The following is a 71369-nucleotide window of genomic DNA, read 5'->3' on the forward strand; positions in this document are numbered from 1 at the left end:
CCAAATCTTTCTCCTGACCTGGCCTGGCTACTCCTTCTCGAACCTACTATTTCTTCACCTCCCCCATTACCCTCCTCGTCTGTAAACCCTATAGTCTGGGATACTCCCACCACACTCCCATTTATATTTGTCTAAAAGATCCAACAAAGTTTCCAATCAACCTCAATATCCTATTTCCCAAATACATCAACAGGGATTAAAACCCAACATCTCTAAGCTGCTGCGTCAGGGTCTCTTGTGCCCTACTCACTCTCCTTATAAAACGCCTATCCTACTTGTTAAAAAGCCAAATGGCTCCTACTGTCAGGGTCAGGACCTGACCCAGGGATTAAACCCAGGTCTCCTGCATTGCAGGCAGGTTCAGAGCTACCATATGATACAGCAATCCCACTCCTGGGCATATATCCAGAGGTGATAGGTGATGGAGAGAGAGAAACTGGGAGTTTAGGATTGACATATGCACACTACCATACTTAAAATAGATCACCAACAAGTACTTACTGTGTGGCATAGGGAACTCTGCTCAATATTCTATAATAACATAAATGGGAAGAGAATTTGTAAAAAAATAGATACATGTATATGTTTAATTGAATCACTTTGCTATACACCTGAAACTAACACACATTTTTAATCAACTATATACTCCAATCAATATAAAATAAAAAATTTAATTAATTAATTAAAAATAATAAATATTGATATTGAGCATCTTTTCACATGCCTATTGGCCATGTGTATGCCTTCTTTGGAGAAATGTCTATTTAGATCTTCTGTCCATTCTTTAATTGGGTTCCCCGTTTTTATTACTGAGTTGTAACAGTTTTTCGTATATTTTGGAAATTAAGCCCTTGTCAGCTGCATCATTTGCAAGTCTTTTCTCCCAGTCTGTAGTTAGCCTTTTTTGTTTTATGGTTTCCTTTGCTGTGCAAAAGTATGTAAGTTTGACGAGGACCCATTTCTTTGTTGCTTTTCCTCATCTTTTTGTTTTCTGTTTCTACCAGAGTAGAAGCCATCTTGAACGGGCCTTCTGTCAGGAACTTTAATTCCCCTTAGATGGTTGCTGGGAGAAAGAGAAAGTTAGTTTTTTTTTTTTGAATGACAAATAATACTGGATCATTATAACTTATGTAATTTCCAAAGTTGTACAATTATACAAAAAAAAAAAAGGAGGGCACACAACCTGTAGAATTACACAGAATCCTCTTCAAAATGCATTGGCATTGAAATTTTGAAGGAAAAAATAAACAAATGGGACAGAAGCAAACTTGCAGAGTGATGAACTGGCCTAATTTCAATACTGTTGTGTCTATGGGACTCAGGAAGCTGGAGGAGAGGGAGAGGGTGAGAGAAGGGCAGGTCAGTGGAACGGTCAGGACACAGACGACGTTTATCAATTAAGTTTGCCACCTGAACTGGCACCGGAAACAATAACTGAGTTGGCTGAAAAGTTTCTTCAAGTTTTCATAAGATGGTATGGAAAACCCTAAGGAAACTCAATACAGTGAAGAGGTCAGTGATCATCCAAGGCAAGCTCAAGATAGGGAAGCAGGAAGCCCTGAGCTCGCCCCTCCATGACCTTCTTGCCAGAAATTCTTCCCTGACGACCTCTGATCAATTTCTATTAATTAGGAAGACCAAAATGACAAAATGATCTAACTAGGAATGTTCTGGCTATCAGACCACGAAACGCTAAAATAAGTGGTTAGAGGAGGAAGAGGCAACATCCTGGTCGCGAGCTAGCAGTCTGGGGAAACCGCAGGTTAATGACTTCACCGGCCTGGCCCTGGGGCGGGGCGCCCGGGCTGAGGAACGCCCGCAGCGCCCCAGAAAGGATCCGCTCCTCTGACCTGCCATCCTCCACTCCTGCAAAATCGAGATCCAGATGGCAAAGGGAGAGAGAGGTGGCCCTGAGACGCGTCTTGGCTTCCTGGACTTGCTTCTCATTGTCTGGTTCAGCGGGACGCCCGGCGGTGAGTTCCGGGATGAACCTGCGCGGGGCGGGGGCGCGGCGCGGGGAAGTTGGGTGCGCGCGGGTTCGCGAAACTTCTTGAGGGGTGGTGCCGCCGCCCTCTCCTCTTTTCCCTCCCCTGGGTCCTTTACACCTCGGTGGCTCCCCCGGGCTACTTGCGGGCTCTCCGGGCGAGAACAGGGGTGCCTTGGTGAAGCAGTAATGCGGGGACTTTGGGAGAAAACGGGGCCAGAACGTACAGGAAATGCTGTTGAGGCCCGCCAGGGCTCAGCCCGGCCCTGGGAAGTGGGAGTCCTGGAGCCCGGGGAAGGGACCCAGAGCCGCCCTGAAAACCACAAGCCCATAATCTGCCCTTCTGCGCCGTCGCAGCCGCCGCGCAGCCGCCGCTGTCCTGCGCCAGGCTCCAGCAATACTGAACCTTGAATTTCCACATGTTCAAGCTGGTTTTAGAAAAGGCAGAGGAACCAGAGATCAAATTGCCAACATCCGCTGCATCATCCTAAAAGCAAGAGAGTTTCAGAAAAACATCTATTTCTGTTTTATTGACTATGCCAAAGCCTTTGACTGTGTGGATCACAATCAACTGTGGAAAATTCTGAAAGAGATGGGAATACCAGACCACTTGACCTGCCTCTTGAGAAACCTGTATGCAGGTCAGGAAGCAACAGTTAGAACTGGACATGGAACAACAGACTGGTTCCAAATAGGAAAAGGAGTCTGTCAAGGCTATAAATTGTCACCCTGCTTATTTAACTTATATGCAGGGTATGTATGTATGTATATACATGTGCATGTATATATATCATATAATGTATATCCATGGGATTTTCCAGGCAAGAGTACTGGAGTGGGGTGCCATTGCCTTCTCTGACCTCAAAGGCAACTATGTGTAAAAAATTTACATAAACATTTTCAGTTCAAGCTAATAAAACTGCTATTGAGAAAGTATTCCACATCATTAAATCTGTCTTCGAAAGTTCAGATGCTAAAGCATTCCTAAGGCATGTGTTCTGGAAGACAAACGTGCTTCTGTGATGCTGGGTGATGCATGTGACTACCTGGCTCCAAGTGGGCCTCGACAGGCACCTTCCTCCTGATGCTGGGGGACTGTGAGAGGAGAGTCAGACACAGGCCCCCAGGGCTGCATGCAGCTCTGTGAGACACTGGGCCAGCTGCTGGAACTCCACCTCTCCTCTGGATCGAAGGCCCAGCACAAGCCAATACAGCAAATAGTTCATCAGGACAGTTGATAATCTGGGCTATTTGGTAACCCTCTTTCAGGTACTGGGCCACATCAAATGGGTATCCACTTAGGGCGTTTGGCCAGAGTCATAAACACATGGGCTCTTTTAGTAGCAGCATGCTGACTTCTTAGTTGTGGCATGGAGGATCCAGTTCCCCGACCAGGGATCAAACCCACGCCCCTGCATTGGGAGTGTGGAGTCTTAGCCACTGGATCACCAGGGAAGGATGGAGAACTCATTTTTAACCAGACTTTCAAAGGCCATCCATCGATCCAGTGTTTTTGTTGTTCCCCAGACAGTGAGAGTCCATGAGGAACAAGACTTGGAGAGGGATTGGCTTTGCTCTTAACTTGAAGTTGTCATCAATGACAGTGATCCTAGCTGCCAGGTCTTTGTGGAAGACTTCTCTTCTGACCAGGTAGCTCATTCCACAGGCAATCTGGGCAGCCATGTGAACTAGGTTTTGTTGAGAAGTTGCCTGCAGACTATTGGTCTCTACATATTTGCACTGTCGTAAAAACAATTTAAGATACCCCCAGTTAATGTAAGGCAGTCCACCATGGGCTTTTCCGCTTCTTCTGTTCACACGTGGCTAATAGGAAGATTTCTGTGATGAAGATCTCATAGCTCTCAGCTTTCAGGGAGCATCGCTATCAGCTGAATTTCACAAGCTCGAACTCTAACTGTTTTTACAAATGCTTGTTGCTCTTTATCTGGATCTTTTTCATCTACATAAACCCCATGGATACTACACCAAAAGGTACCTTCTGTGTATATCTTTTGAGTTCCTCTCCCTGGATAGATATTTTGATATCATTCACCTAAGCTCTGGCCTCCAAAAGAGCGACACTTCTCAAGTCGTACTCCTCTAGCCACAAGGTCAGATAACTGGAGATGGGAGCTGTATTGTTGGATGTGTTGCCTCTCACATACCGAGACATCTGGGAACGACTGGGACTGAGACAGCCCTTGGGAACTACTGCTGGTGCTGATGCTATCTCCCAGTTCAATCCTTTTCACACTATGAAGATGCAAAACAGCTAATACTAGTACTACAAGAAATATACCTGGACAGCAAAACCCTAGGCTGATATAAAACACACGTGTAGACATGGCTGGAGCTGCATGTACAGGATCATAAATGGGTTCCTCCGCTGGTTGTTTTGTCCAAGGCTGAAGTTTTCCTTCCTTGATTTCTGGATGGCAACTTTTCCTTTGTTTCAACTCTAAGATGTGAAGCTTTTTGAAGTTACTGTCAAGTTGAGGTGCATTTAGTGTCGTAACTTCAGAATCTACTTTGCCAGGACAGGACAGCTCAAGCCCAAACACTGATACAGTGGGTGGGAGTTCTGGGGCCAAGGGGCGCTGGGGCGGCAGGCAGCCTAGCGGACCCAAGCGGTACTGGCGGCAGCCTGCCGGATCCCCATCCCAGGGAGACCACCCTGCACATCCATCCTGCTGTGAGTGCCTGCCTCTACCACCCAGGAGAAGCCAGGCCACCTGATGCTGCCCACCTGGCCTGAGCCCTTGAAAGGTGAATAGCTCCTACCCCGGCCACCCTGCTGGTGTTAACTGATCCATGATAAAGAGCGCTGGTCCTTCAAGGGCCTAGAGCAGTAGAGAAGGGACCTATTCCTTCAGCAGTAGTAAGAAGGGATCAGAGAGCAGTAGGGAAGGGACCTACTTCCCTTTAGCAGTAGTAAGAATGTTCCAGAGAGCAGTAGGGAAGGGACCTACTTCCCTTCAGCAGTAGTAAGAATGTTCCAGAGAGCTGTAGGGAAGGGACCTACTTCCCTAAGTAGTAAGACAGGACCAGAGGGCAGTGGGAAGGGACCTGCTGGTCTTTCAAGGGCCGAGAGGAGTATGGAAGAGGCCTACTTCCCTTTTGAAGTAGTAAAAAGGGACCAGAGAGCAATAGGGAAGGGACCTGCTGGTCCTTCAAGGGCCGAGAGCAGCAGGAAAGGGGCCTACTTCCCTCAGCAGTAGTAAGAAGGAACCAGAGAGCTATAAGGAAGGGAACCTGCTGGTACTTCAAGGGCCGAGAGGTGTAGGGAAGGGACCTACTTCCCTCAGCAGGAGTAAGGAGGGACCAGAGAGCAGTGGGAAGGGACCTGCTGGTCCTTCAAGGGCCAAGAGCAGCAGGGAAGGGGCCTACTTCCCTTCAGCAGTAGTAAGAAAGGACCAGAGAACAGTAGGGAAATTACCTACTTCCCTTTAGCCCCAGTAAGAAGGGACCAAAGAGTCATAAGGGAGGACCTGCCACTCCTTCTTTTGCCAAGAACAGTATGTAAGGGGGCTACTCCCCTCAGCAGTAGTAAGGAGGGACCAGAGAGCAGTTCAGAAGGGACCTGCTGATCCTTCATGGCTGAGAACAGTAGAGAAGTGGCCTACTTCCCTCAGCAGTAGTAAGAAGGGACCAGAGAGCAATAGGGAAGGGAACCTGCTGGTCCTTCAAGGGCTGAGTGAAGTAGGGAAGGGGCCTACTTCCCTCAGCAGTAGTAAGAAGGGACCAGAGAGCAATAGGGAAGGGAACCTGCTGGTCCTTCAAGGGCTAAGTGAAGTAGGGAAGGGGCCTACTTCCCTCAGCAGTAGTAAGAAGGAACCAGAGAGCAATAGGGAAGGGAACCTGCTGGTCCTTCAAGGGCCGAGTGCAGGAGGGAAGGGGCCTACTTCCCTTCAGCAGTAGTAAGAAGGGACCAGAGAGTCTCAGGGAAGGGACCTACTTCCCTCAGCAGGAGTAAGGAGGGACCAGAGAGCAGTGGGAAGGGACCTGCTGGTCCTTCAAGAGCTGAGAGGAGTAGGGAAGAGGCCTACTTTCCTTTTGCAGTAGTAAAAAGGGACCAGAGAGCAATAGGGAAGGGACCTGCTGGTCCTTCAAGGGCTGAGTGAAGTAGGGAAGTGGCCTACTTCCCTCAGCAGTAGTAAGAAGGAACCAGAGAGCAATAGGGAAGGGAACGTGCTGGTCCTTCAAGGGCCGAGTCCAGTAGGGAAGGGGCCTACTTCCCTTCAGCAGTAGTAAGAAGGGACCAGAGAGTCTCAGGGAAGGGACCTACTTCCCTCAGCAGGAGTAAGGAGGGACCAGAGAGCAGTGGGAAGGGACCTGCTGGTCCTTCAAGGGCCAAGAGCAGCAGGGAAGGGGCCTTCTTCCCTTCAGCAGTAGTAAGAAAGGACCAGAGAACAGTAGGGAAATTACCTACTTCCCTTTAGCCCCAGTAAGAAGGGACCAAAGAGTCATAAGGAAGGACCTGCCACTCCTTCTTTTGCCAAGAACAGTATGTAAGGGGGCTACTCCCCTCAGCAGTAGTAAGGAGGGACCAGAGAGCAGTTCAGAAGGGACCTGCTGATCCTTCATGGCTGAGAACAGTAGAGAAGTGGCCTACTTCCCTCAGCAGTAGTAAGAAGGGACAAGAGAGCAATAGGGAAGGGAACCTGCTGGTCCTTCAAGGGCTCAGTGAAGTAGGGAAGTGGCCTACTTCCCTCAGCAGTAGTAAGAAGGAACCAGAGAGCAATAGGGAAGGGAACCTGCTGGTCCTTCAAGGGCCGAGTGCAGTAGGGAAGGGGCCTACTTCCCTTCAGCAGTAGTAAGAAGGGACCAGAGAGTCTCAGGGAAGGGATCTCCTTCCCTTCAGCAGGAGTAAACAGGGACCAGAGAGCAGCAGGGAAGGGACCTACTTCCCTTCAGCAGTAGTAAGAAAGGACCAGAGAACAGTAGGGAAATTACCTACTTCCCTTTAGCCCCAGTAAGAAGAGACCAGAGAGTCATAAGGAAGGACCTGCCACTCCTTCTTTTGCCAAGAACAGTATGTAAGGGGGCTACTCCCCTCAGTAGTAGTAAGGAGGGACCAGAGAGCAGTAGGGAGGGACCTGCTGGTCCTTCAAGAGCCGAGAGGAGTATGGAAGGGACCTACTTGCCTTTTGCAGTAGTAAGAAGGGACCAGAGAGCAGTGAGAAGGGACCTGCTGGTCCTTCATGGCTGAGAACAGTAGAGAAGTGGCCTACTTCCCTTCAGCAGTAGTAAGAAAGGACCAGAGAACAGTAGGGAAATTACCTACTTCCCTTCAGCAGCCTGGAAAATCCCATGGATGGAGGAGCCTGGTAGGCTGCAGTCCATGGGGTCACTAAGAGTCGGACACGACTGAGCGAGTTCACTTTCACTTTTCACGTTCATGCATTGAAGAAGGAAATGGCAATCCACTCCAGTGTTCTTACCTGGAGAATCCCAGGGATGGTGGAGCCTGATGGGCTGCCGTCTATGGGGTCGCACAGAGTCGGACACGACTGAAGCAACTTAGCAGCAGCTTTTGAGGTATAGGTATATTTTTACAAAATAGTTTTAAAAATTGTTTAAACACACATATTTGAACTAACAATCTTACTACCAACTGCTTTTTATTTTCTTAACTTCTTCAAGGTAATGTAGTTGATTCACCTTTAAAGTTTTGCTTTCTTTCACTAGTGTTGAGAATGATTTGTCTTCAACATGCAGTACTTTTTATTAGGTAAATAAAAACCATCCAGCAGTTATGGGCTAATGCTCCCCGCTTCTTTATTACAGAGTAGCTACCTTGGTCCAAAGTGCCATACAGGAATCCACAGGTGTGAGCAGAGGATAGTGGCCATATAACAACTCTGGGCTCACATCTAGGCCAGAGATGTGGGTCTTGTTTGTTCCTTGTGGCCCTGCTTATGCCAAAACACATAACCACTTCTGTCCTATGACGGCTGGCCTAGCTGAACTAATGACTAGGGGTTGATGAGCACACATCACGATGGGCAACCCCAGTCCCTGACCAGAGGCCTCATCTCTGCCAGGCCCCAGGACCACACCAGGAGCCACGTTTAAATGGTGTGACTTTCCCCTCTGCAAGTGGCATGGCCTAGCTTCAGAACACTTGGGGTCTGTGTTGTGAGCCTTCACATGGAAAATGGCACGTAGCACCTTTCTGGCCACAGATACCTCTGATGTCACCGGTTCTGCTGGGTCATCTGCCCAAGAAGCAGCTCCAGCCATGCCCATCATTCACCTATTGTGACTGCTTTTGTGCTGGGACAGCAGGTTGCAGCAGAGACCTAGGGTCCGCAAAGCCTCAAGTATTTCTTCTGTACCATTACAGGAAACCTAAGGCCACAGTGGTATTAAATGGAGATAGGATAGGGACCACACCCCTGCAGCCCTCGAGAGGTTGTAGATTGGTACCTGTCTCTGTATTTCCTCCAGGATGTTGTACACACATACTATTGGGGATGGGGAGGTAGGGTCTGAAGTTTGAATCTGGAATTGACTACTACAGTAGTCATCACCCCATGATAATCTACTAGCTACTCAGGTCTCCATGCCTATCACAAGGCCAGGGCATGTGAAATGACCGCTGTGTGGTCTGTGGACCCAGTGATAACCACTGTAAGCAGAACCTGGGACTGCTGTCCACTGATGGCCTGGTACTCCAAGCATGGCTTCAACAATTAGGGGACCATGATGATGCTACGATTCCTGTGCCTGATATTAGAAACACACTAGGTGCAATGTGAATGTGAGAGTAGTTTCTGCTTCTGCAGGTTCACTTACCCCAGTAAATAACCATGTGGCTCTTTGGGAAAGAATGGAAGGACTTTTGCACTAGATGTGGTGATGAAAGGGCCCTCCTCTTTAGAACATGGCTTCTTTCTCTGATGATACCTTCTGAGAAGTGGCTCAGATCCGGAAAATGGGCCTGGATCAGGTGTTTGGTAGGAATGGCTGCCTTTGGCTTCCTGATCGTCCAGCTTTGTGTTCTGTCTTTCTTTAATTCTTTCTATGGTACAGTTTGTATCTAGGTTCCTGCCCATCTGTTTGCCTTTAGGATCGCCCTGCTCTATGAGCCAGCATCATATTCTCTGCAGTCAGGCCCTGGCTGGCATTGAGACTCCCTAATCAGTTTGACCACTGCACCTACTTTTCTGCGGCCCTAGAGCACCCCTACTTGGAATCTGATTTTTCTACAACTTCCATCCCTGTTCCTGGTAGAAGCCCACAGGAGCACGGTCTCCTACCACCATCCCTGACCTTCTGCAAAAGTCAACCTTGAGCTGTTGGAGATGCTTCTCATCTGCGCTTTCCTCTCGAGCTCCATAGAGTCCATCAGGCTTTCCCATGGAGCTGGTGGATTGCACACTCTCCTGCCCTTTCATACCGTGTCCACCCTGGCAGATTCACTTCTCTGAGCCTTGGATCGCCTCCTCTACCACCTGCCTCGGAAGTTCTGGATTTTCTCTTTCATGCCCGATGGGCCAGGCCTTTCTCCAGGATTCCAAGACCTGTCCTAGTGGGAGATTACCATGTCTCCCCAGCCTTGCTAAGCCCAGTGACCCGTGATTATAAACTCTCCCTTCCCCAGCTCTGGGTTCTGAGCTCATCCTTCCCAACCCCAGCCTCACTGACTGTGATCCGCTTCCTCAGGAACAGCCCCCTCACCCTCTGCATCTCTCACAGGACACTCAGAGAGAAGCTGACAGTCCTCTGGGTTTAGGCCTTTCCTTCTGAACCAGCCTGGCCCATCCCTGGGAAAAGCATTTGTCGGTTAGTGCCACGTGCGGAGCTTGTGAGCAGAGTGGAAATGGGGCATATCCAGGGTTGTGGTGTTTCTTGCCTGACTGAGGCTTTTCGTCTTCCTCAGTCGTACCGGATGAGGGGCTGGGGAGGGCAGGCCGGGCCATCCTGCTCTGTCAGCCTAGACCTGCAGTCCTACTGTGCTCTCACAGAACTGGGGTGGAGGGCTATGGGTCTTCTTCCAACCTCACCCTCACTGCGGTTTGCTTTCACAGACGCTCACTCTCTTTCCTTTGACTTCACCGTTGATCCTCAGCCCAGACCTGGACATCCGTGGTGTGAGATTCAAAGCCAGGTGGACGGAAAGGTTTTTCTCTCCTATGACTGTGGTCATGCAAAGATCATAATCCCAAGTGTATTGGGAGAAGAAGTGAAAACCATAAAGGCCTGGGAAACACAGATCGAAACACTGAGAGACATCAGGGACTGGATCAAGGACCACATGCATGACTTTACACTGGAGAAACACATGCCCAGAGGTGAGTTAGAAAGTCCAAGTACAGGAGGGCCAGATTAGGGGCTTAGCTACATTCACTGTTTATAAGTAAAAAATATAATTGAATACTGGTTCTTCCCTAGTAGTCCAGTGGAAGGAGTGGCCTCTGGGGAGAGCACAGGGCCACATTAGCTGGGCCAAGGGAGGTGGACCCAGGTGGGGCAAAGAATCTATCAAGCCCAGAGGCTGAGCTCTTTCTTTCCCATGGTGGGGGCAGACCCTCGCACCCTGCAGGCCAGGATGACATGTCACTGTGAGGATGACAGACACGTCAGTGGATCTTGGCAGTTTGGCTTGAATGGACAAATGAGCCTCCACTTTGATTTGGAGAATGGACACTGGAGAGTGGGTCAACCTGGAGGCAGATGGATGAAAGAGAAGTGGGAGAATGACAGAGCTGTGATGGAGTTCTTGAAGAAGGTCTCCATGGGAGACTGTCGGGGTTGGCTTCAGGATTTCATGGTGCGATGGAAGGAAATATTGAAGACCACGGGTAAGTGAGAAGAGGAAGAGAAAGTGATACTCCTCTCATGGTGACATGGACCCACCCCTCTGTGTGTGTGTGTGTGTGTGTGTGTGTGTGTGTGTGTGTGTGTGTTTGAAGAACTGATCCGTCAGAGGTGAGTTGTTCCTGGGAGAGCAATGATCCGGGATGCTCTGTCATCCTCCTTCTTCTTCTACCTCCTGACAGCTCTCCTCACAGCACAGGCCTTTGGACAACTGAACATGGATTTTTGCTGATCCCAAACCTGTAGACATCTTTTTGATTTCTGGGATTTATTTTTCACTGTACCCTCTTTCCAGAATTTTCTTTCAAATGTCACCAATCCTTCTTCTGGAAATCTGTCAATACCACCTCTGCTGTCAGCTCCTGAGGATTCCATCCTCAGGTCACCATCTCTGATGTCACAGTAGGACTGAGTGGCTGTGTTGGAAACCTTGCTCCCCCATTAGCTGTCAGAGCCCCATGAGGAGTGGACTCCTCTCTTCCCTCCGTCTCGCCTGGGGATCTATCTCAAGGGCCTCCATGTGATGGGTGTAAACTTCTGCATAATAGGAGTACCTGAGTCAGGGGAGCGAGGAGGCATTTGCCAAGTTTGGGGTCTGGACAAGGGCTTCACTCTTACTCTCCTTGCAGCATCACCGACCACAGTCCCACCTACAGTGCAGCCCACGGCTCCACCCATCAGTCACGTCACCTGGATCGCCCCTGGGGTTCTCGTCAGTTTTGTCATAAAGGGCATCGTAGCCTGGATCCTTTACAAGAAGAGGTACTGAGGGCAGAATTCAGAGGGAAGGCAGGGGCACAGGGCCTAGTGTGAGGACAGGGAAGGGAATCCCACAGGCTGAGTCACAACTGTTGCTGCTCCAGGAGTACAGGCCTGGCCTATCCCCTTCCCACAGTCTCTACTGTGGGGCTCCTGCTTGCCTGCTTGACCCACTTCTAATATGCCACTGCATATTAGAAGAAGCCTTTGGAGTAGGGTCTGCAAACGCCTTCCCACCCTTTCCTCCTGGATTTGGGAATCCCATGCAACCCCTGCCCTTCACTGCACCTCCTCATCCTGGAAATGAGCCAGGTGAGTGAGACCTCATATAACCTGACAGCAAGAACTCAGACAAGCTCAGGCCTCAGTTCTGATAGTTCCTCACTGTCAGATGACAATGGGAAGTGAGGGGTGGCTGGGGCACAGGAAGGCTGAGGGCCTATTGATGCTTAAAAGGTTTAGCCAAGTCCCCTGACTGAGCACAGACTGCTGGCTGGCAGGGCCCCGGTAGGTGGTGTGAGAACAGCAGGCACTCAGGGCGAGGGCAGGACTCACGGGGGCTGAGAGCAGCATGGGGGCTCCACATGATGTGTCAGCGGGGAGGGGACCCACCCAGGGGCCAAGATGAGAGGGGCCGGGCCCTCATCCCACAAGGAAGGGGTGGGAAGGCCTTTGCAGACCCAACTCCAAAGGCCCGTTCTCACAGGAAGTGGCTTGGGTCAAGCAGGCAAGGCAGGAGCCCCACAGCAGAGACTGTGAAAAGAGGTAAGGCCAGGGCTGTGCTCCTAGAGCAGCAGCAGGTGTGACTCAGCCTGTGGTTTGCACATCACCAGCCTCCTGGGTACCCAGAGCCTCCATCACTGAGAGGCCCTGCCTTGAGCAGAGGTGCCTGGGGATGGTGGGCTTGAGCTGGGGTGGAGGCGCCCAGCTGGGGGGACCAGGAAGAGATAGGGGGTAGGGACCCTGGTCCTGAGAGCTGTGTGTGCTGCTGGCTCAGAGGCTGGAGGGGAGCGAAGGAAGGAGGTTTGCCTGCAGCCCCCCAAGGCTGTCAGGAAGCAACACCCCTCCTCCGAGGACATGCTCCCTAGTCCTTTAGGCCCACCTCGGGGAGGATCCGGATCTGAGTAAAGGGAACAGGTTGATTCCTCACTGGCTCCAGTCCTGAGCCTAAGCAGGGGGTGTCAGGGCCTGTGGTGACTCTGTGATGCAGGAAGGAAGGAGGAGGTGTCTAGAAGCTGCTGGGCCTGGGGTGGGGGTGGGGGTGGAGGACATAGGAACCCCTCAGTGAGGGAGGGGCTGGAGGGGAGGTTGAGGAGGGACAGCTCCAGGAAAGTGACAGGAGTTCCTCAGCTTCCTGGACCAAGGCCTCTTTCTTTTCTGCAGGAGACTGTGTTCCCAGGAAGCCCCTGACAGGTGCTCTGTTGGCCTCAGGACTCAATCTTTGCTTGGCTGCTTTTGTTCTCCTGCGTTCACTTTAGAGCCAAGAGATCAGACCTTAGGAGTCTCAAGTCTGTCTACCAGTTATGATGACACAGTGGCTGCACCATCTCGAGTCTCTTGTCAAATCTGATGAGCATCCTCCTCAACATCTTTATTTTTTTCAAACCTAATTTCTCTTGGTGCTGAGTGACGGAATCCCTGAACTGAAACTTTCAACTATTTGAACAAGAGATCTCCACAAACAGAACTCTTTCAGTCTTCTTCTAATTTTTGGAAAATTAGACTTTTCCCTGCATTGTGACCTTATTGTTACAAATGATGATATTGCTGGAAAAATACATCTGTTACTACAGGACTCAGGGATTTTTTTCTATGTCCAGAGAAACAACTTCAGTGTATTTTCAATGGAACAAAATTTTACGTTGACTGATTCCCTTCATAATTTATTACTCTATTGGCACTGAGTCATGTTTGATTCTTTGTGACCCCATGGACTGTAGCCCACCAGGCTCCTCTGTCCATCAGATTTCACAGCAAGAATACTGGAGTGGGTCCTTATTTCCATCTCTAGGGGATCTTCCTGACCCAGGGATCGAATCCTTGTCTCCTGTGTTTCATGCGTTGGCAGGCCAATTCTTTACCACTAGTGCCACCTGGGAACCCTTTTTGCTGCTGCTGCTGTTGCTTCTAAGTCGCCTCAGTCGTGTCTGACTCTCTGCGACCCCATAGACAGCAGCCCACCAGGCTCCCCTGTCCCTGGGATTCTCCAGGCAAGAACACTGGAGTGGGTTGCCCTTCCTTCTCCAATGCATGAAAGTGAAAAGTGAAAGTGAAGTCACGCAGTTGTGTCCGACTCCTAGCGACCCCATGGACTGCAGCCTACCAGGTCCTCCCTTTATACTGATCCTTAAATTAATATTGCAAAAGAGTTAAGTACTTCGTGCCTGTTTTCTAATCCAGGAGAAAAGTCATGGTATTTCACCATTCCACCACATTATGAGACTAAATAAAACCAATGATAACGCTTTATTTCTTGTGGAAACAGAGAATTTAAAGATCACTCCTAAACAAACATGCAGTCCAGTTGTGGAGTGATCTTTAAATTCTCTGGATTTTTAAATGTATATTTCACCATATCCCAACACTAGGTCATATGTTCACCCTACTATGCAGCCATCCCAGTGTTAGTTCTAGGCTGGAAAACGTGGACTAAAAGCCATGTAAATACAGGCAGACCTCAGAGACATTGCAGGCTGGGTTCCAGACCAGGGCGATAAAGTGAATTTCACAATAAAGGGAATCACACAAACTTTTTCATTTCCACTGCAATATAGTGTTATGTTGACATGGAATTCTGTTAAGGGTGCAATAGCTTTATGTGCAAATAAATAATGTACAGACCTTAATACACAACACTTTGTTTCTAAATTAAAATATGTTGAGCATCATCTGAGCCTCCAGGGAGTCATCATCTTTTTGCTGGTGAAGGGTCTTGTCTCAAGGTCTGTGGCTGCTGACTGATTAGGGTGGTGGTTGCTGAGGGTTGCGGTGGGTAGCCCAATTTCTGAAAATAAGACAATGAAGTTTGCCACATTGTTTGACTCTTCCTTTCACAGAAGATTTCTCTTCGCATGAATGCTCTTTGACGGCGTTTTACCCACAGTAGAACTTTCAAAATTGGAGTTAATCCTCTCAAACCCTCCTGCTGCCTTTGCAACTAAATTTATTCTAAACTTAATATTCTAAGTCCTTTGTTCTCATTTCAACAGTCTTCACAGAATCGTCACCAGGAGTAGACTGTATATCAAGAAACCACTTTTTTTCTCATCCATTAGAGTCAACTCTCATTTATTCCAGTTTTATCATTCAGTTCAGTTCAGTCACTCAGTCGTGTCTGACTCTTTGTGACCCCATGAATCGCAGCACACCAGGCCTCCCTGTCCATCACCAACTTCCAGAGTTCACCCAAACTCATGTCCATCAAGTCGGTGATGCCATCCAGCCATCTCATCCTCTGTCATCCCCTTCTCCTCCTGCCCCCAATCCCTCCCAGCATCAGAGTCTTTTCCAATGAGTCAACTCTTCACAAAAGTACTGGAGTTTCAGCTTTAGCATCAGTCCTTCCAAAGAACACCCAGGGCTGATGTCCTTCAGAATGGACTGGTTGGATCTCCTTGCAGTCCAAGGGACTCTCAAGAGTCTTCTCCATTAGAGTGCAACAATCAGTCCCATGTTCACATTAGGCTCCACTTCTAATTCTAGCTCTCTTGCTATTTCCACCACATTGTAGCTACTTCTTCCAGTGAAATCTTGAACCCCTCAAAGTCATCTAAGAAGGTTAAAATCAACGTTTAAATTCCTATTAATGTTGTTATTTCAACCTCTTCTCATGAATCACAAATGTTTCATGAATTTGCTCTAGAAAGTTTTCAGTTGACTTTGCCCAGATCCATCAGAGGAATCACCATTTGTGGCAGCTATAGCCTTACTGAAACTGTTTCCTAAATATGTGACTTGAACATCATGACTACTCCTTGATCCATGGGCTACAGAATGGATGCTGTGTTTGCAGGTGTGAAAACAACATGAATCTCATTACTTGTCCGTCAGGGCCCTTGGGTGCTTTCTCAATGAGCAGTGATATTTTGAAAGGAATCCTTTTTTGGGAGCAGTAGTTCTCAACAGTGGATTTAATATTTTTGGTAATCAGTGTTGTAAGCAGATATGCTGTCATCTCGACTTTGTTGTTCCATTTGCAGAGCACAGGCAGAGCAGATTTAGCATAATTCTGAAAGTCACTAGGATTTTCAGAAGGTAAATGAGGCTTAGCTTCAGCTTCAAGTCACCAGCTGCATTAGCCCCTAACAAGAGAGTCAGCCTATCCTTTGAGTCTTTGAAGCCAGGAACTGACTTCTTGCTAGCTATGCAAGTCCTCGGGGCATCTTCTTCCAATAGAACACTCTTTTCTCTACACTGGAAAGCTCTAATTTAGGATAGCTATCAACATAGATTATTTTATTAGATCTTCTGGATAAATTACTGCAGCTTCTGCATCAACCCTCGCTCTTCCACTCTGCACTCTATGTTAGGAAGATGGCTTCTTTCCTTAAACCTCATGAACCACCTCTGCTGCTACTGCTGCTGCTGCTAAGTCGCTTCAGTCGTGTCCAACTTTGTGCGACCCCAGGGACCGCAGCCCACCAGGCTCCTCCGTGCATGGGATTTTCCAGGCAAGAGTACTGGAGTGGGTGCCATTGCCTTCTCCGAACCACCTCTACCAGCTTTCAACTTTTTTCTGCAGCTTCCTCACCTCTTTCAGCCTTCATAGAATTGAAGCCTAGGGCCTTGCTCTGGATTAGGCTTTGGCCTAAGGCAGTGTTGTGGCTCTTGTGGTCTCTCACCCAGACCACTGAAACATTCTCCATATCAGCAGTAAGGTTGTTTTGCTTTCTTCTCATTCGTGAGTTCACTGGAGGAGCACTTTTGATTTCCTTTGCTTTGCGTTCACAACTTGACTAACTATTTGGGGCAAGAGGCCTAGTTACTGGCCCATCGTGGCTTTGACGTGCCTTCTTGAAAAGCTTAACCATTTCTATCTTTGGATTTAAAGTGAGAGATGTGTGATTCTTCCTGTCAATGGCATAATTTTGATATTGCTGTGTCTCAGGGACTCAGGAGTCTCAGGAGAGAGATGGACGGGTCAACAGAGCAGTCAGGACACACACACATATCGGATGGCAATGTGCCCATGGTTCTTGGCACCCCAAAACAATTACAATACTAACATGAGAGATCATTGATCACACAAAGGCAAAATCAAGATGGCCAAGTAGGACGCCCTGAGCTCCACTCTCCCATGAACACACCAAAACTACAACCACATACAAAACAGCTCTCTTTCCGAGAAAATGACCTGAAACCAGCAGAACATCCCCTCTACAACCAGCATAGAGAAAGAACCACGGTGAGAAGGGCAGGAACAGAAAAGAAGGGATCTAGTTGGGACCCTTTGGCCAGGTACTCTGAAATGGAAGGGTCATCAAAAACTGGAGCATTCTGCCTAAGAAGCAGGAGGTTTTGGCCCTACATAAGGCACCCCAGCCCTGGTGCATTGCTGGGAGAAGCAGCCTCACACCCCCACTCCTGTTTTAGAAACCAAGAGGGTTTATGATCTGGAGCACTGGAGGACTGTGGGAAATGGAGACACCACTCCTAGAGACCATGAGCACAGAATTGCTTGCTCCCTGTCCCAGCACAGAGTCAGCAGATTGCAAAGTGTCTGGTGTGCTGGCCAACATTTGGAGACCATGCCTAGCATTGGTTGGGGCTGACAGCCAACAGAGCTCCAGACGGGAGACTCCCTGCAATCCATCCCCCCAACACACACACACACACACACACACACACATATACACACACAGGCACACAGGGAGAAGCCAATCTCTCAGCTCTGCCCCATCTCCATGTGACACCAGCCCAGGCTAAGACAATCACTGCAGGTCCCTGGGATCTTGATGAGTTGTGTGACCGCAATGCCACAGGCAGGCTTATCTGGTAGAAGCCCTGACTCACACGCAGTCTGGCGCCATGCTCTAGCTTGGGGTGACACAAGCTGCCACTCAAGGAGAGCAGCAAACTCTGTGAATCAACAGGTGCAAAAGAGATAAGAAGGTTCTCAACAGACTCACTAGAGTCTCTTTGTGGGACAGACCTGTGCTGGGAGGCTGGTTGGAGGACAAGAGACCCACAAGGGTGGGCAGGACTCAGGGTTGGGTGGGGCAAGAGCTTGGTGGGGCTAGGTGAGCTGAGTAGGGAGACTCTCCCTTCATAAAAGGGCCGGGGGCGGGAGCCTGGGTTGAATCCCCCAGAGGAGGCAACCCGGAAGCCCCTGGTAGACTCAGACCACAGGGAGGAAGGACTGGGAGAACAGGAGGAAGTCAGAGGCTGCCGTGAGAGATGGGCCGGGTCAGCCCCGTGTGAGGAGTGTAGGCCCCAGGGACCTGGGCACCCAGACTCACCCCAGGCATGTCCCTGACGCCCGGCCTCACCCCAGATCCCCAGGCGTGAGGTCAGAGGTGGAGGGCTACAGAGACTGGAATTAGTACCTGAAGCAGTTTCACAGATGTGGACTATAGATACCTCCAGAAACAGGAATCTAGACAAAATTCTGACTCTGCTAGTTTCTTCATCTTGCCATGCCTCAATTTACACATTTGTAAATGGGAAACGCTACCTACGGGAATGAAGAGAGGCTAAACATTCATTTAGGACCTGAGGAGATCATGCAGGTAACCCTGAATTTGTACATGCTGAGGACTCGCCAACCCCCGTCTCAGGAGTTGTTGTTTAGTCACTAAGTCGTATCTCTGTGATCCTGTGGACTGTAGCCCGCCAGCCTCCTCTGTCCATGGGATTTCCTCAGGCAAGAATATTGGAGTGTGTTGCCATTTCCTCCTGCATGGGATCTTCCCCATCCAGGGATGGAACAGACATCTCCCACATTGACAGGCGGATTCTTTACCGCTGAGCCACCTGGGAAGCCCCTTATCAGGTGTTAGTGCCGCTAAAAACACACAAGGACCACGGGGATCCAGAGAAGGGGATGGATAGAAGAAAGGTGAGGGACAGATCACTGAACTTTTGAGGAACATCAGTCCCACAGAGGGTGTGGGGAGCCTGGGGGAGCCCCCAGGAGAGACTCCAGTGGGAGGACTCTGGGGACTGATTCCCTTCTCCACTGGCCAACCAGGCTCCTCCCCAAGAGTGGGTCACCCTGGGGCTTCAGGTCGCATGGGCTGCTGGCATCAATTTCAGTCTTGCCATCCTGGTCCTGCTTCTGCTGCCCAACTGTGTCCACGAAGCGCAGCGTGGTGAGTTCCCAGTGAACCTGCTGGGAGAGGGTGGAGTTGATGCATTATAAGCAGAGAGCGGGACCTGAGCTGGCCTTGGTTAGAAAGTCCACGGGCGTGGTGTTGCCTCCGCCTCCTCCTCCTCAATCCTTAGGTGAGCTCCTTTCCTTGTTGGCACCTGCTGGGCTGGTTGGCCACTTTCAGACCAGCAAATGGGCAAACTTGTTGAAATAGCAATGCTCACACAATGGGAGGTGGGGAGGCAAGAGGACAAGGAGAGCATGGCAGGAAACACTGCCATCCCTAAGCTCCCAGCCCCTCAGCCATGCCTCCAGGAGTGGGAGCCCCCGTGGCAGGCCTGGGACAGGCGACCTTCCTGTGTGGAGGAACCTAGACACCCCCTGAAAAGCACACACCACTGATCTCATCTGTTCACACAAACCCTTCTCCTCGACATGACTCCCTGCCCTTGACTCCCAGGCATCTTTACCAGCTATAAACCACCCGTGCCACCTGGAAAGGCTCTCCCTTCCCCAGACACATCCCCTTAGTGGCCACACTCCTGCCCCACAGCTCACTAAGTTCATTCCACATCTTTGCATCCCGAGAAGCCCAGGGCGTCCAATACCTTCCCACCTGTGAAGGGACCTGAATCACATTCTCCACCACTGGCATCTTATCCCCTTGCCTGAGGACTTACCCCAGCAAAAGCTTCCCAGCCTGGTCCCCAGGAGGGATGAGAGCCCAGTCGCCCAAAGTGTGACATGGGGCCTGAGGGTGAGGAGGGGGAACCCCCACTTCTACCCTTTGGTCCCACATTCATATCGTCCACAAACCATGGAGATGGCAGCCTATAATGTTTATTGATTAAGACAGGAGTTGGGGAAATCTACAGAAGACAAATCTGTTCATCTCTTCAGGCCTTTTGGCGTCTGTCTCTGTGCACTTCCAGGTTTGTGGTGCGACAACAGGCAAAGACAATGTGAAAAACCAAAGGAATCCCTCTGACCACTGCCCTGGTTTGCGAACCCCAGCACTGGGTGACTCATCACCTGGGGAATTATCCAGGGGCTCCCTCAGCTGCCTGTTTATGAATCCCAACCCTGCGCGGTCCTGCCTTGTAGCCTCTGGTGGTGGGAATGTGATAGGAGGGTGGGTCCTGCAGTTACAGGCTAAGGCCCCCCTCTTCTGCTGTAGAGTGGCTTCCTCGGTCCAAGGGGCCACGGGGACCCTGTGTAACCACAGAGGTGAGCAGAGGACAGGAAGGTACCACAGTTCTGCTGTCGAGTCTTGGTCCCCTGCTGGTCATCTTATCTGTTCCCTGTGGCCCTGCTTATGCCAAACCACACGATCACTTCTATCCTATGACAGCTGACCTCTCAGCTGAGCCCAGTTCATCAAGACCGGAGGTCCCTTCTCTACCAGACTCAGGACCATATCAGTAGCCATGTTTAAATGATAGGGTTTCCTCACTCAAGTAGTGTGGTCATGCCTCTGACCTTGTGGGGCTGGGTTGTGATGCTCTGATTAGGATGTCACAAGCTGTCCCTGGGGGAGGGTATGGCAACCCACACTGGTATTCTTGCCCGGAAAATCCCATGGACAGAGGGACCTGGTGGGCTACAGTCCATAGGGTCGCAAAGAGTCAGACATGACTGAAGTGACTTAGCAGGCAGGCAGGTTATCCCTGGCATGATTTCCCCCACTGGTGGACTTCTGTGTCATGGGTGCTGCAGGGTCCTAGGGTCCCAGGGGCAGTTCCCGCCACACTCATTCCTTCATGTCCTTTCCATGAACACCTTCCACAGCTGAGTTGAGCAGTTGCAGAAGCCTCTGGTCTGCAAATCCTGAAATATTTAGTGTCCGGCCATTGATAGAAATGCTTTACACCAGGCAGATATAAAAAGCAGATGTGAAGGGATCACAGCCCTGCATGCTTTCAGGCCATGATTGTCACTAATCTGTCATTTTACCCAGAAAAGGGTGGTCTTGCACATTCTGTTTGTAGCAAAGGAAAGGCAATATGAGAATGTACTCATACTTCTCAACTATGGCAGCCTTCACCCCATTCCTAACTACGGAGATTTTTCCATCACTGGTTCGAATCTGGAGAATGTGAAATAACCACCGTGTGGGTCTTCACACACTGTGATACCCCTATAAGCAGGATGCAGGATGGTCATGTATTCAATACCCTGCATCTCATGCATCACATTGATAACAGCAGGGTCGCGATGATGGTTCAGATCCCTGGACATGATGTGAGTCACACACTGGGTCCATAGGAATGTGGGATGGCTTCTGCTTCCCAGTGTGCACTTACCTGAGTCAATGGCCGTGTGGCTTCCAAGGATGGGGAAGGCCAGAGGACTGCTGCACTGCGCTTGCCATGGTGATAAGAGGGCCCTCCTGCTGGAAACTGGCCTTTCTCTGTAGTAATGGATTCTCTGTTCTGATAACTGTCTCAGTTCTAGAAAATGGGCAAAGTATCCAGACAAGCTGTTGGGATGGCTGTTTTCAGCGTCCTGATCATCCAGCTTGTGTTCTACTTTCTTTTCGTTTCTGGGGTTTTTTGTTTTTTGGTCGGCTGCCTGGCTTTGGGGATCTTAGTTCCCTGACCAGTGATCAACCCGGGCACCTGGCAGCGAAAGCCCAGAGTCCTAACCAGTGGAGCCCCAGGGCCTTCCTTGGTCTCATTCCTTTCAGTCGTGCAGTTTGTGTCTAGGTTGGCCGCCCATCCAGGGTGTTTGCCTCTAGGATCGCCCTGTGCTGGGAACCAGCATCATACTCTGCAGTCAGGACCTGGCAGCCGTCCCGTCTCTCTACTCATATCAACCATTTCATGTGATTTGTTCCTGACATGGTGCTTCCCCACCTGGGATCTGCATATGTTCAATCCCTGTTTCTGCTGGAAGCCCACTGGAGACACCATCTCCGAGCAGCATCCTGACCTTCAGCAAAAGCCCTCCTGTGTTACCGACCAGTGCTCTTGGACTCGATCAATAGAAGTTGGTAAAAGGCCAGACACAAATTCAGGGGGAAAGAAGCTTTATTGGGACTCATGAGGGAGCAAAAACAAGTAACATGTTCCCTTGCTGACTCCAGAGGGTGGGGGAGCCGGTCCCGCATATGAGTTGAGGGTGGGGGCGGGTCCTGGGTTCAGGCCAGAGGGGTGACCTGGGTGGTTTGTTCCCCCTTGGTGGTGCTGTGTGCAGGGATCATGACCAGTACCCTGCTTTTGCTCCCGGCTGCTCTGAAATCCCCTTGGGTTTTTGGTCTTTTTGTATCTTGTTTTGATTATTTGCCCCAACTGCACATGCATGCAATTATTTTCAGTCCTTTATAATTTCTTCATATTTTGATGCTTGATGTGACTTTTGTCCAGGTACATTCACTGCAGCAAACTGTCCCAGCCTGTCTCATTCCCCACTGAGGGGTTCTACACCCTTATTCTTAAGGGTTAAGGGGCTGAAGCTTTCTTCTATCAAAACTTCTCCCTGCTGGACAGGGACCACTGAACTGAGCCTCCCCTCAAGGTATAGAAGTTTTTCACAAAGACCTACTGCTGCTGCTCCAGGAGCACAGGCCTGACCTCAGCCCTTCCCACAGTCTCTGCTGTGGGGCTCCTGCCTTGCCTGCTTGACCCAAGCTACTTCCTATGAGAACAGGCCTTTGGAGTTGGGTCTGCAAAGGCCTTCCTGCCCCTTCCTCCTGGGATGAGAGCCCGGCCCCTCTCATCTTGGCCCCTGGGTGGGTCCCCTCCCCGCTGACACATCATGTGGAGCCCCCCAGCTGCTCTCAGCCCCCGTGAGTCCTGCCCTCGCCCTGAGTGCCTGCTATTCTCACACCACCTACCGGGGGCCCTGCCAGCCAGCAGTCTGTGCTCAGTCAGGGGACTTGGCTGAACCCTTTAAGCATCAATAGGCCCTCAGCCTAGTGAGGGCCCCTCCCTTTTCACAATGTCACCTGACAGCGGGGACCTCTCAGAACTCAGGGCTGAGCTTGTCGAGTTCTGCTCTCAGGTGATATGGGGTCTTATCCCCCTGCTCATTTCCAGGATGAGGAGGTTCAGTGAGGGGCAGGGGTTGGCTGGGATTCACCTTCCTCGTCCTCACGCCAGGCCCTGTGCCCCTGCCTTCCCTCTGAATTCTGCACTCAGTACCTGTTTCTGGAACTCAGCCCAGAATCCGGGCTGATGAAACCAGTTTTGATGAAATGCATGAGGACCACAGAGAGGATCAAGGTGATGGACTTGATGGCTATGGTTGTCGACTGGACTGTGAGGGGAGCTTTGGTTAGTGATACTGCAAGGAAAATAAGAGTGAAGCCCTTCTACATACCCTAAACTGAGCAGATGCCTCCTCAACCCCCCTTACTCAGGTAGCCTACTATAGAGTCTGGGTTTTTTTTTTAATTGGAGGATAATTTCTTTACAATGCTATGTTGGTTTCTGTTATAGGACAAAGCAAATGAGCCATAATTATATATATACCCCCTCCATCCTGAGCCTCCTTCCCTGCCCCCATCCCAACCCTCTAGGCCATCACATAGTGCCAGGCTGGGCTCCTTGCGTTATATAGCAGCTTCCCACCGGTTAGCTATTTTCCACATGATAGTGTGTATATAGGGGCTTCCCTGATAGCTCAGTTGGTAAAGAATCTGCTTGCAATGCAGAACCCTGGTTCAATTCCTGGGTCAGGAAGATCCGCTGGAGAAGGGATAAGCTACCCACTCCAGTATTCTTGGGTTTCCCTGTTGGTTCAGCTGGTAAAGAATCCGTCTGCAATGTGGCAGACCTGGGTTCGATCCCTGGGTTGCAAAGATACCCTGGAGAAGGAAAAGGCTTCCCACTCCAGTATTCTGCCCTGGAGAATCCCATACAGTCCATGAGGTTGCAAAGAGTCAGACATGACTGAGCAACTTTCACTTCCAGTGTGCATATACGTCACTGCTACCGTCTCAGTTCCTCCACCCTGCCCTTCCCCTGCTCTGTTCACAAGTCTGTCTCTGTGTCACGCAGTCATTTCAACCAACCATATGGCAGCCCCTGTGACAGGTCCTGAGGTGAGATGGAGGAAAGGAGGCGCCCCATCTCCACAGAGCTCAGACAGTGGATGGGCGAGCAAGGGTCCCCAGGCAGCCCCTCAGTCCTGCGTGACATCAGGTGAGGCGACATGAGGATGGGAACAGATTAAGTCCTCTCAGGAGCTGATGTTTGAGGTGGTATCGACAGATTTCCAGAACTAGAATAGCTGATATTTTTAAAGAGTTTGTAGAGAGAGGGTCAGTAAAAAGGAAATCTCTAAAATCAGAGTGGTGCCCTCATGTTAGGGGTGAGCAAGAATCCATGTACAATGGTTCAAAGGCCGGTGCTGTGAGGGAGATGTCAGGAGGCAAAAGAGGAAAGAGGATCACAGAGCATCCCCAGGGCCATTGTTCTCCCAGGAACTACTCAGCTTGAATAGGTCACTTTCACACACACACACACACACACACACACACACACACACACAGAGGGGTGGGTCCATGTCCCTTTGAGTGGACTACCACTTCTCCTCATCTCACTTACCCGTGGTCTTCAACATTTCCTCCCAGCGCACCAAGAAATTCTGAAGCCAGACCCGACAGTCTCCCATGGAGAACTTCTTGAAGAAGTTGGTCACAGCTCTGTCCTTCTCCCACTTCTCTCTCATCTGTTTCCCTCCAGAATGAACGACTATCCAGTGTCCATTCTCTGAATCAAAGAGGACATTTGTTCATTGAAAACAAACTGCCAGTATCCACTGGTGTGTCCATCCTCTTCACACCAACACGTTATCTTGCCCTGTAGGGTGAGAGGGGCTGCCTCCACTGTGGGAAAGAAACAGCTCAGCTTCTGGGCTTGACAGAGTCTTTGCCCCGCTTGGGTCCACTTCCCCTGGGCCCACCTAATCTGGCTCTGGTCTCTCCTCCAAGTCCTGGTCCTTCCACTGGACTACTAAGCAAGGACAATATTCTTTATTTTTTACCTGAAAACAATGAATGTAGCTAAGGCCTCAATCTGGCCCTCCTGCCCTTGGACTTTCTTTTTCAATTTATTTTTTACTTGAAGGATAATTGCTTTAGAATATTGTGTGGTTTCTGCCATGCATCAGCATGAATCAGCCATAGGTGTACATATGTCTCCTCCCTCTTGAACCTCCCTCCCACTTCCCTCTCATCCTACCCCTCTAGGTTGTTATAGAGCCTTGGTTTGAGTTCCCTGAGTCATACAGAAAATTCCCATTGGTCATATATTTTACACATGGTAGTGTTTCCGTGTTACTCTCTCCATTTGTCCCGCTTTCTCCTTCCTTCTCCCACCCCACCATGTCCATAAGTCTGTTCTCTATGTCAAAGTCTCCATGCTGTCCTGCAAATAGAGTCATAATAATTTCTGTATATATGGGTTAATATATGGTATTTGTTTTTCTCTTTCTGACTTACTTCACTCTGTATAATAGGCTCCAGGTTCATCCACCTCATTAGAACTGACTGAAATACATTCCTTTTTACGGCTGAGTAATATTCCACTGGATAGATGTACCAAAGCTTCTTTATCCATTCATCTGTTGATGGATACCTAGCTTGTTTCCATGTCTTAGCTATTGTAAATAGTGCTACAATGAATATTGGGATACATGTGTCTTTTTCTCTTTTGGTTTCTTGAGGGTATATGCCTAGTAGTGGCATTGCTGGATCATATGGTAGTTTTGTTTCTAGATTTTAAAGGAATCTCCATACTGTCTTCCATAGTGGTTGTATCAATTTACATTCCCACCGACCCAACTCACCCAGGACCCTGTGTTTCTCCATGTAATGTCAGGCAGTTGCTCCTTGAGCAACTCCCTGATGCCCAATGTCTCTGCTTGTGTTTTCCAGACCTCTGTAGTTTTCACTTCCTCTCCCAATGGGCTGATGTACTCGATCTTAGACCCACCACAATCATAGGAGAGAAAAGCCTTTCCATCCACCTGGCCTTGAACCACACACCATGGTTGCCTAGGTCTGGTCTGAGGATCAATGGTGAAATGATACGAAAGAGAGTGAGCATCTATGAAGGCAAAACACAGCAAGGGTGGGGTCGGGAAAAAGAGATCCATAGCCCTCCCGGCACCCCTCCACCCCTAGTTATGTGAGAGCAGAATAAAGCTGCAGGTCTGGGCTCTCTAAGCAAGGACCTCTCTGCCTGGCACCACCCTCAGCAGTTACAGGCTGAGGAAGAGCACGAAGCCTCTGTCAGGCAAGAAGCCATGCAACATTATGTCCACTCTGTTCACAAGGCCAACACCTAGCATTAGCCAACATATTTTTCTCCAGAGCTGTGCCAGGCCAGTTCAGAAGGAAAGCCCTAAACCTAGAGGACTGGCAGAATCTAGCCCAGTGTCCTGAGGGGAAATGGGGAGCATGGGAAGGCCGCTTCTGAGGAAGAGGGGTCAGGTGTGTGGTCACTATTGCACTCATCTCACACGCTAGCAAAGTAATGCTCAAAATTCTCCAAGCCAGGCTTCAACAGTATGTGAACTGTGAACTTCCAGATGTTCAAGCTGGGTTTAGAAAAGCCAGAGGAACCAGAGATCAAATTGCCAACATCTGTTGGATCATCAAAAAAGCAACAGAGTTCCAGAAAAACATCTATTTCTGCTTTATTAACTCCTGCTTATTAACTTAGGCTTTATTATTTACTTCTGCTTATTTGTTTTTATGCCAAAGCCTTTGACTGTGTGGATCACAACAAACTGTGGAAAATTCTTCAAGAGATGGGAATATCAGACCATCTGACCTGCCTCCTGAGAAATCTATATGCAAGTCAAGAAGCAACAGTTAGAACTTGACATGGAACAACAGACTGTTTCCAATAGGAAAAGGAGTATGTCAACGCTGTATATTGTCACCCTGCTTATTTAACTTATATGCAGAGTACATCATGGAAATGCCAGGCTGGATGAAGCACAAACTGGAATCAAGATTGCCGGGAGAAATATCAATAACCTCAGATATGCAGATGACACCACCCTTATGGCAGAAAGTGAAAAACTAAAGAGCCTCTTGATGAAAGTGAAAGAGGAGAGTGAAAAAGTTGGCTTAAGATTCAACATTCAGAAAACTAAGATCATGGCATCTGGTCTTATCACTTCATGGCAAATAGATGGGGAAACAATGGAAACAGGGACAGACTTTATTTTTGGGGGCTCCAAAATCACTGTGGATGGTGACCGCAGCTATGAAATTAAAACACACTTGCTCCTTGGAAGAAAAGCTATGACCAATCCAGACACCATATTAAAAAGCAGAGACATTACTTTGCCAACAAAGGTCCGTCTAGTCAAAGCTGTGGTTTTTCCAGTAGTCATGTATGGATGTGAGAGTTGGACTATAAAGAAAGCTGAGTGCCAAAGAATTGATGCTTTTGAACTGAGATGTTGGAGATGACTCTTGAGAGTCCCTTGGACTGCAAGGAGATCCAGCTAGTCCATCCTAAAGGAAATCAATCCTAAATATTCATTGCAAGAACTGATGCTGAAACTGAAACTCCAATCCTTTGGCCACCTGATGCGAAGAGCTGATTCATTGGAAAAGACCCTGATGCTGGGAAAGATTGAAGGCGGGAGGAGAAGGGGACAACAGAGTATGATATGGTTGTATGGCATCATCGGCTCGATGGACATGAGTTTGAGTAAGTTCCGAGAGTTGATGATGGACAGGAAGGCCTTGTGTGCTGCAGTCCATGGGGCCACATAGAGTCAGGAACGACTGAAAGACTGAACTGAACTGATACTTGGCTATACCTTATGAAAGTTCTTGGCTGAAATTCTTACTTGTGACTTTACTAATACGGTTGCATGAAGGGGAACCCCTTCCAGGGCCCAAGAGTGGGCTCCTGTGTAACACTTAGAAATGATTTGTCCGAGGAGACATATGTGCTGGCAAAGAAAGATACTGTATTGAGAAGGGGCACCCAGGCAGAGATCAGTAGGGTACGGGAACTTAGGAGAACAGCTCTGTGATGTGGCTTACAGTCCTGCATTTTATGAAGTGGGATTAGTTTCCAGCTTTTCTTTGGCCAATCATTCTGAATTAGGGGCGCAGGCATTGCTCAGCCAAGATGGATGCCAGCAAGCAGGATTCTGGGAAGTGGTAGGACACATGGTGTCTCTTTTTGACTTTTCCCAAATGCTTCCAGTTGGTGGCTGCTTATTAGTTTCTTCTTCCTTATTAAGACTTCCTGTTGTAAAATAACTCATGCAAATAGTTACTATGGTGCCTGGCCAGGGTGGGCGGTTTCAGTCACTATGCTTTCCCTAACAAAAGGGCAGAAAAGTTTCCAGTCCGCCATGCTCCGTGGGAAAGACTAAGTGGAAAGGATGGATGAGAAGTATCTCCAACAGTTCAAGGATGACTTTTGCTGAAGGTCAGGAAAGGCGGTAATAGATGGTGTGCCCAGTGGGTTTCCAGCAGGAACAGGGAGGGAGAAGGTGGAAAGCGCAGATGCCAGGTGGGGTTCCTGTATGTCAGGAGCAAAGTTGGTGCAATAGTCAATCAGACTAGAGAGTCCCAGTGCACCCAGGGCCTGACTGCAGAGAGTACAATGCTGGTCAGTAGCAGAGGTCGATCCTAGAGGCAAATAGATAGGCAGCCAACTGGGATACAAACTGCATGACTGAAAGAAACAAAACAAAGGGAGACAAAACACAAGGCGGAATGATCATGAGGCTGAAAGCAGCCATCCCCAGAGGAAGTCTAGATCCTCTGCCAAGTTTCCAGAACTGAGTCGGGTCTGATACTCAGAATCCATTACTGCAGAGAGTGAGAGAGATGCCAGGTCCCAGCAAGGAGGGCCCTTTCATCACCATGGCAAGTGCAAAAGTCCTGCTGGCCTTCCCCATCCTTGAAAGCCACCTGGTCATTGACCTGGGTAAGTGTACACCGGGAAGCAAGATACCCCCACATTCATATGGACCTACTGTGGGACTCACATCATGTCCGTGGATCTGAAGCTTCAGGACCCCCTGTCATTGAAGCGATACATAAGGTACTGGGTAGTGAATAGACATCTGTCCCAGGTCCTGCTCACAGAAGTGTCACTCGTCCACAGACCCACAGAGTGCTCATTTCACACGCATTGTATTTGTAACATGAGTGCACAATCTTTGCAGTTAGTAAGTGATCACGGAGTGAGGTCTACCATAGTAGTGATTTCCACTTTCACACTTCTAACCTGACTCCTCACCCCCCAGTTGTATCTATAAACAATATCATATCCTGGAGGAAATGACAGAGATGAGTACCAACCTACAACCTCTCTACAGCTGCAGAGGTGTCATCCCTATGCTGTCTCCATTTAATTACCAGTGTGGCCATAGATTTTTTGTAATGGCACATCTGAAATATTTCAGGCTTTGGAGATCATAGGCCTCTGTTGCAACTGTTCTCCTTGCACAAAAGCAGTTACAGATGATTGGTGAATAATGAGCATGGCAGACCTGCTTCTTGGGCAGATGACCCAGCAGAAACTGTGACATTAGAGGTATCTGTGGTCTGAAAGGTGCTATGTGCAGTATATGGCATTACTACTTGGCTGCTCACAACACAGACTCCTTGTGTCTTGAAGCAAGGCCATCCAACGTGCAGTGGGAAAGCCATACCATTTAAAAGTGGCTCCTGGTATGGTCCTGTGGTCTGACAGAGATGAGGCCTCTGGCCACGGAATGTCAGAGCTGCGCATCATGACCTGAGTTCACCAACCCCTAATCATTAGTTCAGATAGGCCAGCTCTCATAGCATAGAAGTGATTATCTGGTTTGGCATAACCAGGGCCACAGGGAAAATAAGAGGCCAGCAAGTGGCCTAGATGTGATACCAGAATTGTGGCATGGCCACTACCCTCTACTTACACCTGGGGCTTCATGCAGTATCCCCTGTAACTCCTTGGACCAAGGAAGTCGGTCCACAGAGAAGAAGGGGGAACATTAGCCTTTAACTACCAGATCCACACTCCTATCACATTCACAACACCTAGAAGGTACAGGGCAAGTTTCTGGTTCATAAACACACAACTGAGGAACCCCTTGTTTAATTCCCTTTATTGTTGTTCAGTCGCTCAGTCATGTCTGACTCTTTGCAACCTCATGGACTACAGCACGCCAGGCATCCCTGTCCTTCACCAACCCCCAGAGTTTGCTCAAACTCATGTCCATTGAGTCAGTGATGCCATCCAACTATCTCATCCTCTGTTGTCCCCTTCTTTTCCTGCCTTCAATCTTTCCCAGCATCAGGGTCTTTTCCAGTGTGTCAGCTCTTCGCCCTTCCATGGGATTCTCCAAGCAAGATACTGGAGTGTGTTGCCTTTTTCTTCTCCAGGGGACATACTCTGCATATAAGTTAAATAATCGGGGTGACAATATACAGCCTTGACGTACTCCTTTTCCTATTTGGAACCAGTCTGTTGTTCCATGTCCAGTTCTAACTGTTGCTTCCTGACCTGCATATAGGTTTCTCAAGAGGCAGGTCAGGTGGTCTGGTATTCCCATCTCTTTCAGAATTTTCCACAGTTGATTGTGATCCACACAGTCAAAGGCTTTAGAATAGTCAATGAAGCAGAAGTAGATATTTTTCTGGAATTCTCTCGCTTTTTCTATGATCCCGTGGATGTTGGTAATTTGATTTCTTGTTCCTCTGCATTTTCAAAATCCAGCTTGAACATTTTGGTTCAAGTACTGCTGAAGCCTGTGGAGACAGCAGCCTGTAATATTAATATTTATTAATTAAGACAAGAGTTGGAGAACTTTTTCTAAAGAAGACAGTAAATCTGTTTGTCTCTTCAGACAAACCAGATAGATTTTGTATCTGCATTTGTGTCCACTTAGAGACCTCCACATTTGTGAGACAACAGCAGCCAGAGAGAACATGAAAACCAACTGGGTTTCCCAGTGCAGGAGACACAGGAGATGTGGGTTCAGTCCATGGGTTCCCTGGAGGAGGAAATGGCAACTGTAGGGTAAGGGAGTTAGAGAAGGCAAGGCTCAGAAAAAGAACGAGACTGGCACTTTACAGGAACAGATCACCTTTAAAGAGGCGAGAAGGGGCAGCAGTCAGATTAGTGAGCTGCTGCACTAACCCAAGAAAAGAGTAAGTTTATATAGGCATATAGGTGGAAGTCTACTGTCTTAAGGGGGCCTATTCTTCAAGGTTGTTTGGAGTAGTTCTTGGGAGTAATCAACCTTAATGTCCATTTTTTTTCTTCAGGTGAAAGAGTTCTTTGTTTTGCATAGAATAGTGGGGAGGACCCAGAGGGGAATTTTAACTCCTGGTTATTTTGAGCCAAGAAACTTTCCTTCAGCAGCCCACTCCACAATTCTTGCTGGGATACTCCCATGGGCAGAGAAGCCTGGCAGAGGAGCCTGGTAGAGTACAGTCCTTGGGGTCAAAATGAATCAGACAAATCAAACAACTAAGCATGACTAGGATTTAACCCCAGGACTGGTTGATCCATCCCCTAGGGAATTATCTACTGAATAACCATAAGGGGTTTGACTTAGGTCACACCTGAATGACCTATTGTGTGGATAACAACAAACTGTGGAAAATTCTTAAAGAAATGGGAATATCAGACCACCTTACCTGTCTCCTGAGAAACCTGTAGGCAGGTCAAGAAGCAACAGTTAGAACCGTACATGGAACAATGGACTGGTTCCAAATTGGGAAAGGAGTAATGTATATTGTCTGCATATTGTCACCCTGCTTATTTAACTTATACGCAGAGTACATCATGCGAAATGCTGGGTGGGATGAAGCACAAGCTGGAATCAAGATTGCCGGGAGAAATATCAATAACCTTAGATATGCAGGTGACACCACCCTTATAGCAGAAAGCAAAGAGGAGCTAAAGAGCCTCTTGATGAAAGTGAAAGAGAAGCATGAAAAAGCTGGCTTAAAACTCAACATTCAAAAAATGAAGATCATGGCATCCAGTCCCATCACTTCATGGCAAAGAGATGGGGAAGCAATGGAAACAGTGACAGACTTCATTTTCTTGGGCTCCAAAATCACTACAGATGGTGACTGCAGCCATGAAACTAAAATACGCCTGGTTCTTGGAAGAAGAGCTATGACCAACCCAGACACCATATTAAAAAGCAGAGATATTACTTTGCCAACAAAAGTCCATCTGGTCAAAGCTATGGTTTTTCCAATAGTCATGTATGGATGTGACAGTTGGACCATAAGGAAAGCTGAATGCCAAAGAATTGATGCTTTTGAACTGTGGTGTTGGAGAAGACTCTGTAGAATCCCTTGGATAGCAAGGAGATCAAACCAGTCCATCCTAAAGGAAATCAACCCTGAATATGTATTGGAAGGGCTGATGCTGAAGCTCCAGTAATCTGAGCACCTGATGTGAAGAACAGGACTGAGCGAGTGAACTGAACTGTTTCCACAGTCTGTAGACATGAATGTGAGACCAGAGGGCAGAAGTGGGTGTGCCCATCCTCACCCTCATGCCCCGAGTCATGCTTTGGGAGACTGGGCTCCTGTCTTTCCTAGAGGCCAGGTTGGGAGGCTTTTGCTGGGGCGAGTCCTCAAGCAAGATGATAAGATGTCAGGTGATAGAGGGCATGTTTAGGATCTGTACATAGATGAGAAAGTTGGAGGCCCTGGGCTTCTTGGGATGCACAGAGATGAGTAATAAATGGTGCTGTAACCAAGCAGGACCCTGAGGAAGGAGCCTTCTAGGAACAGATTCCACCCATTCCCTGGACTCCTTCCCCCTGCACCTCCTCCCCAATCATCACAACATGACCGAGTCCCCCCAGCCCTCCCCTCCACCCCAGTGGGTTTGGTCCTTCAGGACGGCCACCTGTTGCCCCCCCCACCCCACCCTGCTCCAGTGGCTACAAATTCTGGATGGGTGGGCTGGGGGAGGGGGGCTGCAGGAGCATTTTCTGCCACTGCCCTGGCTCCCACATCTCTCTGCCTCACCTCCCTTCCAGCTGGGATTACTTTTTCACCCAAATCATCTCTTTTCCTGCCAGGAGGAAAGGAGCCTGCAGAGGTTTAAGAGGAGGGAGGATGGCACCCCACTGGGAAAGTTTCCAGGATGCCCAGGACACCCCCACTGCTCTCCTGGGTTCACCCCGAACTCACAGCCTCGGGGGGCCATGCAGAACCAGAGAGGAGCAGCACCAGGAAACCAAGACCAACCTTGGAACAGTGGTCCAAGACATACCACCTGGAGCCTGGAGACGACCCAACTCAGCAGACTGAGACCCTGCTTGGATGAGAAGGAATGAGAGGAAAAGAGATTTTCCAGTTCCTGCAGCAAAATGGGGAAGTGGGCATGGGGCCTCCTTCTCTGGTCATACCACTCCTCACATCATCCATGCCCCAACAGCTGCCCATTCCTGCAGTTTCCAATCATTCCAAACCTGTCTCCTGCCCCTCTTCCTTTTTTTCACCACATGGTTCTTCTGATACCTCAGCTTTCCTCCTCTCCATTCTCAGTTTTAGTCATTCTGAAACTGAGTCATTTTCAGCTCCAAAATCCCTGTGGATAGTGAGTGCATCCATGAAATTAAAAGACACTTGCTCCTGGGAAGGAAAGTGAAGAGAAACCTAGACAGCGTATGAAATGCAGAGACATCACTTTGCCAACAAATGTCTGTCTAGTCAAAGCAATGATTTTTCCAGTAGTCATGTATGGATGTGAAAGTTGGACCATAAAGGAGGCTGAGGGCCGAAGAATTGATGGTTTTGAACTTCAGTGCTGAAAAGACTCCTGAGAGTCCCTTGGACTGCAAGGAGATCAAACCATTCAGTTCTAAAAGAAATCCGTCCTGAAGAGTCATTGGAAGGACTGATGCTGAAGCTGAAACTCCAATACTTTGGCCACCTGATGCGAATAGCTGACTCATTGAAAAGACCCTGATGTTGGGAAAGATTGAAGGCAAAAGAAGAGAGCAGCACAGGGTGTGATGGTTAGATAGCTTCACCACCTCAGTGAACAGAGTTTGACCAAACTCTGGGAGATAGTGAAATACAGAGGAGCCTAGTATCCTGCATTCTGTGGGGTCGCAGGAGTCAGACGTGACTGAACAACAACGTGAAAGGGATAGAAGACAGCCACTACCTGCAGTGCCATCAACAGTACGTTCTCTAGTTGTTTCTGTTCCAGGGGAGCCCAGGACATTTTGTGGACCAATGTAATTGCTCTTTAGAAAAAGTTTGAGGACTCAGCTTGGAGTGTCTCTTTCCAAGTTTGGCAGGGAGACTGGGATCCAGAGCCGCCACTGTCGGCCACCTGGAGACGTCTTAAGGTTTTTTGTTCTCCAAATGACACTCGTAACCACTATGAAAGACTTTTTTTCCCCTTGGTGTTTGTCTCATTCGTTTTCTTTTGCACAACCTCCAACCAGTGTTTTAATATCTCAGAATTCTCATCTCAGGGCTCTCTGGTGATGAAGAGTGAAGCCAGAGACTGACAAGGCCTCCTAATTCTTGGTAAATAGGTAAATAGGTCCTTGTCTTTGGTCATTATTTCCATCCAAAGAGATTGTTAATGACCTAGAGAGGTCAAAGCCTGTGACAGAGGGCTCCATCTCTTTGTTATCATGGGGCTGCTGGCCTTTGCTGACTTCAGGAGTAACTGAGCCCTGAAGTAGGAGTGTGCTGAAACCTTAGCACAGGCAGTGCCCCATTTCATGTCTTCTCATTCAGTGAGGCTGGGATTCCTATTGACATATGTGGAAACTACACGTGCAGAAGTTTAAGAAAGAAACACAAAGCGATCAGATAATTTCACCATGACCACTGTTTTGGAAGTATGTTCTGTTGCTGACACCCATTAAAATCACCTGCTGGTTGATTCCACTCCCATCTGGGGTCTGCACTGTGTCCAGGTGCCAGGAGCATGCACGGGTGGGGGTGGCCAAGCCTGTCCAGAGAGCCCCGTCTCCCCCCACCTGGCTGTCCTGACCAGGACTCTAATGCTGTCCTTCTGCCTTTCTCCTGCTCTCCTAGTCATTTGCCTCTTCACCAGCCTCCTCCACTGAGGTTACCAGGTCCCCCGTGTTGCCTCTTCCCAGGAATTAAACCCAGGCCCCTGTCCTCCAGGCCTGTGCATGAGAACCTTTCCCTGACACACAGATCACCTGCTTAGGCTCAGGACTGAAGCGAGTAAAGAATCAATCTGCTCCCTTTACTCCTGTCCTGATCCTCCCTCATGGGGCAGGTCCAGGGAGGAGGGGCCTTGCTTCCTGACAGCCTTGAGGGGTTTCAGGGAAACCTCTTTCCTTCACTCCCCTCAGCCTCAGAGCCAGCAGCACACACAGCTCTAAGGACCAGGGTCCCTGCCCCCCATCTCTTCCTGGTCCCCCCAGTAGGGCACCTCCACCCCAGCTCAGGCCCACTCATCCTGTCACCTCTGTTCAAGGCAAGGCCTCTCAGTGATGGAGGCTCTGGGTCCCCAGGAGGCTGGTGGCGTGCAGGCCACAGGCTGAGTCACAACTGCTGCTGCTCCTGGAGCACAGGCCTGGCCTCTGCCCTTCCCACAGTCTCTGCTGTGGGGCTCCTGCCTTGCCTGCTTGACCCAGGCCACTTCCTGTGAGAACGGGCCTTTGGAGTTGGGTCTGCAGTTCTTGCTCTCAGGTGATATGGAGTCTTATTCACCTGCTCATTTCCAGGATGAGGAGGTTCAGTGAGGGGCAGGGGTTGGGTGGGATTCACCTTCCCCGGCCTCACACCAGGCCCTGTGCCCCTGCCTTCCCTCTGAATTCTGCCCTCAGTACCTGTTCCTGGAAAGGACTCAGCCCAGGAAGACAGTTATGATGAAACCGGTGAGGAGCACGGGGAGGATCCAGGTGATGTGCCTGATGGCTGGGGCCGAGGAGTTGACTCTGAGGGGAGCTTCAGCTGGTGATGCTGTAAGGAAAGTGAGAGTGAAGCCCTTGTCCCGACCTCTAAACTAAGCAGATGCCTTCTCAGCCCCCCGGACCCGGGTACCCTACTATGGAGTCATTAGTGCATAATTTCTTTACAATGCTGTGTTGGTTTCTGTTGTAGGACCATGCAAATCAGCCATAATTAGATACATATATCCCCTCCATCCTGAACCTTCTTTCCCGCTCCCATCCCACCCCTCTAGGTCATCACATAGCGCCAGCCTGGGCTCCCTGTGTTATATAGCATTTTCCCACTGGTTAGCTATTTTCCACATCATAGTACGTATATACGTCACTGCTACCGTCTCAGTTTGTCCCACCCTGCCCTTCCCCTGCTCTGTTCACAAGTCTGTCTCTGTGTCATGCAGTCATTTGAATCAACCATATGGCAGCCCCTGTGACAGGTCCTGAAGTGAGATGGAGGAAGGGAGGCGCCCCATCTCCACAGAGCTCAGACAGTGAATGGGCGAGCAAGGGTCCCCACGCAGCCCCTCAGTCCTGCATGACGTCAGATGAGGCGACACGAGGATGGGAACAGATTAAGTCCTCTCAGGAGCTGATGTTTGAGGCGGTATTGACAGATTTCCAGAACTAGAATAGTCAATATTTTTAAAGAGTTTGTAGAGAGAGGGTCAGTAAGAAGGAAATCTCTAGAATCAGAGTGGTGCCCTCATGTTAGGGGTCAGCAAGAATCCATGTACAATGGTTCAAAGGCCTGTGATGTGAGGGACAGATGTCAGGAGGCGGAAGAGGAAAGAGGATCACAGAGCATCCCCAGGGCCATTGTTGTCCCAGGAACTGTTCAGCTTGAATAGATCACTTTCACACACACACACACACACACAGAGGGGTGGGTCCATGCCCCTTTGAGTGGACTACCACTGCTTTCTTCTAGTCTCACTTACCCGTGGTCTTCAACATTTCCTCCCAATGCACCAAGAAATCCTGAAGCCAGACCCGACAGTCTCCCATGGAGACCTTCTTGAAGAAGTTGGTCACAGCTCTGTCCTTCTCCCACTTCTCTCTCATCCGCCTCCCTCCAGAATGAACCTCTGTCCAGTGTCCATTCTCCGAATCAAAGAGGAGGCACATTTGTCCACTGAAGCCGAACTGCCAGGATCCACTGATGTGTCCATCATCTTCACACCGACATGTCATCCTGCCCTGCAGGGTGAGAGGGTCTGCCCCCGCCGTGGCAAAGAGCTCAGCCTCTGGGCTTGACAGATTCTTTGCCCCACCTGGGTCCACCTCCCCTGAGCCCAGCTAATCTGGCCCTGTTCCCTCCTCCAAGGCCTGCTCCTTCCACTGGACTACTAGGGAAGGAACAATATCCTCCATTTTATTCTTTACCCAAAAACAATGAAAGAGTTTAAGCCCCCAGTCTGCTCCTTCTGCACTTGGACTTTCTAACTCACCTGTGACCGTGCGTTTCTCTGACGTAACATCAGGCAGTTGTTCCCTGAGCAAGTCCCCGATGTCTCTGAGTGTTTCAGTCTGTGTTTCCCAGGCCTTTGTCGTTTTCACCTCCTCCCCCAATGGGCTTGTGAATTGGATCTTAGCACGACCACAGTCATAGGAGAGAAAAACCTTTCCGTCCACCTGGCCTTGAACCACACACCATGGTTGTCCAGGTCTGGGCTGAGAATCGACGGTAAAGTTATAGCAAAGAGAGTGAGCATCTGTGAAGGCAAAAGGCAGGTGAGGGCAGGGTTGGCAGAAAAAGGCCCATAGGCCTCCTCCCCTCAGTTACGTGAGAGCAGAGTAAAGGAGCAGGGCTGGCCTGGCAAAGCAAGCATGGTCCCTCCTGCTCCATCCCTGACACTCCATAGAGCCAGTGCCCCTCCCTTCCTTGTGGAGAAGGAAAGGTCCCCTGCTGGGCAGAAACTGCACATCCTGGATATAGCCCCTTGCCCACCAGTCAGTACCCAGGGTTGACCAACACACAGCCTTGCTGGATTACATGCCAGACAGTCTGCAGGAAAAGCCTAGGTGGAAGAGGACTTTCAGAATCGAACCCAGTGTCCTGCCAGAGATGGAGAGCATGTGGGGGCTGCTTCTGAGGAGCATTTCATTTTTAGAACAGAGCCTCTTTTCAGAACGCATCCCTGGAGAAGGAAGCCACGTTCCAGTGAGGAGTGCCCTTTCATCGCCACAGTAAGCCCGAAAGTCCTTTCCTTCTTTTCCAATGAGCCACATGACCATGGACTCAGGTAAGTGAACCTGAAGAAGCAGAAACTACTCCCACATTCATGTTGGACCTGGCATGTTACTAGCATTATGCACAGGGACTGAAGTATCATCATGGCCTCCCTGTTTCTGAAGTGAGGCTCGGGGCTCCAGGCAGTCAGTGGATAGCTGTGCCTGGTAACAGTGGATAGCTGTCCCTGCTAAGAGTGCTTGTCCCTGGGTCCACAGATCCACACCACCCTCATTTCACATCGCCTGGATTTCTGACATGAATGGACAATCTTTGTAGTTAGTAAAGTAAAGTAATGCTCAAAATTCTCCAAGCCAGGCTTCAGCAATACGTGAACCGTGAACTTCCAGATGTTCAAGCTGGTTTTAGAAAAGGCAGAGGAACCAGAGATCAAATTGCCAACATCCGCTGCATCATCCTAAAAGCACGAGAGTTTCAGAAAAACATCTATTTCTGCTTTATTGACTATGCCAAAGCCTTTGACTGTGTGGATCACAATCAACTGTGGAAAATTCTGAAAGAGATGGAAATACCGGACCACCTGACCTGCCTCTTGAGAAACCTGTATGCAGGTCAGGAAGCAACAGTTAGAACTGGACTTGGAACAACAGACTGGTTCCAAATAGGAAAAGGAGTCTGTCAAGGCTGTATATTGTCACCCCGATTATTTAACTTATCTGCAGAGTACATCATCAGAAACACTGAGCTGTTGGAAGCACAAGCTGGAATCAAGATTGCTGGAAGAAATATCAATAACCTCAGATATGCAGATGACACCACCCTTATGGCAGACAGTGAAGAGGAACTAAAAAGCCTCTTGATGAAAGTGAAAATGGAGAGTGAAAAAGTTGGCTTAAAGCTCAACATTCAGAAAACGAAGATCATGGCATCTGCTCCCATCACTTCATGGCAAATAGATGGAGAAACAGTGGAAACAGTGTCAGACTTTTTATTTTTGGGGGCTCCAAAATCACTGCAGATGGTGATTGCAGCTATGTAATTAAAAGAGGCTTACTCCTTGGAAGGAAAGTTATGGCCAGCCTAGACAGCATATTAAAGAGCAAAGACATTACTTTGTCAACAAAGGTCCATCTAGTCATTGCTATGATTTTTCCAGTGGTCATGTATGGATCTGAGAGCTGGACTACAAAGAAAGCTGAGCGCAGAAGTATTGATGCTTTTGAACTGTCATGTTCGAGAAGACTGTTGAGAGTCCCTTGGACTGCAAGGAGATCCAACCAGTCCATCCTAAAGGAGATCAGTCCTGGGTGTTCATTGGAAGGACTGATGTTGAAGCTGAAACTCTAATCCTTTGGCCACCTGACTCGAAGAGCTGACTCATTTGAAAAGACCCTGATGCTGGGAAAGCTTGAAGGCAGGAGGAGAAGGGGACGACAGAGGATGAGATGGTTGGATGGCATCACTGACTCAATGGATATGGGTTTGTGTGGACTCTGGGAGTTGGTGATGGACAGGGAGGCTTGGCGTGCTGCAGTTCATGGGGTCGCAAAGAGTCAGACACGACTGAGCGACTAAACTGATAAAAACTGATCTCCCTGGATATCTCAATATCCTTCACCTTAGCTTTTGTCTCCAAAAAGTGACACTTTTCAACTCCCACTCCTCTCTCCCAAGGGTACAATAACTGGAGATGGGAGCTGCACTGCTGGGTGTGTCGCCTCTCAGATGCTGAGTCATCTGCAACATGGCTTGGGACGTGTTGGGAACTACTGGGACAGGATCATAAATAGTTCTGCTAGTGATTCTGTACAAACTGAAGTTTTTACTTCAAATTTTTTGTGGCACATTTTTCATCGTTTCAACGTTAAGACTGTAAAGCTTTTTGAAGACTACTGTCAAGTGGAGCTGCACTGGAAGATTAAAAGATTCTTATAACCTCAGAATCTACTTTGCCAGAACAAAAACTCAGTCCGAAACACAGACACAATGCGTGGCCACTGCCCCCGAGTAGAAACGATGAAGAGGGAATTCCCACGAAATTGTTTACTTGGAAACCTGCTTTATGTTCAAACTGACTCTGTAAGCCAAGTGAAGGGCAGGGAATTTGTCTCGCTGGGTATTAACAGGTTAAAGGATTAGTGTTAATCGCTCAGTCCTGTCTGACTCTGCGACCCCATGGACTGACTGTAGCCCTCCAGGCTCCTCTGTCTATGGGATTCTCCAGGCAAGAAGACTGGAGTAGGTTGCCATTCCCTTCTCCAGGGGATCCTCCCAACTCAGGAATCAAACCAGGCAGATTCTTTACCGAAATAAGATCATTTCTCACACAATGAAGTTATGCATCAAGACCGAAGAGCCAACACACCCGGTTCTCGCTAAGGTAGAGGGTCGCGCTGACCTCCCTCCCCCAGCCCCTTCCCCCCACCATCTCCCCGGACCCCGGCAGCTGGTGGCAGGGCGCTGGGAGCTGGAGGGGCGGGGCCTCGCGTGGCTGGCGCGAGCGCAGCAGAGCCAGCAGGAGCAGCACCGGCGGCAGCGGCAGCCCGCAGGATGCGCGGCCCCGGGTAAGGCCGAGCAGATCCGTCCCGCTTGGGACCGCGCCTCCGCCGCCCAGGAGAAGCTGGGCCGCCGCGGGCCGTCGCCACCGCCGCCCGCGAGCCCTTCACAGACCCGAGCTTCGGCCGCCGCGCAGCTCATCTCGTCCTAGCACGTGGCAGCCAGCCGCGGCCGCCACTTCCGCGCTCTCAATCTCGGCCCTGCCTTCTCTGCAGCCCCGTCCGTTCTGCAGGTGAAATGTATTACCTGTAAAGAGCTCTGGTCTTACAAGGACAGAGAGCGGTACCGATCTGAAGGGTTTGTGTGAGCAGATGGGGTCGGGGGAGGGCGTGCTTTTCGAGGAGTTACCTGGGTCTCTTCTCCCGGGGACGGCCACCTGTCCCAAACCCCCTGGCTCCAGGGCTCCCACTTCGCAAGGGCAGGCCGGGGTCTTGAGGGCAGCATTTCCTGCTGCTTTCTCGCCACCTTTTCTACCAACTTCACCTCCGAAACTCCCGGCACCAACCACTGTTTCACCAAAGTCACCTCTTTTTTGGCCCAGAGGGTGGGTAACCAGCCCGGGAAAGCCCCCCACCCCAGGAGCAAAGGGGCCAGGGGAAGGGACAGAGGAGGGCGGGGGTCACACAGCACAAAGTTTCCCTAACCCCCTCGTATACCCCCATCCCTTCCCGGGTTAAGTCATTCCCTCCACCCCTCCACCCACAACCGAGGAGTTCATCCCTGAACTCACCGCCTGGCGTCGCGCTGAACGGGTAAAACAGAAGTAGAAGCAGAAAGCAAAGACCGGGCTTGAAACCCCGGATCCAGGCCATTGTCACCTCATCCCAATTTCGCAGGAATGCTAGGTTGCCGGTTGGAAGTGGGGATTATCTGAGACCTAGCTGGCTCTGGCTGGTTTCTTTGTGCCTGCTCCTTTCCAGCGGCACGCCTCTGGGTCCCGCCCGCTGGGCTGGGCTGAACCAACTTGGCCAGGCTTGTCCTGAAAGACCGGCTGGTTCCTGATTGCCAGTTGCTGTGTCCCATCCCTTCCCTCTAGAATCATGGGCTCATAGCTAGAATCTTTGCAGTCAGATGGCATGGGGAAGCCTTACAAATAGCTGTGAAAAGAAGAGAAGCGAAAAGCAAAGGAGAAAAGGAAAGATATAAACATGTGAATGCAGAGTTCCAAAGAATAGCAAGGAGAGATAAGAAATCCTTCCTCGTCAATGAATGCAAAGAAATAGAGGAAAACAACAGAATGGGAAAGACTAGAGATCTCTTGAAGAAAATGAGAGATACCAAGGGAACATTTCATGCAAAGATGGGCTCGATAAAGGACAGAAACGGTATGGACCTAACAGAAGCAGAAGATATTAAAAAGAGGTGGCAAGAATACACAGAAGAACTGTACAAAAAAGATCTTCATGACCAAGATAATCACGATGGTGTAATCACTCACCTAAAGCCAGACATCCTGGAATGTGAAGTCAAGTGGGCTTTAGAAGGCATCACTACGAACAAAGCTAGTGGAGGTGATGGAATTCCAGTGGAGCTATTTCAAACCCTGAAAGATGATGCTGTGAAAGTGCTACACTCACTATGCCAGCAAATTTGGAAAACTCAGCAGTGGCCACAGGACTGGAAAAGGTCAGTTTTCATTCCAATCCCAAAGAAAGGCAATGCCAAAGAATGCTCAAACTACCGCACAATTGCACTCATCTCACACGCTAGTAAAGTAATACTCAAAATTCTCCAAGCTAGGCTTCAGCAAGACATGAACTGTGAACTTCCAGATGTTCAAGCTGGTTTTAGAAAAGGCAGAGGAACCAGAGATCAAATTGCCAACATCCGCTGCATCATCTAAAAAGCAAGAGAGTTCCAGAAAAACATCTATTTCTGCTTTATTGACTATGCCAAAGCCTTTGACTGTGTGGATCACAATCATCTGTGGAAAATTCTTCAAGAGATGGGAATACCAGATCACCTGACCTGCCTCTTGAGAAACCTGTATGCAGGTCAGGAAGCAACAGTTAGAACTGGACATGGAACAACAGATTGGTTCCAAATAGGAAAAGGAGTCCGTTAAGGCTGTATATTGTCACCCTGCTTATTTAACTTATCTGCAGAGTACATCATCAGCAACCCTGGGCTGGAAGAAGCACAAGCTGGAATCAAGATTGCTGGAAGAAATATCAATAACCTCAAATATGCAGATGACACCACCCTTATGGCATAAAGTGAAGAGGAACTAAAGAGCCTCTTGATGAAAGTGAAAGAGGAGAGTGAAAAAGTTGGCTTAAAGCTCAACATTCAGAAAACAAAGATCATGGCATCTGGTCCCATCACTTCATGGGAAATAGATGGGGAAACAGTGGAAACAGTGTCAGACTTTTTATTTTTGGGGCTCCAAAATCACTGCAGATGGTGATTGCAGCCATGAAATTAAAAGATGCTTACTCCTTGGAAGAAAAGTTATGACCAACCTAGATAACATATTGAAAAGCAGAGACATTACTTTGCCAACAAAGGTCTGTCTACTCAAGGCTATGGTTTTTCCAGTAGTCATGTATGGATGTGAGAGTTGGACTGTGAAGAAAGCTGAGCACCGAAGAATTGATGCTTTTGAACTGTGGTGTTGGAGAAGACTCTTGAGAGTCCCTTGGACTGCAAGGAGATCCAACCAGTCCATTCTAAAGGAGATCAGCCCTGGGTGTTCTTTGGAAGGAATGATACTAAAGCTGAAACTCCAGTACTTTGGCCACCTCATGAGAAGAGTTGACTCATTGGAAAAGACTCTGATGCTGGGAGGGATTGGGGGCAGGAGGAGAAGTGGACGACAGAGGATGAGATGGCTGGATGGCATCACCGACTCGATGGACGTGAGTCTGAGTGAACTCCGGGAGTTGGTGATGGACAGGGAGGCCTGGTGTGCTGCAATTCATGGGGTCGCAAAGAGTTGGACACGACTGAGCAACTGAACTGAATTGAACTGAACTGAGCATTCACTCATGGAGAAGGCAATGGCACCCCACTCCAGTACACTTGCCTGGAAAATCCCTTGGATGGAGGAGCCTGGTCGGCTGCAGTCCATGGGGTTGCGAAGAGTCGGACACGACTGAGCAACTTCACTTTCACTTTTCACTTTCATGCATTGGAGAAGGAAATGGCAACCCACTCCAGTGTTCTTGCCTGGAGAATCCCAGGGATGGTGGCTGCTGTCTATGCGGTCGCACAGAGTTGGACACGACTGAAGTGACTTAGCTTAGCAGCATTCACTCAAGATACCTCCACAGTGCAACAGAACCAGAATTTCTGATTTCAGAAGGCAGAATGGCCATCACATATCATAACACAGAACACAAACTATACACTTAGGCCCAGCCGCCCTAATTGGTTGCCCCTGTAAATGAAAGGCTGCAGTCTCTCAGAAAACCTCCTACAGAGACCCAGAACTCAGCTCCAAGTACTAACAGAGTAAACTGAAATAGCTCGGGTCTTGAAATGTTGCAAAGGGAGGAAAGGAGGCCAGGTTGAAAGAAGAGGGGAGGAGGGGGGACTAAAGGGGGCCTTGTGGACATTACCTGCCACCAGGCCTTGCAGGACTTTCCCCTGGACTTCCAGGCAGGGAGGACTGGAGCTCAGCCCTCCAGAAACCAGACAGCAGGCCAGAATTCGAGTTCTCTGCTCACTGGAGGTCATCAGGCTCCGACCCTCAGTTCAGGCTGAGGCCCTTCAACTAGACTCCTGCATTCGGGACCAGGATAGAAGAAAAAAGTACAAAAGGAGGGACTGAAAAGAAGAAAGGGGAAAAGGTCAATAAAGTCTCTTGTTTCTTACCCAGTTGGGGCAATAGCCAGTTGTCTGCATTAGGAGGAGAACAGGGACAAAAAGTCCCTGTTTCTACCACTGGGTCTGGTTGGTCAGCAGACGAGCTGGTCCCTGAGTACCTGAGTGGTCAATTGTATTGAAGAAATCCCACCAGAGTTGCCCTTTGTTGCAGGAAGGGGGAGCCCTTCCCAGGAACAAGAGTGGGCTCTTGTCTAACATTCGGAAGTGAATTGTCCGAGGAGACCCAGGCACTGACAACGCAACAGACTTCATTGGGAAGGGTTGCCCAGGTGGAGAGAAACAGCGTAAGGGAACCCAGGAGAACTGCTCTGCCACGTGGCTCATGGTCTCAGATTTTATGGTGATGGGGTTAATTTCCAGGCCTCTGGAAATTGTCTCTGGCTGGTCACCTTGCTTGATCCATATTTGGTCTTAGGATTCTTTCTGGAGGTGCAGGCATCTCTCAACCAAGAGATGGATTCCAGGGAGGATTCCGGCAAGCTGGTAGGACATATGGACTGTCGTATCCTCTCCCCTTTGGACCTTCCCCCGGTTCTTCTGGTTGATGGTATCTTGTAAGTTCTGCATTCCTCACCAGGACTTCCGGTTGTAAGACAATTCATGCAAGTGGTCAGTATCAGGCCTGGCCAGGGCCCGTGGTTTTGGTCAGCGGTTCCCGTAACAGAACCTTTGTGGAGGATTTTCCCCCCTCACATTTGTCTCATTCATTCAGTCTTTTGTGCTGCTTCCAACCAAGATTTCAACATCTCTGAATTCACGTCTTGGGGCTATCTATCTGGTGATGAAGAGTGAGCTCATCTCCTGTTGGGACTGAAAAGCCCTCTTAATCCTTAGAAAGTGGGTTCTTGTCTTTGGACATTATTTTTCACTCCAGGAGACTGCCAGTGACATTAATATCTGTGACAGAGGGCTCCATCTCTGTTATCATGGGGGTCCTGGCCTTTGCTGGCTTCAGGGGTGACTGAGCCCTGAACTAGGAGGGGCATGCGGAGTCCTCAGCATGGGCAGTGCCCCATTTCATGTCTTGTCACTGAGTGAGGCTGGGTTTCCTATTTAAAGATGCAAGCAGAATTTTAAGGAAGTAGCAAGAACAATGTGGTTCTTGGAAGTATGCTCTGTTGCAGACACCCATTAAAATCACCTCCCAGTTGATTTCACTCCCATCTGGGGTCTGCAATGTGCCCGGGTGCAGGAGCATGCACGGGGTAGGGTTGGCCAGGGCTGTCCAGGTGTCAGGAGAGGTCCGTCTTCCCCCACCTGGCTGTCCTGACCAGGACTTTAATGCTGTCCTTCTGTCTTTCTCGTGCTCTCCCAGTCACTTGCCTCTTCACCAGCCTGCTCCACTGAGGCTACCAGGCCCCCCATGTTGCCTCTTTCCAGGGATTAAACCCAGGCCCTTGTCCCCCAGGCCTATGCATGAGTCTTCCCCTGACACATTGATCACCTGAACCCACCAAGCTGGTGCCTCACCCAAGCCTGCGTCCTGTCCTTCTCCCAGGGCCCCCTGTGTCTCTTGTCCCCAAACCATCCAGGCCCCCTCCTGAATAGAGACTTGAGTGAATAAGTGATGTGAAAGTAAAAGTCGCTCAGTCGTGTCCGACTCTTTGCGACCCCATGGATTATACAGTCCATGGAATTCTCCAGGCCAGAATACTGGAGGGGTAGCCTTTCCCTTCTCCAGGTGATGTTCCCAATCCAGGGATCGAACCCAGGTCTCCTACATTGCAGGCGGATTCTTTACTAGCTGAGCCACAGGGGAAGCCCAAGAATACTGGAAGAGTAATGCCTTTTCTTTATAATTGGTAATTTACAAACCTGCCGTCCCATGGCCCTGCCCCAGGGCAGAGACAGATCCTGTGTCCTGGTACAGGTTCTTCTGCCTCCCCACAGCTGCAGCACAGTAGAATTTATTGTCAATAGATGCCTTGCCATCAGTTGATGAATGTGTAGTGTAGGAGGGCTGTGACTCCTATTGTTTGGTGAGGAAAGGGCTCAGGTCTTAGGATTGGGCCCACGCAGCTCAAACACCTAATATGGGAAGCATAGGTTGTATATGCAGTCACTCCTGCTGTGACGGAAAATGAGGTGACTCATGAGGAAGGTAGTAGAGAGTGTTTCCAGAAGCTGGCATGTCAGGTGGTATGAAGGTATTCCAGAAATAGAACAAGTGAGACGAAAAAGAAGATTCTGGAAAGAGGGGATAAGAAGTAAATCTCTGCAATCAAAATGATTCCATAGTTGAATCTTTTCAATTAGTGAATAGTCCAAAGGCCTGTGATGTGAGGAAGAGATGTCAGGAGGTGGGAAGAGAAAGGGAGGATGACAGAGCATCCCCAGGGCAATTGTCCTCCCTGGACCAAGTCATGGCACATGGACCATTTTCCCGAACACACACACACACACACACACACACACACACAGAGTGGGATAGGTCTATCTCATTTCGAGAGAACTACCACTCCATCCTGAGCATCTCAATTACCTATTGTCTTTGGCAATTTATCCCAGTGCACGAAAGCTTGCTCAAGCCAGCCCTTACAGTCTCCATTTGGGATTTTCATGAGGAACTCAGTCACAGCTCTCTGATTGTCCAATGTCTGCCTCCAAGATGAACCACTGTTCAGTTTCTGTTCTCTGAGCCAAAAAGTATTCTTTCTGTCCTTGAAAGCCAAACTGCCAGAATCTGCTGGAGCATCCATTGCTTTGCCCTGACACATCACCCTCCCTGCAGGGTGGGAAGTCCTACCCCCAGCAGAGGAGGTCTGTGTCTGGTCTAGACAACCTGTCTCAATGCCCCATCACTCCTCTGCTTTTCTTCCAGTCTCCTGGTCCTGCTCTATCCTCTCTGTCCCTGCCCTGGCTGCTGGGCCTCTTAGGTGGGACCAACTTCCAGTCTGTATGCAAACACATAGTTCTGTAACCCTACAGTGATTCTTCTGCCTCTGCCCTGGGCCTTCCTACTTCCCATTGGTTGTGACAGTTTCCAGCTTCATGTCAAGCTGGCTTTGTTTTTAGTTCTTCCCCAGGTTTTTTGGAGTCTCTGTCTGTCTTCCCTGGCCTTCACCTTCATGTCCCAGAGGACCAAAGAATTTAACCTTCTCACTAAACAAGGATAGTAAATGAAAGTCTCACTGACCTGGCCTAGACCACACCCTGTGGTTATCCTAGTCTGGGCTCAAGATTGGTGGTGAAGTCATCGCAAAGAGAGTGAGAGTCTGTGACAGAGAAATGCAGGTGATGGTTGGGGTTGGGAGGAAAGGACCCACAGGCATCCCTTCCTGATCCCTGTGACAGCAAGTGTGTCCCTCTGTAGGGCTGCGCTTGGCAGAGCAAGGACTGTCCCTGCCCAGCCCTCCCCATCACCAGTCAAAAGGGTGCCCTTTGCTGGCTTGAGGCAGAAGAGGAAGTTGCAGGGAGATGGAAAACATGTGGAGGCCGCTCTTGAGGAAGCGGGAACACAGAGGGGGCGAGGAGCACAGAATCTAAAGCTGGATACCATAGGATATCAAGGGACCTGGCAACCCAGGAGTGCCCGTCGTGATCTGCACTCCTCAACTCAGTACTCATTAAGTCAGGTGGGCTCAGTGGTCATCAGATACACCCTCTCCTCACACCTTCAGCTTCACAAATCATCTCTCGTGGCCCCTTAGACCAGGAAGGCACTCCATAGCACACCCACACTCCTAGCACATCCACTGTCCCAAAACCACAGCCAGGGCTCTTCAAAGACAGGCTGAGGAGCCCCTCAGCAGGTTCACTAGGGGTGAGGCTCCCATTTCTGGGACCCCATGTACCCTAAATCTGAGGATGGTAAGCTGGGACAGTGGCACTCCTGTCCCCCTCATTGATTTGCCTGTTGTCTTCAGCTGCTTTTGCTCTACAAAGGTGGGGGTGGGTCCCTGAGACAGAGACTGATTCCAAACGGCCTGCAGGGAAAAGTTTGCAGAGTCCCGCCTCAGTCAAGTACCACTGTGACGTTTGTGTCCCCAGCAGGTGACTATACGGATCTGGGACCAGAGGGTAGAAGTGGGGTGCCCATCCTCACCTTCACGGCCCAAGCCCCACTTTGGGAAACTGTACTTCCATTCCTCCTACTTCAGGAACTGAGGGCTTCACTGGGGTTTGTCTCAGGCAAAAGGGTAACATGCCAGTGTTTGGGGGAAGTGGGCGCTAACTCACTTTGATTAGTGGTTTTCCTCTGGCAAGTTCAAGAGTAAAAGCAGAGGTGTCATGAATTTATCAGCTGAGGGGGAGGGGTGTGTTTGTATGTGTGTCTGTGCGCGTGCGTGCATTCACTTGCTCACTTGCTTTTTAAAGCATTTCAGGTCTTCTCAGGGTTCTCCAGGGAACCACAGGGAGGAACTGCCTTATCCTGCCCTGCCCAACTCAGGGGCTCCTGCTTTCTGAGGGGGAGGGGCGGCCTGTGGGCAGCAGCATTTCCTGCCACGCCCTCTTCTCTGTGTGCTACCTCTCCTCCATACTGTACATTTTTTTTTTTTTTGCCAGTTTTTAAATTTTATCTGGCCTTGCCTTGACCGGGGGATGTCAACCAGCCCCAGGAGAATTTACAAGGAGGAAGAGCCTGCAGGGAGAAATAAGTCAGGGGTAAGGAACCACCAGCAAGAAACTTCTGGGGCACCCCCTCCTAGTCCTGGGTCTTAATGGCTTCCCAGTCCAGAAACTCTAAGGAAATGGCTTCTGTTAGTGATCTAGTGAGGTGGGGAGGAGGGGTGCGAAGCTGATTCCTCTCAGGGCCCCAGGCCAGGGGCCCAGCTGGTCCACACTTTGATTTCAGGCTGGGGAGGACCAGAGCAGCGAAACTCAGGGAGTCACCTCGGACTTCTGTCCTGCAGGCAAGAAGTGTGTGAAAATAGTGGGTTTGATTTGAGCAGCTGAGTCTGTCGTGTGTTATGGCAGAAATAGAAAACTAATACACACACCCATCCCATTTAAATGAAACTGTCTGGATATAAAACTGTAGGCCCCAAACTCTTTTCCTGTAAGACTTTGGCGACAGAGCTCCTAGGGGCTTCCCAGGTGTCTCAGTGGTAAAAACAATCTGCCTGCCAATGCAGGAGACCTGGTTCCATTCCTGGCTTGGGAAGATCCTCTGGAGAAGGAAACAGCAGCCCACTCCAGTATTCTTGCCTTGAGAATTCCATGGACAGAGGAACCTGGCGGGCTGCGGTCTGTGGGGTCGCAAAGAGTCAGACACAACTGAAGCAACTTCACATGCGTGCACACACAGGCAGTCATTTAGTCCTAGTGGAGGGGGGGAAGGTTTAAAAACCGTTTCCAAACAACAGATCAATAGATGTGCTCATAGGTGGGACAAGTTCACTGTTTTTCTTTTGTCCCACTATTATTAGTCTTCTCTCTTTCCGTCTTTAATGTACATCAGTTACTGAGACATAATTTACAGACAGTTATAATTGAGATATAATTTATAGAAAGTTATTGAGTTATACTTTATAGAGTGCCTTCCTTTTGAGTAAAGCAGCTTAAAGTCCTTTATCTTTGGGAGTATATTAGAAACATGTAGGCATTTGGCAAAATTATAAGACACGTTCCCAGGCTATGGAAGTAAGAGCAGATGAATGATATTACTTCAGCCATGAATCATCATACCAACCTGTAAATTCTGTGGAGAATCATATTTCCAAGCAGTACTATTTTCAAGTTTGCAGAACTGAAAAAACTAATGATTTTTCTCAGTGAAGCCCTTGATCTTTTAGACCAAGTGAATGCCAGAACTAGAAGTCACTTCCACTTACTATGATGTTTATAGTTTATGAGCTTCATAAAATTAGTCCATATAATACTATACTTATTACAAGTATGATAGGTATTTTAACGAACTGCCCACTCACTTTTAGTCACTGGAAACACTTATGTTGATTATAGACTTTAAAAGATATGGACTTCCTTGGTGGTCCGGGGTTAAGACCCTGTGCTTCCACTGCAGGGGCATGGGTTCAGGCCCTGGAAAGGGAAGTCCTACCTGCTGCATGGTGTGGGCCCCCACCCCCTAAAAAGGAGCCACAGCGATTGGTGACAACGTGGGTGGCCCTAGAAAGTGAAAGTGAAAGTCGCTCAGTCGTGTCTGACTCTTTGCGACCCCATGAACCATACAGTCCATGGAATTCTCCAGGCCAGAATACTGGAGTGTGTAGCCTTTCCCTTCTCCGGGGGATCTTCCCAACCCAGGGATTGAACTCAGGTCTCCCGCATTGCAGGTGGATTCTTTACGAGCTCAGCCATCAGGGTAGTCCAAGAATACTGGAGTGAGTAGCCTATCCCTTCTTCAGTGAATCTTCCCGACCCAGAACTCGAACCGGGGTCTCCTGCATTGCACGTGGATTCTTTACCAAGTGAGCTATCAGGGAAGCTAAGTGGAATAAGTCAGACAGAGAAAGACAAATATTGTATGCCTTTGCATGTGGAATCTAAAAAACAAAACAAATGAACAGAGTCATAGATACAAAGAACAAACAAGTGGTTGTCAGAGTGGGTGGAGGGTGAAAGAAGTTGGGGGTGGAGATTAAGAGGAGCAGACCCACAGTTACAAAATAAATGAGTCAGGGGCATGAAAAGTACAATGTGGGGAACATAGTAGAGTTTAACATCTTTGCATGGTGGCAGAAGGTAGCTCGACTTACTGACTTACGGTGATCATTTTGAAATATATAGAAATATTTAAGTCTGAATTTGGCAATAAGGAGTTCATGATCTGAGCCATAGTCAGCTCCTGGTCTTGTTTTTGTTGACTGTATAGAGCTTCTCCATCTTTGGCTGCAAAGCATATAATCAGTCTGATTTCAGTGTTGACCATCTGGTGATGTCCATGTGTAGAGTCTTCTCTTGTGTTGTTGGAAGAGGGTGTGTGCTATGACCAGTGCATTTTCTTGGCAAAACTCTATTAGTCTTTGCCCTGCTTCATTCCGTATTCCAAGGCCAAATTTGCCTGTTACTCCAGGTGTTTCTTTACTTCCTACTTTTGCATAATATATATATATATATATATAAATCATAAAGGCACATCAGATCAGATCAGTCACTCAGTCGTGTCCGACTCTTTGCAACCCCATGAATCGCAGCACGCCAGGCCTCCCTGTCCATCAACAACTCCCCGAGTTCACTGAGACTCACGTCCATCGAGTCAGTGATGCCATCCAGCCATCTCATCCTCTGTCTTCCCCTTCTCCTCCTGCGCCAATCCCTCCCAGCATCAGAGTCTTTTCCAGTGAGTCAACCCTTTGCATGAGGTGGCCAAAGTACTGGAGTTTCAGCTTTAGTATCATTCCTTCCAAAGAAATCCCAGGGCTGATCTCCTTCAGAATGGACTGGTTGGATCTCCTTGCAGTCCAAGGGACTCTCAAGAGTCTTCTCCAACACCACAGTTCAAAAGGAAAGAACAAAAATAATTGCAAATAATGAGACATTGTCAAAATAGACTTCTAGCAGTGAAAATGTTTGCTGAATTTAAAACTCACTGCATTGGTGAACCAGCATTTTAGACAAAGCAGCATAGAGAATCTGTGAACTAGATGACTGATCTGAAGAAATTAATCCAAATTCAGCAGAGAGTTTCATTCTGAAACTGAGAGAGAGGTATAAGAGAAAGCTAAACAATAAGAGGGCCCAAACTACATCTAACAGGACTTTCAAGAGGAGAAAGGAAAAAAATGAGAGAGAGGAAATTTTCAAAGAGCTAGGAATTTCCCAGATTTTTATGAAAAACATTAATTCTCAATTTCTGGAAACAGCAAATCCCAAGAAAGATACACAAAAATAAATTAATTACTAGATGTATTGTAGTGAAATTGCAAAATATCTTCAAGATCTTAAGAGAAAAAGGAGAAAAAATTAAAAGTGACTATTGATAAAATACAGGCTATCTGTAATGGAAAAACAATCAAATTGACACCAGACTTCTAATTAGTTTTAAACAATTCTGAGCCATCATCTCTTCAGACATCTCTTCTGACATGTTTTCTTTTACCTCTTCCTTTGGGATTCCAGGGAAATGTGGGGTAAACTTCATTGTGTCTGCCATGTCTCTTACTCTTTCTTCTGTATTTTTTCACGCTTTGGACTTTTTGTACCTCATTCCAGATAATTTCTTTTTATTTACCTTCCAGTTTACTAATTCTCTCTTCAGCCATGTATAACCTGCTATTAGACACATGTATTGAATTCTTAATTTTAGTTACTCAGTTTTACAGTCATAGGTTATTCCATATATCAAGTATATATAATTTATAGTCCTACATTGAATTTCCATCTTTTTTAGCTCCTTAAACATGCTAAGTATAGCTATTTTTAATTCCTGCCTGATATTTCTAAAATCTAAAACAATAAGATCTAAAATGGTAGTTACTAGCTACATTTGGCTCCTGAGCACTTGAAATACAGCAAGCCTGATTTGGGATAGTGTAACTGTAAAGTGCATGTCAGATTTTGAAGACTTGGTACAAAAAATTGTCCAGTATCCCATTATGACTTTTATATTGATTTTATATTTATGTTGATTACATGCTGAAATAGTTTGAAATAGCAATTTGGGTTAAATAAAAACTTGAGTCAAAATATACTGAGTTAAAATTAAAAAAATACTTTCAATTGTTTCATTTTGCTTTTTAATGTGGTTACTAGAAAATTTGACATTACGTGCATGATTCACATTTGTGGTTTGATTCTAGTTCTATCAGAGCACTGATCTAGACCTTCTGCATGTTTTCTGCTTCTGTTGTCTTATCTACAAAGCATGAGGCGCTTGGTTGCTGTAAATCAAGGAGTTAGATATTTTTGGCCATGCAGAACCTTTGAAGCTGGATTGCAGTCTGTTTGAGGACTGGTTTGCCTGCAGTTGACCTTTACTCCTAGGGTGCAATCCTTCAGCATCTCTACCCAAAGAGCAGGAAGCTTACCAGGGTCCCTACCCTGGACTTCAATACGTGTTTGCTCTATTGTCCAAAGCCTGCATAAGCCACCAAGACAGAAATGTTGCTTCTAGGCTTAAAAAACTGTGATGCCATTATTATATCAATACTGTTGCAATTTGAAAGCCGCCAAGATTAGGACTGTAAAACTACTCAGGAAGTCACCACAATCAGAAACCACAACTGATTTTGTGAACTCCAGAACCACAATGTGCAGGCACGCAGGTGATGGTTGGCATGAATGTATGCCATGTGCCACAAGCCCTGCTCTCAACACTGCAAGGCCAGTAACCAGAGCCCAGCAGCTCTATTACTACTCCGCAGAAGCACCAAATGTCTTCGCAACTGGGCTTGCCAGCAGGAGCAGCAGAAACTTGACTTTTGTGCTCCGATTAGGTCAGGTTGGAATGAAAGTGAAAGTGATAGTGGGTTGCCATTCCCTTCTCCAGAGGATCTTTCCAACCCAGGAATCAAGCCCAGGTCTCCTGCACTTTACCATCTGAGCCACCAGGGAAGCCCCCATCTATGTAGACAATTTCTATAAAGGCAGAAAGATCAGTTGTGACTTCAAGCTTGGTTTCTGGAATCACGCTGCCTGGTTTAAAACCTGTATTTTTGTGACCTGGAGTATTTCCCCATTCTCTCTCAAACTTCTAGTTCTCTGTCTGTAAAATAGGTATACTGATAGTACCTACTTTTTTTTTTACTTTAAAACAATGTTGTGGAGGGACTTCTCTGGCGGTCCAGAGGTTGAGACTTTACCTTCCAATGCAGGGGGTGCAAGTTCAGTCCCTGGTTGGAAAGCTAAGATCCCATGTGCCTTGTGGCCAAAAATTCAAAATATAAAACAGAAACAATATTGTAACAAATTCAATAAGGACTTTAAAAATGGTCTGCATGAAAATAGAGCTTAAAAAATTTGCTGTGGGGCTCAAATAAAATAAGGCCTTTAATAGACCTCACAATAAGTACTTAGAAAATTTTAACTGTTCATCATAGGGATGACAAAAGATCTAGTTGCTAACCCTCATTATATTGCCTTGGCAAGTCTCTTAAATTCTGAGTCCTGATTTCTTTGTTTTTCAGATGAGGGCCTTGTCTTACATGCTCTGTAAGGTGAGTTTCTGAGCTACAAATCTCTAGATTTCATGACTGGAGAAAGCGAAGCACTGAAAAAAGCTATTAGCCTACTAAGGAATTAGGTTGGAGAGTCTGGCATCTAGACGTTCTAATTTTTAATTTCTTTTTTTCCACACAAAGTCTTATAATTTTAGCGCTAGATGCTAATTAAGAGAAATATGGTGATGAAACTAATAGCGGGAAGCATCTTTAAACAGGATTCCATGACTTCAATTGCTAAAATAAAGAAAAACACCAGAGGGCACTTGAGTTAAAGAGTGAGGTGAAACAATTCAGTTCAGTCGCTCAGTCGTGTCCGACTCTATGTGACCCATGGAATGCAGTACGCCAGGCTTCCCTGTCCATCACCAACTCCCGGAGTTTACTCAGACTCATGTCCATTGAGTCGGTGATGCCATCCAACCATCTCATCCTCTGTTGTCCCCTTCTCCTCCTGCCTTCAATCTTTCCCAGCATCAGGGTCTTTTCAAATGAGTCAGCTCTTCGCATCAGGTGGCCAAAGGATTGGAGTTTCAGCTTTAGCATCAGTCCTTCCAGTGAATATTCAGGACTGATTTCCTTCAGGATAGACTGGTTGGATCTCCTTGCTGTCCAAGGGACTCTCAAAAGTCTTCTCCAACATCACAGTTCAAAAGCATCAGTTCTTCTGTGCTCAGCTTTCTTTATAGTCCAACTCTCACATCCATACATGACTACTGGAAAAACCATAGCCTTGACTAGACAGACCTTTGTTGGCAAAGTAATGTCTCTGCTTTTTAATATGCTGTCTAGGTTGTTCATAACTTTTCTTCCAAGGAGCAAGCGTTTTTTTTAATTTCATGGCTGCAGTCACCATCTGCAGTGATTTTGGAGCCCCCCAAAATAAAATCCCTCATTGTTTTCACTGTTTCCCCATCTATTTGCCATGAAGTGATGGGACCAGATGCCATGATCTTAGTTTTCTGAATGTTGAGTTCTAAACCAACTTTTTCTCTCTTGTCTTTCACTTTCATCAAGAGGTTCTTTAGTTCTTCACCTTCTGCCATAAGGATGGTGTCATCTGCATATCTCAGGTGGAAAAAAGTTCAGGTAAACATTGGCAGTCTTTTTAGGAGGTGAAAAGAAAGTGAGAGCAAGAGGCCTGATGGTGAAAGTAGTAGGAGTTTAGTCTTTCATGAAAATCATGTGAAAAATGTAACTTAATTTCATTTTCAGCTTCCTGGACCTGCGTGACATGGGAGGGTGGTTGTGTAGTTTTGTTGCCCTCATCTGGATTGTTGATACAAAGCTTAAAGGGTCCCATTAATAAGAAGAAACAGCAAAGACAAAGTCTTCATCTTTTGCTGGGGATTCTTATGCCATGCCGGTGTCTCTAGATGTCTGGTACTTGGTGAACCAGAAAACACTGTTTACAGTGTTTGTCAGCACTCCAGACCTTCCCATGACTCAGGGAAAGGAACCCGGGAGTAAACTGCCCTGGTGGCAGTATATGCACGGTGCCTTCAGTCCCCAAGAAAACACAGGTTCAAAGGAAAGCATATTAGACTATAATAAACCTTAGTGATGGATACAGATGGATGCGTAATAACTGAAATATAATCCATTGAAATTATACTACCTAAATGAACCATTTCTAACTCTCACAGAAATGATGCTTTTTAAAAATTAGAAATACAAGCAACTTCAGATTATGACCTTAGGAATGTTCAGTTCATAGAGCTCATAGATGATCTTCCTATGTTTGTTAATGTGACAAGGGTTTTTATTCTGTCCTATAGTCTTTCCCCCACTCCCCAGTTAACATCAGTTCAAGGCAACAATAAAAAAAGATCTTTATGCAAATGTCCTTTCATAATACGATAAACTGCCCTATGGGTCAGAAATAATGAAAAACTGGGCAAATGAAACCTCTCATAGAAAACAAAAGATTTCCATTAACTGCTGCCTTCTGTCTTTATCAAGGTACTACATGATTAGAAACTTGGAAAGTCTTACTAGCTGTAATTGTAGCTCTGACCTATGGAAATTCAAAAAACTGATACCTATACAGTACACTAGCTACTTCCATGAAAGGAAGGGCTTAAATTCAATTTAAAAAATCTTTTTGGTAACCAGGAACTATCAAAAGAAGCGTGGATGCTTTCCATTAGAACTTGACAGTGAACTTGCTTGAAAGTGAAAGTTGCTCAATCCTGTCCAACTCTTTGCGACCCCATGGACTATACAGTCCATGGAATTCTCCAGTCCAGAATACTGGAATGGGTAGCCATTCCCTAGTGATTAATAAATGATGGGGTAGTGTGTAGCATTTGAGCTGATTTCTAGCTCTTGAGTGTTACTCTGTGCAACCTGAGATATGCTCATTGGTTCAGCCTGGAGCAATCCTCCTTCAGGGAACACTTGCGTTCTGGGCCAGGCTGGAGTGGGTGCAAGTTGAGGGTCTGTCCTCTTTTGGAGCTGGTATAAATGTAAAAAAGCATTATTTTTAAATTTACTTGTCAGTACTCATATCAAACCTGAGTGTGACTTCACACCTTATTTGAAATCCAGGTATAGGACTTTAAGGGTTTCCCTTGTGGCTCAGTAGTAAAGGATCCACCTGCTAATGTAGGAGACTTGGGTTCCATCCTTGGGTCAGAAAGATTCCCTGGAAAAGGAAATGGCAATCCACTCAACCTTCTTGCCTGGGAAATCCCATGGACAGAGGAGCTCGGTGGTCTATAGTCCATGGGGTTGTAAAAGAGTCAGACACAAGTTATCGACTAAACAAGAACAACAACAATAGGACTTCAAAGTGGGAGATGGAAACTTAAGAGATAATTTTCTGTATCTCACACTGGGTACATGAAACGGTTAGTACAATGCTGAATGACAACAGTTAAAAATCAGAGGATAAGTTTGTGCATCACCTTAGAGAATCCATGTGGTCAAAATTGTACGGTATAAGCATACTAATTTATGCTTTTTTAAAAGAAAGATTTATGTATTTGACTGCGTTGGGTCTTAGCTGTGGCACGCAGGATCTTTCGTTGCAGTGCGTGGGTTTCTCTCTAGTTGTGGCTCATGGGCTTAGTTATCCCATGACATGTGGATCTTAGTTCCTCTATCAGGGACTGAACCTATGTCCCCTGCATTGGAAGATCGATTGTTAACCACTGAATCACCAGGGAAGTCCCTAATTTATGTTTATATTAAAACAAATCCAAGTATTGTTGTTTTCAGGCACTAAGTCATGTCCGATTCTTCGCAATCCCATGAATTGCAGTGTGCCAGGCTTCCCTGTCCTTCACTGTCTCCAGGAGTTTGCCCAAATTCATGTCCACTGAGTTGGCGATGCTATCTAGTATATTATGAAGTAAAATGCAGAACTGTATTGATGTTTTTTTCAGTGAAAACATGGAACTTCAGGGAATTTTTTCTCTTGCAGAAGGCTCCTTTGGGCTGGGCTTCTTGGTCTTTAGATAAGGAAGCAACTGCTTGCTCCTGTTCCACCACAAATGGTATTTTAGGGGAAACATCTGCAATTCTTGTTTAGCAATTTCATTTGACATCCAAGAAAACCAAAACACAAAGAGAAAACTTGTCATCTGTAAGTGTGATTTGAGCTTTATATACCTTCCATAAACCTCAAATATTGCTTTCCATTCCCAAACCCAAGTAGAAAATTCAGAGAAAGCATGATTTAGTAATACTGAAGAACACAGGGCTGTCCATAAACTTAGTCCTTGTTCTGCCTGTGTAACTTGAACAAGGGAATTCAGTATCCCAGTCCCTCGGCAATGAAGAAATGCATTTTAAAATAAAGAAATAAAAAATCCATTGTACTTGCCTTGTGTGGCTGTTGGACAGATCAAACCAGGCAGTATATGTGAAGTTTGAAATGCTGTAAAAAGAGATAGAATCCACTTTTTGACAAATGGTGCTGAGAAAACTGGATATCCATATGCAAAAGAATAAAGGTGGACTCCACACCATATACAAAAATTAACTCAAAAGTGAATCAAGGACCTAAATGTAGACCTGAAATGATAAAACTCTTAGAGTAAAACAGGATAAATGCTACATCACTAATCACTGAGGGAAATGCAAATCATGACTTTGGACTTGAAATAATTTTTTTGGCTATGACATCCGAGGCAAAGGTATGAACAGAAAAAAATAGACAACTTGGACTTCATGAAAAATTTTAAAAAAATTGTATGTCCAAAGACAGTATCCAAAGTAAAAAGGCAACCCACAAGATGGGAGGAAATATTGCAAATCATATATCTGATAAGGGATTAGTATCCAGAATATATAAAGAACTCCTACAACTCAACAACAAAAAGACAAACAACTTGATTCAAAAATGGGCAAAAGACTTGAATAGATTATTCTCCAAAGAAGACGTACAAACGGCCAATAAGCACAGGAAAAGATGCTCAACATCACTAATCATTGAGGGAAATGCAAATCAAAAGCACAATGAGTTACCATCTCACTCATTAGAATGACTCCAAGTGTTGGTGGGAATATACAATGGTAGAGCCACTGTGGAAAACAGCATGATAGTTCCTCAAAAAAAAAAAAAAAAAAAAAAGAATTATATATGATTCAGCAACTCCACTTCTGGGTATGTAACCCAAAGAAATGAAAGCAGGGTCTTGAAGAGATATTTGTACATCGTGTTCATAGCAGTGTTATTCCACAATAGTGAAAACATGGAAGCAACCTGTGTCTATCAAAAGATGAAAGGATAAGCAAATAAGTTGTGTACATTCAGCCTTTTAAAAAGGTAAACTTTGCAACGTGCTATAACATGCATGAACCTTGAGGACATTATGCTAAATGAAATAAGACAGTCACAAGCATACCCACACACACTCACAGTACCGTATGATCCCACTTTGTTGTTGTTCAGAGGCTCAGTCATGTCCTACTCTTTGTGACCCCATGGACTGCAGCACAACAGGCTTCCCTGTCCTTCACCGTCTCCTAGAACTTTCTCAAACTCATGTCCACTGAGTCAGTGATGCCATCCAACCATCTCATCCTCTCTCATCCCCTTCTCATCCTGCCTTCAATCTTTCCCAGCAACGTGGTCTTTTCCAATGAGTCAGCTCTTAGCAGCAGGTGGCCAAAGTATTGATTCCACTTAAGTGAGGAAACTTGGAGTAGTCAAAATTATAAGGACAGAAAGTGTAATGATGGGACTTCCCTGGTGGTCTGGTGGTTAAGAATCTGCCTGCCAGTGCAGAGGTTTGATCCCTGGTGTAGCAAGATCTCACACGCTGTGGAACAGCTGAGCCTGCGCACCACAACTACTGAGCCTGTGCTCCGCAACAAGCAGAGCCACCGCAGTGAGAATCCCGAGCACCGAAACCAGAGAGCGGCTCTCGGTTGCCGCAACTGGAGAAAGCCCGCAAACAGCAAGGAACACCTAGCGTAGGGAAAACAGAAAGTAAATTAAAATAGATCCACTGAGAAAGTGTAATGGTGGTTTCCAGGAGCTGGAGGAGCAGAGAATGGGGGAGTTATTGATTAATAAGTACAGAATTTCAGTTTTACAAGATAAGTATTAATGTGGATGGATGGTACAACAATATGAATGTATTTAGTACCGCTGAACTGTGCTCTTACAAATTAAGATGGTAAATTTTATGTATATTTTACTCAATTAAAAAAGAGAGAGAGATAGAACCCAAAGACTAGAGTCCACCCCTTGAAGCTACTTTAATAAGGGTTGAAAGTGGGCTTCTCATGAGCAGTTCTAATTTCAGGCTTGTGTTCTTGACTGCTGTTTTGTCTGCAGGTTCTGTGGTTCGTGACTCATCAGGTTGCCCCCACTGCCAAGTTTTGTTTTGCTCCTTGGTTATGGACTTTTTCCTAATCCTGGTCCATGGAAACTAGAAATTCATACCCAGGCCCCTAGGAGGAGTCAGAGCAAGAAGGAACCTCCACCAACACTTTCCCTCCCCGCAACTGCTGGGAACCCGGATCTGCTGGGTGTGGGGTGTTGTCAAGCCCTGGGCTCAGCCTTGCTGCCTAATCCTCTCAAAAACGCCATTAGGTTGGGCTGTGCTGTCTCTCATTTTATAGATACAGACGCTGAAGGCACAGAAGTTAAGTGTTTTATTTATGTGTTCTGTCTGCCATGCCTCCCCTGACTGTTGGCTGGTGAACTCTTCCTGCCCCCTCCTTACCTCCCAGCTCCCTGTCGCCTCCCCCAGGGCCCCCCAGTTTGGGGTCCCCTCCCGAATGCTCCTGTGAAGTGGTTTCTCACTTTCCGCCCCAGTGTTTGCCTCCGCCTCCAGAGATGGATTGAGAGATCAGGAGCTGCGCGCGTGTGACGTGTGGGCTCCGCAAGTACATGAGGGAATGGGCGCATGAATGAATAAATAACGTTTTAAGATACCAGGTCCCCAGATGAGAAGTCCACTCTGGCTTATGAGTCCCTGGAACTTCTTACCCAGTCTCCCTCTTCACAGCTATTAATATGAACAGCCTTGGCCCCGTCCCAGCTGGTAAGAGTTCAAATATCACTGAGACAATATTTAGAAACTTGTTTAGACCATGCTGGCTCCAGCCCAACCAACCCTTCTGAGGTTGTTGCTGAGCCTCATAGCTCCATGATGGAGCAGGGTCTTGTGAAGAAATATACGACTTGTGTAGGAACAGGTCAGTTAAAGCAGCTGGTCTGTTGGCAATTGTTTTCAGCCTTCCCACAACTCATTTCATACTAATTAATTCTCTGGGCTTTTTTTTAATTGTTGTTCAGTTGCCAGTGTCTGATTCTTCATGACCCCATGGACTGCAGCATGCCAGGCTTCCCTGTGCTTCACCACCTCATGGAGTCTGCCCAAGTTCATGTCCACAGAATCAGTGATGCCATCCAACCATCTCATCCTCTGTCATCCTCTTCTTCTTCTTCTGCCTTCACTCTTTCCCAGCATCTTTCCCAGGGTCTTTTCCAATGAGTCAGTTCTTTGCATCAGGTGGCCAAAGTATTGGAGCTTCAGCTTCAGCATCAGTCTTTCCAATGAATATTCAGGACTGATTTCCTTTAGGATGGACTGGTTTGATCTCCTTGTTGTCCAAAGGACTCTCAAGAGTCTCCTCCAGCACTACAGTTCAAAAACATCAAGGAGCGATGGGCTCCTTCTGACCTCAAATTTGGACCATTCTACTAGAAGGTGTTATTTATCACCTGTGTCATGACTGCACCTCTGTCAGGACAAGAGGCTGATGATCTTCAGTGCTCAGCCTTCTTTATTGTCCAGCTCTCACCTCTGTACATGACTACTGGAAAGACCATAGCTTTGATTAGATGAACCTTTGTCGGCAAAGTGATGTCTTTGCTTTTTAACACACTGTCTAGGTTTGTCGTAGAGAGATGGCAAATATTCTGCAGGTCATTCTGGTCTCAGAGAAGATATTGATGGCCCTCAAGAGTTCTCTCCTCATGGGGGATGAAGTAACTGTGACTGGAAGTGGACCTCCTTTAGAAGGCTGATTAGCACCCTCATACACAGAGCTTGGTTCCAGGGTCCACTGGGGCAGTAACATCAGCCCTCACTCTCACCCTCTGCAGTCATCTGGGGAGAGAAGAGCACAGCTGTGTCTCTGAGACCTTACCTGCTAGCAGCGACCAGGAAGGGAAGTGCTGGGGAAGAGAGTGACTTGAATGCTTGTGAGCTATGGGCTCCTTCTGACCTCAGACTTGGACCATTCTACTAGAAGGTGTAATTTATCACCTGTGTCATGACTGCACCTCTGTCAGGACAAAAGGCTGATGATCTGACAGCTATGCGACTGGGATGCAAGGTCACCTCAGTCTGCTAGAAGGTCATACAGAGCCATTTCCAAGTATTCTCTGAAGAGCTTGCTCGTGGCATCTCTTTGATTTGGTTGGGATATGGTGTGTTGATGTTTGTCCTTCCTAAGTGACCACTGTCCACTCCCCAAAGCAGAACGGGGTCACAGACTGGTTCATTCATCTTCCTTACTGGCTTTTGCTATGTGCCAGGCTCTGTGGTCAGGATATTATTGACATACGTCACGATCTGTAACACATACACGTAAGTGGGGCCCCTAATCCCAGATCTCTGTGATTACAGATGTAACAAGAAAGGGAAACATGGGGGGAGGGAAACGGTGGTAAACATAGCTTCCTTAGAGAAGCCTGCTCTGATTTCCCCCAGCATGGTTGAATCTCCGTTACAAGCCTCTACATCACCTTTGTACTAGACATGGACTCCATGGGTAGGAACTGTGTCTGTCTCACTCAGCAACGTATTTCCAGCACTCAACACAGTGGTGAGCACAACATAGGTGCTTAATGTATGCTTGTTGAATGAATGAACAGTCATGGAAGGCTTTACAGAGGTGGTGGCACTGAGGTGGGTCTTGACAAATCAGGGGGGTTTACCAGGGAAGAAGTGAATGGACAATTTTGTAAAACAAACATACGTTATTAAATTTATGACCCTCCTCACTAGCACAGGGAAAATCCCTAATGTTTACAAGTAGTTTTGATGGCAGGATGAAGCCTAGGCAGGCTAGGGGTGGAAAAGTGTTTGCGATCCTTCCTTTCAACACACTTGGAAAACCAATCTCCTAATGAGAATGAGGCTTGTTGGACAGGGAGTCCCTGGGATAGAAGAGCCCCAGCCGCCACCCCCTTCTCTCTGCCCCAGTAAACAGTTGGGATTTTGAAGAAATATGAGAAAGACTGCTCTTCCTTTGGTTAGTATTTCTTACTTTACCTTCCTCTACTTTCTGATTGGGATGAATTTATGGGCACTTAACGGCTGGTCTAAGTTAGGAATCACGACTCATTCAACAAACATTTAGTGAACATCCTTCGCATTGAAGATGTTGTGTGGGACCCTCAGCAGAAAGTACAGGATGTACAAACCACAGGCTCTGTCTTCATGGAGCTTATTTTTAGTAAATAAATAACACGGATAACATCAACTACTAGAGTGCAGTCAGAACCTTGTTGAAATCACATCAGAAGGGCAGAAATGCTGCATAGGGGAGGGAGACCTGGAGTAGAAATTGGAGGGTAAGAGATGTGATGGGGCAGGGGTTCTGGTAGGAGTGAAGACATGAAACTGGGTGGCACGGAGGGTCTGGGGAAGAGCTTGTAACAGCTGCGCCAGGAAAATGATGGATGGTGAAGTTGGAAAAGGATATCAGTGCCATATGTGCATGCATGCGTGCTCTGTTGCTTCAGGCATGTCTGACTCTTTGTGACCTTGTGGACCGTAGCCCTCCAGGCTCCTATGTCCATGGGATTCTCCAGGCAAGAGTACTGAAGTGGGTTGCCATGCCCTCCTCCAGGGGATGTTTCCAACATATGTCTCCTGCACTGGGAGGCGGGTTCTTTACCACTAGCACCTGGAACCCCAACCTTGGAGAACACCGAAAAGCAGATCTAAAAGTTTCCAAAGGTGAAATATCTTCCATAGGTGGCACTCTAGGAAGTGGTAGGGCAGGGATTTAAGCTGGTGCTTGATCAGACTCCAAAAGCCTGTGTATATGCATATGTATTAATACCTGTGTATACTGAGGCAAGGGGCTTCCCTGGGGGCTCAGCGGTAAAGAATCTGCCTGCAATGCAGGAAACTCAGGTTTGATCCTTGGGTCTTGAAGATCCCCTGGAGAAGGGAATGGCTACCTACTCCAGTATTCTTGCCTGGGAAATCCCATGGACAGAGGAGCCTGGTGGGCAATAGTCCATGGGGCTGCAAAGAATTACACACAACTGGTGACTAAACAAGAACACTCTGAGGCATGCATTAAACTGCTTAACTAAGTATTTTTGAATTAGGAGGAAACTGGCAGAATTTTCAGGAACTCTCAATGTCACCTAGATTTATGAAGTAAAATTTTCCTTAATTTCTAATGCAAGAGGCCCACAGCCCATTGGTCTGAGCAGAAGGAGGGTCTTGGGTTTTTCTCATGCAGCAGCACAAGAAATGTAAGTGAAAAACGTTGCAGAGCCAACTCTTGGTTTGCTTGTACAGTTTAAAGTTCAGATGATGATGATAATGATGATGATGATGATGATTTTGGTAGGCATTGGGAGAGGGAAAGGAATGGAATAGTTTGCTCTCTGTAGGAGTGAGGGAGGAACAGGGAAGAAAGGGCCTCCTATCCCAGGGTCCTGTGTGCTTGTTGAGCTACTTTATGGGCATCCTGGATTCGACCCCTGATGAGAACTAGCTGGGGATTGAATTCCCATTGGTAGAATTATTTCTGATAGAAAACAAGTTCTGGGCTCTAAAATGACATGCAAATGGACCTTGGAACGGAACCTGTTTGTAAGTGGAGGTTATAATAATAATGATTTTGGATTCAAATAAAAATTGTGTGTTTTAATTTATTTTTTAATTTTTATTTTAACTGGAGGCTAATTACTTTACAATATTGTAGTGGTTTTTGCCATACATTGACATGAATCAGCCATGGGTGGACATGTGTTCCCCATCCTGAACCCCTCTCCCACCACCCTCTGGGTCATCCCAGTGCACCAGCCCTGAGCACCCTGTCTCATGCATCGAACCTGGACTGGCAATCCGTTTTACATACGATAATATACATATTTCAATGCTATTCTCTCAAATCATCCTACCCTCGCCTTCTCCCACAGAGTCCAAAAGACTGTTCTATACATCTGTGTCTCTTTTGCTGTCTCGCATATAGGGTTATTGTTACCATCTTCCTAAATTCCATATATGTGCACTAGTATACTGTATTGGATTCAAATAAAAATTTTAAATCTTGATGAGATATTTATAAACAAAAATTAAGGTTGGCAAGAATGTTCAATAAATGAGTATGTTTGATGATGAAAAGGTGGTGACTTAACGGGTTGAGAGGAAGGATAAATCACTGCAAATTTCTAGCTCCAAAACAAGTTAGATGAAAACCTGTCACCACCTGAAGTGGCTCTCTTCCTGCTGAATGTTTTCTGATGTTCTTTATATTAGGTAAACTTTGTTTGTCCTGATATAGTACCTCTTATGTACTTCACCTTCCATGTAGCCAGTTGTGTGGTAACAGATTAATTCCTGCTCTATTCAGGTGGGGCAGTGGAAGAACACCAGTGTCAGCAGAGGTGTGTTGGTTCCTTTTCTGTCTTGGTCACTATTGCTGGGGGACCTTGGACACGTCACTAGACCTTTAGAAGTCAAGTTTGCTCATCTGGATATGAAATAAGGGGATGGAGCAAGGCTTCTTCATGCTCTGAAGTTTGATCCCACGTATAAAGCTAAGTTTTATAGTAAAGCTTCTCTGAAGATGATTTATTGTTCAGTGAGTGATTTTTTTCATCTCTATATTGTCATCAGAAATAGGTCATTGTTTTTTTTTTTAATTTATTTATTTTTAATTGGGGGATTATTGCTTTACAATATTGTGTTGGTCTCTGCCATACATCAATAAGTCACTGCTGATTTTTAAAGTCTGGGTTTTGAAAAGATTTATACTGTTCAAAATTGTTTTTAAAAAGTCACTTGAATGGCAGTGGCTGTTCAGTAACAGTTGTAATTTTCTGTTTTCTTTGTGTTTCCTTTCTGATATGCAAATGGCCATTTCTTTGATTTCCAGTGGAAAATACAAGAGGAAATGCAAGCACGAACACTGCATCTTGGAATTAAGAAATACGGATGAGTATATTAATTACTATTTTTTTTAATTTCAAAGTTAAGGCTTTTGAGGAAGAAAAATGGACTAGACTATCTCAAGAAGGGAGGAAATATTTTATATCACTACAGTATGTGTTTAGAAATAACTATGTTGTTTCTCCTTGTCAAATTTGAGCTGCCATTCATTTTTATCAAACTACTTTCCATCTTCAGAAAGAAACAAACCTTGATATTGTGAGTTTTTAAGTTTATTTTTGTGCCTTAAAAAAAAAATGAACATTTTTACTTCATTCCAGGCTGGAGAGGGGAGCATAAATGCACTCTTCTTACAGGGTGACCCCTCTGTTCATGTGCAAATGGATGAGAATGTATAGATGGTCATCTGGGACTAAGTGAAATTTCTCTTATGATGTGTTAGCTGTGTAAACTATCCACAATGAGAACCTGGATGATATATCCAGAGCAAAAGGAAAAAAAAATAAAACAAAACCAAAAGCATACACTTTTTTAGAGTTTAGTCATCAGAACAAGCCATTGAGACTTCCATGGAGAGAGTGAATCTAGTTGAAGGAGGCAAGATTCTGCTCCAGCACCACCTTTTGTAGGGAGAGCGCATAGCCGAGGGAATTTGTACCAGATCTGCCTTTGAACGGGGCCTAGGAGAGTGAGGTGGAAACTTCAAAGCCTTTCTCCTTTCCATCTTTCCTCCTACAGCCATCTCTCCCTCAGAAAGCTAGACTCCTGTTTGGGCAGCTCTCTCCATGGTCCCAGGTGGTGCTGGTGTTGCAGGTTGGCCAGGAAACATCGTTCGCACCATTTCTTAGGTGAGGACATAGACGTGGAAAGATGAACTGGTGGGCCCGAGGACACATGGGTTAGTAAAGGACCTTGGGTTTGAACCCAAATCACTTAAAAGTCCAGGGTGAAGCTCTCTCTGCATGCCTGGTTACTTCTGAAGGAGAGTCTCAGAATACAGCCTGCACTGGTTTGCTGCACTTCCATTATTAAACTTCCAACAGAGTATTAATATCTTTTGTGACCTGGTAGTTTAGAACCATTCAGAGACTATGAAAATCTTACTTTTTTGGCCACAGGAAAAAAAAAAACCAAACTCATTCTAGGAAAGAGTGGGTGACGTTTCAAGATGTGTCAACCAATTGGTGCTTCTCAGAGGTTGGCCAGCGTCTGGGCTGTTTGCAGGAGACTGGCAGATGGTGAGCCTGGGCCATCAGCCATGGTGGGGCCAGAAGGGGAGAGGGGAGCAGGGAGTTCACATTATGGGACACAAGCACATACTTCCTGGGGCATCACAGTGAGAGGAGTGGACCGATAAGGGCAGTCTCTCCAACAGCTCCCTGGCCTGTGGCCTGAGCCTGCTGCCTGGAAGCTTCTGCCTGAGGTTCTGGCTTGGATGGTTGGCCACATGCAGGGAGAGTCAGGGATTACTCACAGCAGCTGTGTGAGGCCCAGTGGGCCTCCTAAGTGGCTTTCTAAGCAGAGGGCTCCTAGGGTGATCCTGGCTGGCCTTGCCTGGCCGAGTCCCTACAGTTTGCAAGCCTGGATCTCCATCTCTGTCCTCTGTCTTGAGAGACTTTCTTTCAACACACTCTTTTGGCTAAATATGGTTTCTGTTGTTTGCAGTTGATAAGCCAACTGATGCAGCCAGGAAGAAGTGGAATCAGGATTAGAATTGGGTGTGTCAGATACCCGTTGCTTATTCCTCTGTAACCAAAAAAGGGATAGGAATCTGAGTGACTGCCAAATCTTATCATTTAAGCCTTCTTGGGAAATAGGCTTACAAGTAGATCAGTGGTTAAATAAATCAATAAGAGATCACACACATATATCAATGCACACACATATACACATACATGTTCACATACATGTTTTAATTGATTGGCAAGTTTTCATGAAATGTTGTTGAAGCTCTATGATGCTGACGTTTCTAGAGGCAGGGAGCAGACATGACATTCACTGGGTGGCTGTGAGCACAGGAGGTAATGGGGAGGCTACAGAAGTGATGTATTGGTTGAGAATAGATTTGGGAGTCATTCAGATTTTATTTCAAACCTACAGCTACTATTAAATAAACCTTTGTGTCTTTGGACAAATTATATATTTTCATTGGACCTCAGTTTCCTTATCTGTAAAATGGGGATAATTATACTCATTTCACAGAGATTCAAAGCAGTCCAGATAAGGCACCTAGCACAGAACTTGGCACAGAGTGATGGATGGATGGGAGTTATTATTTTTATTTAAATATATTGCCTTGTTTAGTTCCCACAGCACTACTGAATTTGTCCTTTCTTGAATAAGTTTAGGATTCCTGCTTGTTGGCATATCCTCTTATCCTCTTTTAGAAGGGGACTGTGGGAGTGGGCGAGGAGAGGGTGACGCAGAAGCCATAAGGTGAGGAGGAAGCCATAAGAAGCCACAGCTCTGAGCATCCTCTCTGAGCTCCTGGTCCTGGGGATGCTGCTTGTCTTGGAGATCCTGCTTGTCTCGTGCAGTGGGAACCACGGGCGGGTTCTGAGTGACACCAGTCCAGGGCAGCCCACTTCACCAGCAAAGTGATGATGGCAACCAAATCCACTTAGAAAACAAGTCAATCAAAGCATATTCACTAGTGAAGACCTAACAGTAATCCGTGTTGTATTCTATCACAGGAGGTCATATGCATGAAAAATCTTTGGCCGTCTGTTTAGCAAATAACATGTTCTAAAGAAATGTTGGGTTTTCTTGGTGGCTCAGCAACAAAGACTCTGCCTGGCAATGCAGGATGCAACCTGCATCAACCCAGGATGATTCCTGGGTCGGGAACTTCCCCTGGAGATGGAAATGGCAACCCAGTCCAGTATTCTTGCCTGGAGAATTCCATGGATAGAGCCTGGTGGGCTACAGTGCATGGGGTTGCAAAGAGCTGGGTATGACTGAGTGACTAAACAGCAACAACAAGAAGGAAATGTTAGACACAGTCTAACTCTTCTTCCTTTTTTTCTTAGACATGGTCTCTTGGTGGCTTGTAAAAATGTGGTCAGAATTAGCTTATGTAATTCTCACTACAATTTTAAGAGAAATATGTTGTTTTTCATCTCTGCCTTCCAGAGATGGAAATCTGGAATTGGAAAGAATTCCTTCTGGATTGTGCACCGTGGCAACGACAAACAGGAGATCAAACCCGAATCCTTTGCCATCAACTTTATATTCATTCATTCATTTGTGTACCGTCTACCATGTGCCTGGAGCTGGGCTGGGCACCAGGGGTCTGTGTCTTGGCTGTGGGCCCCGCCTGCAAGGAGCTCACACTGCTCAGGAAGAGTCTTTCCTTTGGGCTATCCTGTCCAAGGCCACACCATTTTTTTCCTGGCTCTAATTAATGACCTATTCATATCCCAAGACTAGAGGATGAATGGCTACATTCAGGTTTCTAGTTGATGGCAATTTTCTTTGGAAACTCACCAGTTTTGGGTCTCCATTTCAATCTGCCCACACACTTCACTGTTAAATTGTCAAAAATGATGTGGAATGTGGAAATATTTCTTACAAGGTCCCAAAGGGGTGTTTCAGGAGCCAGTGACACCCTGACTCTCTTCAGTCTGGGGAACAGGCAGGGAGATGCCCCCAACGTCCATTGCACAGTGAATTGTTGTGTTGTTTTTTGATTTGAGTTTGTTTTATTATTATTTTATTTAAAAAATTTTAATTGAAGTATAGTTGATCTGCAGTGTCCTGTTAGTTTCAGGTGTACAGCAAAGTGATTCAGGCATGTATCTATTACATAGGTTATTACATTGTCGGGTATTACACAATATTGAATACAGTCTGCCATGCTAGACAGGAAGTTTCTCTTGTTCCAGAAGTGAGACTGCTGAGTCATATGGTAGTTCTATTTTGGTTTTTAAAGGGGCTTCCATACTGTTCTCCATAATGGTTGTACCAATTTACACTCCTACCAGCAGCGTAAGAGGGTTCCCTTTTCTGCACAACCTCTCTCAGATCAGATCAGATCAGATCAGTCACTCAGTCATGTCCGACTCTTTGCAACCCCATGAATCGCAGCACGCCAGGCCTCCCTGTCCATCACAAACTCCCGGAGTTCACTCAGACTCACGTCCATCGAGTCAGTGATGCCATCCAGCCATCTCATCCTCTGTCGTCCCCTTCTCCTCTTGCCCCCAATCCCTCCCAGCATCAGAGTCTTTTCCAATAAGTCAACTCTTCGCATGAGGTGGCCAAAGTACTGGAGTTTCAGCTTCAGCATCATTCCTTCCAAAGAAATCCCAGGGCTGATCTCCTTCAGAATAGACTGGTTGGATCTCCTTGCAGTCCAAGGGACTCTCAAGAGTCTTCTCCAACACCACACTTCAAAAGCATCAATTCTTCAGTGCTCAGCCTTCTTCACAGTCCAACTCTCACATCCATACATGACCACAGGAAAAACCATAGCCTTGACTAGATGAACCTTTGTTGGCAAAGTAATGTCTCTGCTTTTCAATATGCTATCTAGGTTGGGCATAACTTTCCTTCCAAGGAGTAAGCGTCTTTTAATTTCATGGCTGCAGTCACCATCTGCCGTGATTTTGGAGCCCAGAAAAATAAAGTCTGACACTGTTTCCACTGTTTCCCCATCTATTTCCCATGAAGTGATGGGACCGGATGCCATGATCTTAATTTTCTGAATGTTGAGCTTTAAGCCAACTTTTTCACTCTCCACTTTCACTTTTATCAAGAGGCTTTTGAGTTCCTCTTCACTTTCTGCCATAAGGGTGGTGTCATCTGCATATCTGAGGTGATTGATATTTCTCCCGGCAATCTTGATTCCAGCTTGTGTTTCTTCCAGTCCAGCGTTTCTCATGATGTACTCTGCATAGAAGTTAAATAAGCAGGGTGACAATATACAGCCTTGACGAACTCCTTTTCCTATTTGGAACCAGTCTGTTGTTCCATGTCCAGTTCTAACTGTAGCTTCCTGACTCGCATACAGGTTTCTCAAGAGGCAGATCTGGTATTCCCATCTCTTTCAGAATTTTCCACAGTTGATTGTGATCCACACAATCAAAGGCTTTGGCATAGTCAATAAAGCAGAAATAGATGTTTTTCTGGAACTCTCTTGCTTTTTCCATGATCCAGCGGATGTTGGCAATTGGATCTCTGGTTTCTCTGCCTTTTCTAAAACCAGCTTGAACATCAGGAAGTTCATGGTTCACATATTGCTGAAGCCTGGCTTGGAGAATTTTGAGCCTTACTTTACTAGTGTGTGAGATGAGTGCAATTGTGCGGTAGTTTGAGCATTCTTTGGCATTGCCTTTCTTTGGGATTGGAA

General features: G+C 47.3%; 1 protein-coding gene and 2 pseudogenes across 1 annotated transcript; 1 reads left to right on the forward strand and 2 right to left on the reverse strand.

The window, feature by feature from the left end:
* Nucleotides 1–1189: 1189 nt before the first annotated feature.
* On the forward strand, nucleotides 1190–13470 carry LOC113898568 (annotated as a pseudogene).
* Nucleotides 13471–23010: 9540 nt separating this feature from the next.
* Nucleotides 23011–25976, reverse strand: LOC113898760 (annotated as a pseudogene).
* Nucleotides 25977–30561: 4585 nt separating this feature from the next.
* LOC113898569 (UL16-binding protein 3-like) lies at nucleotides 30562–41655 on the reverse strand. Its single transcript, XM_027551832.1, has 5 exons — nucleotides 41252–41655; nucleotides 37223–37486; nucleotides 36713–36988; nucleotides 35655–35787; nucleotides 30562–30616 (listed from the first exon to the last, which is right to left on the reverse strand). Exons 1-4 carry the CDS (start codon nucleotides 41331–41333, stop codon nucleotides 35672–35674), a joined length of 738 nt encoding a protein of 245 aa, XP_027407633.1. The 5' UTR covers nucleotides 41334–41655; the 3' UTR covers nucleotides 30562–30616; nucleotides 35655–35671.
* Between the last annotated feature and the right edge of the window lie 29714 nt (nucleotides 41656–71369).

The sequence above is a fragment of the Bos indicus x Bos taurus genome, chromosome 9, assembly GCF_003369695.1.
Source record: "Bos indicus x Bos taurus breed Angus x Brahman F1 hybrid chromosome 9, Bos_hybrid_MaternalHap_v2.0, whole genome shotgun sequence".
Taxonomy (NCBI): Eukaryota; Metazoa; Chordata; class Mammalia; order Artiodactyla; family Bovidae; genus Bos; species Bos indicus x Bos taurus.

What these genes read in the sequence shown, in the direction of transcription:
- LOC113898569 (XM_027551832.1), bottom strand. Translation starts at nt 41,333, where the DNA reads ATGGCCTGGATCCGGGGTTTCAAGCCCGGTCTTTGCTTTCTGCTTCTA. An exon ending in GTTCAGCGCGACGCCAGGCG is followed by an intron (nt 37,487 to 41,251) that starts GTGAGTTCAGGG and finishes TTGCCTTCACAG; the next exon opens with ATGCTCACTCTCTTTGCTAT. An exon ending in GGAAATGTTGAAGACCACGG is followed by an intron (nt 35,788 to 36,712) that starts GTAAGTGAGACT and finishes CTTTCCTTACAG; the next exon opens with CATCACCAGCTGAAGCTCCC.